General features: G+C 37.7%; 8 protein-coding genes across 11 annotated transcripts; 4 read left to right on the top strand and 4 right to left on the bottom strand.

Annotated features, from left to right (window-relative positions):
- Nucleotides 1–6,396: 6,396 nt before the first annotated feature.
- LOC147529505 (protein CORTICAL MICROTUBULE DISORDERING 2-like) lies at nt 6,397–12,520 on the top strand. Of its 2 annotated transcripts, none has more exons than XM_086651458.1 (5): nt 6,397–7,005; nt 7,726–8,717; nt 9,405–9,677; nt 10,246–10,337; nt 11,387–12,520. In XM_086651458.1, exons 2-5 carry the CDS (start codon nt 7,779–7,781, stop codon nt 12,270–12,272), a joined length of 2,190 nt encoding a protein of 729 aa, XP_086507584.1. In that variant the 5' UTR covers nt 6,397–7,005; nt 7,726–7,778; the 3' UTR covers nt 12,273–12,520. The 2 variants fall into 2 exon arrangements, with proteins under 2 accessions (XP_086507584.1, XP_086507585.1); XM_086651459.1 differs by having other exon boundaries at nt 6,612–7,270.
- A 6,514-nt stretch (nt 12,521–19,034) lies between these two features.
- Nucleotides 19,035–21,298, bottom strand: LOC147529506 (peptidyl-prolyl cis-trans isomerase FKBP16-3, chloroplastic-like). 2 transcript variants are annotated; one of them, XM_086651453.1, is made up of 6 exons: nt 21,141–21,298; nt 20,461–20,747; nt 20,047–20,130; nt 19,811–19,860; nt 19,645–19,693; nt 19,035–19,513 (listed from the first exon to the last, which is right to left on the bottom strand). In XM_086651453.1, exons 1-6 carry the CDS (start codon nt 21,172–21,174, stop codon nt 19,343–19,345), a joined length of 675 nt encoding a protein of 224 aa, XP_086507579.1. In that variant the 5' UTR covers nt 21,175–21,298; the 3' UTR covers nt 19,035–19,342. The 2 variants fall into 2 exon arrangements, with proteins under 2 accessions (XP_086507579.1, XP_086507580.1); XM_086651454.1 differs by having other exon boundaries at nt 19,404–19,518; nt 21,141–21,297.
- Nucleotides 21,299–22,142: 844 nt separating this feature from the next.
- Nucleotides 22,143–22,872, bottom strand: LOC147529507 (protein TIC 20-II, chloroplastic-like). Its single transcript, XM_086651462.1, has one exon. The coding sequence runs from the start codon at nt 22,870–22,872 to the stop codon at nt 22,222–22,224; it is 651 nt and encodes a 216-aa protein (XP_086507588.1). The 3' UTR covers nt 22,143–22,221.
- LOC147529508 (uncharacterized) lies at nt 22,243–26,286 on the top strand. The gene is made up of 3 exons (XM_086651461.1): nt 22,243–23,424; nt 24,896–25,282; nt 26,037–26,286. Exons 1-3 carry the CDS (start codon nt 23,050–23,052, stop codon nt 26,064–26,066), a joined length of 792 nt encoding a protein of 263 aa, XP_086507587.1. The 5' UTR covers nt 22,243–23,049; the 3' UTR covers nt 26,067–26,286.
- A 77-nt stretch (nt 26,287–26,363) lies between these two features.
- On the bottom strand, nt 26,364–31,960 carry LOC147529509 (GTPase-activating protein gyp1-like). The gene is made up of 10 exons (XM_086651460.1): nt 31,720–31,960; nt 30,123–30,279; nt 29,825–30,008; nt 29,665–29,735; nt 28,980–29,117; nt 28,765–28,856; nt 27,919–28,190; nt 27,286–27,371; nt 27,036–27,137; nt 26,364–26,801 (listed from the first exon to the last, which is right to left on the bottom strand). Exons 1-10 carry the CDS (start codon nt 31,821–31,823, stop codon nt 26,637–26,639), a joined length of 1,371 nt encoding a protein of 456 aa, XP_086507586.1. The 5' UTR covers nt 31,824–31,960; the 3' UTR covers nt 26,364–26,636.
- Nucleotides 31,961–33,634: 1,674 nt separating this feature from the next.
- On the bottom strand, nt 33,635–35,010 carry LOC147529510 (ribosomal protein L30 family protein). The gene is made up of 2 exons (XM_086651465.1): nt 34,819–35,010; nt 33,635–33,974 (listed from the first exon to the last, which is right to left on the bottom strand). Exons 1-2 carry the CDS (start codon nt 35,008–35,010, stop codon nt 33,837–33,839), a joined length of 330 nt encoding a protein of 109 aa, XP_086507591.1. The 3' UTR covers nt 33,635–33,836.
- Nucleotides 35,011–40,456: 5,446 nt separating this feature from the next.
- LOC147529511 (protein CORTICAL MICROTUBULE DISORDERING 2-like) lies at nt 40,457–46,580 on the top strand. 2 transcript variants are annotated; one of them, XM_086651456.1, is made up of 5 exons: nt 40,457–41,065; nt 41,786–42,777; nt 43,465–43,737; nt 44,306–44,397; nt 45,447–46,580. In XM_086651456.1, the coding sequence occupies exons 2-5, from the start codon at nt 41,839–41,841 to the stop codon at nt 46,330–46,332; spliced, it is 2,190 nt and encodes a 729-aa protein (XP_086507582.1). In that variant the 5' UTR covers nt 40,457–41,065; nt 41,786–41,838; the 3' UTR covers nt 46,333–46,580. The 2 variants fall into 2 exon arrangements, with proteins under 2 accessions (XP_086507582.1, XP_086507583.1); XM_086651457.1 differs by having other exon boundaries at nt 40,672–41,330.
- Nucleotides 46,581–61,055: 14,475 nt separating this feature from the next.
- LOC147529512 (putative hydroxyacylglutathione hydrolase 2, chloroplastic) lies at nt 61,056–65,245 on the top strand. Its single transcript, XM_086651464.1, has 5 exons — nt 61,056–61,187; nt 62,104–62,286; nt 62,374–62,577; nt 63,426–63,549; nt 65,003–65,245. The coding sequence occupies exons 1-5, from the start codon at nt 61,140–61,142 to the stop codon at nt 65,185–65,187; spliced, it is 744 nt and encodes a 247-aa protein (XP_086507590.1). The 5' UTR covers nt 61,056–61,139; the 3' UTR covers nt 65,188–65,245.
- Nucleotides 65,246–65,267: the final 22 nt, after the last annotated feature.

Raw genomic sequence — 65,267 nt, forward strand, 5'->3', positions numbered from 1 at the left:
GTTTAACACGCCATGCCCTTTGCAACAGGAAAAAGGATGTCGTTCTAATAGTGTTTTAACCCAAACAACGTGTAGAGGAAAGAGGGCAAAACGATTACAACGCAAAAAAACGGTAAACAAAACAATCAACCCAACTGTCCGTCTTCTTATTATCTTATTAAAAATAAAATAGTTATTTGATAGTTTAAATCAATTATAATAGAAAAAATGGGTGTTATAGTGATATAATTACCACGTGGAACAAAATGATTTTCTCAACAATAATAGTATAGAAGGAAATGATGGAGGACCATCATTGATGAAAACAACCATGATTTCCGTTGTGATTGTTGTCAATGTTTGAAAAAGCGATTGAAGCGGACGCATCGAGGCGCGCTTCGCTTCGATGCGTAACCCAACCGAATCGAGTCGCAAGCTTTGGCCATCAATTTCTTGCTCTTACACTTGTATCTTTATATCATGGTAAATTGGTAGTAAAACTATGCGTAACCCAACCGAATTGAGACTTTATATCATGGTAAATTGGTAGTAAAACTATGTCATGTTATGTTTTTACACTCTTTGAAATTATTTTTCTATATATATATAAAACTACGTATTTTACGCATCGAGGCATACGCTTCGAGGCACCCCTTCGCTTTTTGAGAGCCCACCGCCGCGAGGCTTAAAACCGTATTTTCGAACATTGATTGTTGTTATTTAAACACTGTATAAACTCGATACATAAAAGAAACAAGAACATAAGGTCGACTATATGAACCTGCTGAAGCATTCCTCTGACAGTAGGTGTGTTCCACCGCATAACAGTTCGGTTGCATTTACGTAAGCGCAGTGCCTCGAGTGTCCGCCTGTGAAGCCTCCTCGTCCCTGGTATTCCCCTCACCAGCGTTATATATAGATTTGGACTCCATGCAATCGGAACAGACGCTTTGAAAGCCTTAAAAGCATTCATTCTTCCCTACCGCCTGCACTGACCAACAAAAGAAAAGAAAGTCATTGCTTGGTTTGGAGTAGCTACAAGAGATTCATGTTATAACAAATACATCAAGCCCACCGAAGCACACTCCCGGCTAACACGGTGACTATTTTACTGCAAGTTTTTGCTTGATCTTCTTTTTGCCTATATCAGGGGGATGTTAAATATGCTTTTATGGACAACAGAACTTCATTCAAGGGAGGACTAGAGGATGATGAATATGTTGAAGAAATAAGAACTTGATAACCAAATATCTAGAAAAGAAAACAGTTGATCGGCAATCTCTAGATGTTCACAACAATTATATTGCTTTGCAAGTATTACAGAAAAAGGAAGACAGCATACAAATTATATTACATGAGATAATCTGTTTCTTTAAAACTTGCAACACATCAAAGTGTTTGTGTTTCTAATTTCTGAAGTAAAATATTTTGGGTATAATTTGCAAGGAGGGAAGATCAGCCTAAATATGCATGTGTAGAATAACCATCAATGGGTTTACACGAAAGCCATTGGCACCAGACTCAATCAAGACCTACTAAACACCACCATTTTGTTACTAAGCCTTATCCATCCTAACAAGAACATAATTAGAATGCTTCTTTCGAAACTCGAGAGATGTGAAATAGAAAAGTAGTCGTTAATATGTTATTCGACAGGGTTCAACATTTGTCAATCAAAAAATGCAACTCCAACAGAGAACCCACCAAAGAAAAAAGTAGTAACTATATCCAAAATCAATCAATTAAACACTGCAACTACGAGAAAAAAAATAACATCGACTAAACAAGGAAAACACACTATAAAGTATAAACAATCATAATGAAGAAGTTATAAAGATAAAACACTAATCGTCTAAGTAATTCAAGTTTAACATTATTCTCCCCATCCAAATAGGCAATCTACAAACGGAACCCTAATAATGATAGTAACCAATCTTTCTAAATCATTGATCTCAATAACTTGAAGAAAGAAATCCCAATTTTTAGTTCACTCATAGTATTCCCAGGGACAATAAATTGGGTTAATATGCAAAATCACTTAATCAAACAAAAGGGGATTATCATTTTACTGGAAATAATTCAAATATTTCATAATTGATTTTCAATAGACCAAATAGCCAAAAAGAAGCTCTTTCAGTTTCAGTAGCTGGTTCCATTACTCAGGAAAACTGTACCAAGATCTATGCTGGAAAAAATAACAATCTAAAGAGAGAAAATCGAGTGAAGAGAGGGAAGAAGAAGTTCACCAGCGTTAGGGCTGCTCGTCAGAAGATCTAGACTCTAGAGAGAGAGAGAGAGAGAATCGAGTGGAGGTGGAAGACTTCACTCTCCCTTGGTGCTGTTGTTGATCTCGAACAAGAGAGAAAAGAAAACCCTAACTTGGGTTTTTGTGTTGGTCGAAAGGGTTAGAGAAAAAAAAGAATCTGAGCCAACCGAGTTAGACGGCGCCCAGAAGCAACTGTTTCTGAGGAATGGTTCTTACAAGACAACAATGATCGTAAATAAATTGAGAGCTTTAAACCCTAATCCCTAGAATAGTAGTGACGAAATGAAAAAAATAAAGTAGAAATGCCTAGTGGAACATTTCCCGCTTAAATTATAAAAGTCTACGTAGAGAGAGAGAGTCTTGCGGCGAGGATTTGATCGGAGAGGATGAATAATGGTTCTGTTCTTCCACCTGAACTGCAAAATCCTCAAAGCAAAACCCTAGTATTACTATTAAGGTTGAGGATGAAGAAGAAGAAGCCCTTGATGGGCTTTTACTTGAAATGGAATGGGCTTCATCATTTTATGGGCTCAGTCAGCGACAGAAAGGCCCCTCCTCCTACCAAAATTCTAGGAAGAAAATGTCAGAGAAAGATGCGCCTTTAACACTGTTAACACTTCATTTTTTTCAAGTATAATTTCTACAAAAAATGATTGGGGTACTTCTTCGTGTACTCCCTGGCTTACGTCATTGTTGAGGTGGCTAATAAGACGAAGTGTATTTTAGTCTCTTTACAATGTTTTCAGATTGTGAAAAGATTAAAATACTCCTTGTTCTATTAGAGGTAGTACACTATGGAATGTAATGGGGAGTCACCCTATCAGCTCCGTACTTTCTAAAAACAGGGAAGTAATAACTGAAGGTATTTCTTTACGTGTTTAATGCATACTTTTAAAAATACGATTTATCATGTATATATTGGAGAAGCTCTTTTGGTAGATGATTAAAGACTATTGACCAACTTAAAGTTGTTTGGGTGGAAGTGTTAGGCAGCATATTAAGATATGTCTTTCAGTTCAGAAATTGATTCCTCAAACGAAAGTTTAAGTTGCACACATATAAAACTTTTGAGTAAAAGAATATTCAATATTGCCAAAGGGACGCTATAATAGGAAGGTAAAATAGGTGGTTCAAAAGCAATCCATTGGAAAGAAAAGGTTTTCTTGTCTTTCTTCTAGGTTAACAATAAGATCAAGAGTAGTACACAATAATAGCAAATGGTGGGTGTCCATATAAACACATGCTCCATGTGCTCTCCCCTTCACATTCCTCTATAATGCTAACCACTTGTTCACTTTTTAGTTCAACATAGTCTCTACCAGATAAGACTTTTCCATTTTGTTTGTTAAATGATTGGATTTTTGTTCTCCTTTGGTGATTTGTTAATATTTTCACATATGGGACTTTTTATCATATATGTAGACAAATTATCATTATTTGCCAACAAATAAAGCAAAACAAGTACATATCCAACTACATCTTCGTATTTAGATATATAGCGAACTACATCTTCATATTTTATTAACCATCTCAGTTTGTTAAGGAGCAGAACTAATAAACAACGTCAACAGTTGGTAGCCCAAGTGGTTCCAAGGTGTTGACATAAATTCCAAAAATCTATGGCAGTATTTACAGATAAATAAGACATAAAAAAACCTATAAATTGAATACAAAGTTACAAACTAATGGCTATTAAACACATTCAAATGGTGGCATATCCCCTTAAAAGTTAAGCTTTAGCTCATAACTTTCATATAGCTTAGTAACAAGATGTCGGGTCACTGTCATGTTAGTAGACTAAATTTATGAAAGATGTAGTTCATGGACACTTCCAAGTTTCAACCCCACATTAATTAAAGGAAAGATGTATATGTCCATGATAAAGGTTGACAAGGTTGTAAATACAAGAGATAATTCATTAACTCTGTTGGTTCACGGTGAATTTATTCTACGCAAGTAGCTAATGCAATTGTTGTTAGAGTCGATGATTCTTGCAGTTTAAATCTCCATAAAATGGTTGAAATGTGCTCAAGATAAAACTAATTACGGCTTTTAAAGATGAAATGAATAGAGACTAGAGAGGTGTTTTCTCTCATTATTCATTGACAATTGGTAGAAGGCAAGTTAATTGAGATACAAATAACAAATTACTCCGATTTCATCTGGGAATTAAATATTAATATACGAAATGTGGGGGTTTTAAACTTTAGTACGTGAGTGCTTAAGCTAAGTAAATTACAGACTCTAATAAAGACAGATTTTTTGGATTTGGTAGTCTCTTAAAATAAAACCTTAATTTTAGATATTGGAGGAAATTGTGGAGAGTTAAAAGTGGAGAAAATTGTGGAGACTAATCCTAACCAAACGCGACGCGAAGGAACTTTCAGGAAAGATTACATAAGAAATTGCCCGTTGAGATTTACATATTTAAGTTTTTTTTTTTGTTGAAAGAATATTTTGGACATTTGACTCAAAATCAATAAACAATAAATAGATATATTCTGTATATGATCTGTTTTTTTTATTATTATGCGATGCCATTCGTATGAGGAGGACTATTCTCAGAAGTTTCTTTGATTAGCATTCGCATCTGAGGTGAAGTTAGTCTAAGACACCCTTAACAATATATTGAAATGAACATTGGTATTTACCATTTAAACATGGAAAATTCTTAGTGTACAACCTCGGCAACTTTGGACTAGCTAGTCAACTTACATTTTCACATTAGGTTGTGAGTTGGATGGCTGGAGCAGGCTTAAACCCGACCTGCTAACCCTGCTCCATACGAGGAGTGTAAGCATGTAAATTTACAAATGCCCAGGACGGCTCTGCGCCTAGCATCTTCCATTATCTCCCATTAAGCGCAAGCCATCCTAAATTTTATTTCTAAATATAACATGTCAACATTTAAATTGTTTATCTTTTATTAAATTATCCATTGGTGTGATGTTAGAACTAACTTTAGAAGGCAGGCACATTATGGATACAAAAAATTGTGTATGAATTACTACTTCATTTCAATTAAATAGCTCAGTCCGGCCACAAATTTGCTTACTTTCTAGGAGTCACTCTCAACTACATTAAATTACGGAATTAGTACAATATGAACGAAATTACACCCCTCATTATGAAAAAATAGATTGGAACTATTTTAATGTAACAATGGATAGGCATATCTACTACTCGCCGCCAAAGTCCGTAAAAGTAGTCCGTTCGTTGTGTAAGTTGTTAGACATTATTTGATGTTTGTACATGTACAACACTAGTAGTCGACATGACTGCCTGCTATAACTTTAGATCAATAGTCGGGTAGGGAAGGGTGAGGAACAGAGGGAAACAAATTGAGTTTCTCCACTCAAATCTTCACCCTTTTGGTATGGCTATCAACCTAAAATTATACTGAAAGCGGAACGAAATATCATTTTTTATATGAGTAGTGATAGAACATACCAGATTTTCTCATGATACACAACACAAATCAAAATGAAGTTCAAGAATCAATCTTAATGTAAATTTATAATTGGGACCAAAATCTGCCTACAAATTGAGTGGTTACATCATTTTCCTTTGGCGGGTGTTACGGGGAAATAAAGAAATTTTTCGGGGTGTGATGTTTTGGGTAGAAAAAAAAAATTACAATTTTTTGTTTCTCCCAAACAACCAAAACCTAATACTTTTCATCTTCTTCTCTCTTTCACCTATTGCCACCATTTCCGACGACAATTTTTTTTTCTGTCCTCTTCATCTCCGGCGAAGCCCCTTCGCCGGAAGTTTCCAGATTCGTCTGGAAACCAAACCAGACGAGTAGATCTGGTTTGATCTTCAAACCAGATGTACTCATCTGGTTTGCTCTGGCGAAGGGGCTGCTCCCCTTCGCCGGAGATAGAAGAAAGAGAGAAAAAGATAAGAGATAAGAGAGAGACGAAAGAGAGAATAGAGGGTGAAGAGAGAGAGAGAGAGAAAGATGATGAAGTAGTCGGCCGCCGCCGGTGACATCAGACTGGCGACTTTATCCACGCGACTTATGAGGTGTGTTTGGTTTTAGTTTTTTGGGTTTTCCACCGTCTTTCCCGGAAACTTTTCTGCTCTCTCTACAACATTCGCCTTTCCTTTTCATATACCCCCCTATATCCACATGTGGTTCGGAATGTGGGAAAGTCCAGCCACAGCCACAGGGTTCCCATTGGGTAAATTGTCAGGTTTTGGAGAACGAGTCAATAAAGACTGGTCAACTAAGCAGAATCTTGACGGAAACTGACTCCGGTGTTACTTCCCTCACCGGAATCTGACACACTTTAGGTAGCCGACAACTGCTAACCGTTCACATGCCCCCATTTACATGCATATTAAATAATTCAGTATAACAATAATTAAAAAATCTAAAACCAAGTAAAATACCAAAAAATAAAGCTTCAAGACAAGAACTAATTCTCTGTAAAGAGTTCATTTCTCTCTCTCTTTATAACTAGTTCTTCTACTGATTTCTCTCTCATATGGGTTTGATTTGCATTTCCTATTCAAACCCAAATTTTTATTTCTACTTTTGATCCAAATCCAATCAAACCCAAGTTTTAAATTGCCAAAAAATAAGTGTCAGATTAGGTTTATTGTGGGTGTGTGTCAGATTCTATTTTACAGCTTTATTTTGCTTGAATCAAGCAATAAGATTCATCATTTGCTTCATCTCTCTCTCTCTCTCTCTATACTTTGCAAGCTCCTTAGCAACTTCAATACTGAATCAGAGATATCTCCATCTTCAGGTTCTTACCCTATAACCTACTAAACTTGGGTTATTTCATATTTGGGTTTCACTTATTATTGCATTTTTATATGCTTCCTATACTCTAGTTGTAATCCATCAAAACACCCCTGAAAAAAAATGTTCTTCCCTTGAACTTCTTCAAGTCTTATCATAGAAAATAATCATACTGAGTTTGTGAGTTATCAAAGATCTCCACATTTGTTTCAAATAGATGTTTGATTTCTATTTTGAGTTTGGCCACATGGGTTGTTTAAATCAGAGAGGTATTTTGTTGTTTTCATTTTTTTTTGTTGGTTAATGAATGAAGTTGTTTTCTTATTTAGGGTTGGTGAATAGACTATTTATTTTAGTTGTAATTGATTAAATGTCTCAACACATGAAATATATTTTTGTGAGTTTTCAGTATCAGTAGTACATATAAAACATTAATGAGGTTGGTGGTTGGTGATCCATCAAATTTACCTCCCCAAAAAGCTGAAACTTTCATCATCTATTCTGCATAGAGATAGATTGCTATCAGAGTTATCAGATCTGGGATTTAAGAGTTATTAACTCCTGTTATTTTGGAATTTTTTATCTGGGTTTTGAGAATTTTTACTTTCTTCAGATTTCTTGATCTCATAGTGGGTTCTCAAGATACCATTCATTAAACCTAGAATTGGTAGTTACTTTCCTTTCGTCATCTGATATCTTATGCAAACTGAATTGTGTGGATTAGGTTGGTTTTCTTAATCTGGGTTTGAAGAGGAATGCTTTTTGAAGATCGAATTAATGGCGAGTTTGGTTCCGGGTGTTCTTTTGAAACTCCTACAGCATATGAACACTGATGTAAAGGTTGCAGGTGAACATCGTTCTTCGTTGCTTCAGGTTGTTGGCATTGTCCCAGCACTTGCTGGAGCAGACTTATTTACCAACCAAGGATTCTATTTAAAGGTATCGGATTCATCTCATTCAACGTATGTAGCTCTACCCGATGAACACGATGACTTAATTCTCAGTGACAAACTTCAATTGGGTCAGTTTATTCATGTCGAAAGGCTAGAAGCTGCTTCCCCTGTTCCAATCCTTCAAGGGGTAAGACCTGTCCCGGGTCGTCATCCATGTATTGGCACACCAGAAGATTTAGTTGCCACACATTCTCTTTGCTTTAGTTCTTCCGGACCGAACCCAATAGAGAAAACTAAAACACCTTCAAGGCCATCGAACAATAATTCGACAACCGAGAGAGAAAAAGTCAAGCCGATTAAACTGAATGGCATGTCTACACCTGATGAAACTGATAAGAAGAGAGAACTTCTCGATAGATCGAAGTCTTTAACGAAACATTCCTTAAATTTGATCGATAAGAAAGAATCACCAGGGAGACCAAAATCTTCAAACTCAAGATTCCCTTCATCTCCAACTAGTTGCTATTCATTGCCTAGTACTTTCGAAAAGTTCTCTAATGGGGTGAAGCAACATTCGAAGAAAGGGTCTGAGAAATCTACAAGTGTGGGGTTGATGGAGAAAGCAGCTGCTGTTCTTAAGGTGACAACAGCAGGGAAGAAGTTGTCAGTAGGAAACCCTATAGGGAATTTTATTCATGGGATTGATTTGGGGCCGAAGGCTTTGAGAAGAAGCTGGGAAGGAGGTGTAGAGGTAAAGGGTAGGGAGAATTCTAGCTCAAGGGGAGTCAAAACTGACATGAAATCTGAAGTTCGAAGTAGTTCTGTGAGTTTTATTAGTTTTGTTTCTTATTTTTTCGTGTACATTTGCATTCTTGATCTAATAAAGTACCTTCTCTTTTTTACGATTGAATTCTAGGTCTAACTTCTCTTCTCTATGTTTTGGATGTCCCAACCCTTAGATTTAGAGAAGGTGTAGACTAGTTTGATTTGTCATCTTCAATTTCCCCTCGATTTAAATGATCTTCACTATCTTCCTCCCACTTTATGTGCTCAATGTTAGATTCTTAGGCGAAATTTTCTTTTTCAAAAAGGATACATCAATTTTTTTTAGACTTCAACTGTCTATTAAGGTTTGCAAGAGTAAGCTCTGCACAAGTTTTCACATAGTATGTAGGGTGTGCACATAGTCAGTAGTCCAAGCATGTTTGCTTCGAGGCTAGCCTAAAAAATTAGTGACATGTCTTTTTATAAAGAGACCACCAAAATGTTAGGTTGAGAAAATATTGGCGTATCTTATTAACAATGACAAACAAGAAATTGGGTCTTTGGCAATTATTCTCAGTTTACACTTCAAACTAGACCATAGGAGTAGGACTCTGGATGTGCTTAATGGCTCACTTTTCTCAATTAGTTTTATATATTTATCTGAAATTTAATATGAACTCACCTGTAGCACCTTGATATAGGTTCTTTAATTATCCTATATATAAAATGTCTCAAACATTTGCAGGTTTCAAAGAGAAAACCGTCAACAAATGACAAGCCGTCAACTAAAGACGATAAGGTCCACACACCTGCTAAGAAAGTTATCTCAAATGGATCTATCGATGATTCTGATAAGGCAAAGAAGCAGCGTTCTTCTATCGGAAAGAAAACATCAGAAGTTGCTACCAATGGACTGGCTGGAAACTTGGTCAAGGTTATTCCTAGCAGTAATAGAAGATTGACTGATGGAACTGTTTCGTGGGCTTCCTTGCCTTCATCTCTAGCAAAGCTTGGAAAGGTATACAAATAAACAATTTCCACTGGTGGTTCTGAAATTTTGGACAAGGGCAATTAGTATATGCGATAAAATGTAACATAATAAACGTATTTTATGTGTAAATATAAAAGTAAACTAAAATAGGACTGCATAAAAGGCTACTTGCTGTGTTTTATTAGCTTCATAAGTTAATAAGATAAGTACAAAAAGAAAATGCATAATATGTTCAGTGTTTGATTTTTGAAGAAGAACAAAACCTTTCTTCATAGAAAATCTAAAATATCACGAAAAACCATCACTTTATGTTTCGCAAGGGAATACTTATCACTAAATACGCGAGTGGGGATGTTATTTTTGCACAACAAACAGAACCAACACGCAGTGTGCACATGTTTTATGGCACAAATGAAAATGTACGACAATCTTAGCCTTCATCATATTTTTCTTTTCACAATTTTAGTATACGATGTATCGGTTTGCTAGAGAATAAGATGCATAGAATTTTCGAGAACTATGTTTGTGAATGTATTTGGGTTATCCTGGACCTATCTGATTTATCTAAAACCTATCCTGGGTCCGTTTAAAATAGGAAGTATTGAAGCAGAGAGATGCTGCCGAACAAGCTGCTATTGAGGCTATGCAAGAAGCTTCTGCTGCAGAGAGTCTAATTCGATGCTTGAGGTAATTTCCAATCAAATTCAGAAGATTAAATACAAGTTTATCTCGTATAGGCATCGGACAATGTCTTAACTTTGTGGCTTGTGCATCTTCAAATCTACGATACTAAGTATTTCTATATTTATGATAACCTATATGGCTATATGACATGAATACTTTTTCTTGAGTTTGCCATATCAAGTACTCATTTCGATCATTTGGATAGTCTAGTTAGATACCCAATCACTTTCATGGAGTGAATATTTCTGTGAACTTAATTGCACAAAATCTTGTTAGGACCATGAAAGATTACTTTAGGTTAAAGTATATGTACATCCTGGTTTTTCACTCACCTAATTTGACACTTACTACCAATATTGTCCTTGCCCTTGTAGAAGAATTTTTGGAATGGTATTTATACAGCCTCACTTAATTCAGAATCGATAATGATTTGCAATAGATCAACTAGAAAATTAAGTAAATATTCTCACAATGTTTTTGACTAGCATCTTAACTTCATAACTGATCATGTAGTGGAGAGGGGCAACATCCGGATCTGTAGGAAAATAACCCTATCCTTATTAGTTTTCGGTGATAGTAGAAATCAAAATCTAAATGATTACAGAAATAAGAATCCAAATATGAAATTTTGTATTAACAGTTCACTTCTATGCAATATATGATTTATATCCGAAAGCTTCTTTTGTTGATCTCTTTAAAAGGGTTTGCCTTCTAGTTTAACCTCGCCTATTGATCTCATAATATAATAAACTGTGCCTAGGCGGCTAGGCGTAGTAACATGTACTACATTTGTAGCTGAAAGGATGAAAGTGGAGCGTAAAATCAGTGTGATTAAAAAAAATCTAGGATCTTATCCGAGGATACTCAAGTACGAGTGATGACAAAGTAAATGAAACAAATATTGTTCAAGTCCTGGAGAAAATTGTGGATTGAGATGGTCTAGGGGACCTCGTCCAATATAATCTTTCTGCATTATTTCTAACGAGACAACTCCTTTTGTTTCTGATCTTCATATGACATAAGAATTCTGATTGAAGCCTTGTCTTTTACAGTATCTATGCAGAACTAAATTCGTCTGCCAAGGAGGACAACCCACAGCCTGTAGTGGAGCAGTTCTTGAGTCTTCATACAAATCTGAACAAAGCTCGTTTAGTTGCAGATTCTCTATCAAAAATTGTTCCAGTAGGATCATCACCAGATTCTGAAAATGATATTTCGAAAGAAGTACAGAAACTCTCACTGGAAAGACGTAAACAGGCAGCTTCATGGGTTCAAGCTGCATTAGCCACCGACGTATCATCCTTCTCAGTGTACAATAAACAATCAAGCTCCGTCTCCTCCTCAGCTTCCACTCCCACCCTAAATCAGCGGACGCCCCCAAGCACTCAACAGATACTAGTCCTTGAGAACTCGACTAAAAACATGACAACAAAAACACAACCACAAACTAAAACTACTCGTTCATCCAATATCTCTAAGTTGAGTGCACCGGGAACACCACGTAAATCTGTCGACGGGCTCCCGGTCCGTCAAAAGCCGGTGGCACCACCTCCACCCGAATGGATTAGAGGGAATGGTCTTGATGAGGCTGTTGATTTGGCCCAAATGTTGCAAGTTGAGTCTCAAGAGTGGTTCTTAGGATTCGTCGAGAGATTCTTGAATGCTGACTTGGATGCTTCATCATTGTCAGATAATGGACAAATAGCCGGAATGCTGACTCAACTCAAGAGCGTAAATGATTGGTTAGATGAAATCGGGTTAGGTAAAGAAGGTTTCGAAGGTCCACGAATATCGGCAGACACAGCTGATAGGTTAAGGAAGAAGATCTATGAGTATCTCTTAACTCATGTGGAATCTGCTGCAGTTGCACTTGGTGGTGGAATACAAACAGCAACAACACCATCCATACGAACAAGCGAAACAAAAGCGAAAAGATGAGATGATACTATTTAATCTAATATGACTTTACAGCAACAAAAGTAAACACACTTTCTTCCGACGCATATTTGCGACAAGACGAGTCTGCTGCAACGGTGCCGACGCCATAGAAATGGCATACAGGAATTTGCTTGAACAATTCAACTTAACTAGAAAAGGGTTAACAGAACTTGTTTTTTATCAGCTACATTGTGTATATAGAGTCCTTTTTAAGTTTGGGGTAAATATGGATTGGTTTTAGTGCTTAATCAAGTAAAGAAGTAGTTGATGAGAGAGAGAGAGAGAGAGAGAGAGAGAGAGAGAGAGAGAGAGAGAGAGAGAGAGAGGGAAGAGAGGGGGTTAAAAGTATGGGGTTTTCTCAAATTTATAAATTTTATACCAGGTTGAAGATAAAGATGGATTGCATTTTCTTTTGTTGGAACAAAACTATTGGTTAAGGTAGTTCTTTTGAATCTAAATCTAACTTGGAAGGAACAAAGTTTACCCTAGTGAACGGCCTAGTCACATCTAGAGCATCTCCCATGCAAAAACTCAATACTGAACACCAGGAGGATTTTTAGATTTTTTTCTCTTAAAAATTCTCTCCATAAAACTCAATTTAGATCTCTAAGATGACGTGGCGGTGGTTAAATAGAGATACCTCAAAAAGACTGTACTCATATTTCTAATTGTGCAAATTGTTTTTAAAAATGTATACTAGTAACAGAAATCAAGTCCTCATATCTATACAAAAATTGTCATGACACATAAATTTGAGGATCTCAATTGAGACTTGACTTGATATATGAGACGAATATAATTTCAATTTTTTTTAGTTTTGCATTCGAAGTGTGGTCTTAAGCTATTTGTTGTACTATTCTAACCAAAAAAATAGTTGGTATTTTGCAAATTATTTTTAAACCTTATATAATATTTGTCAAAATTGATTAAAATTAGACCCAACTTCAAAAATTTTAGGGATATTTAGTAAGTGTCCCCCACTTATTTAGCAATATTAGGACTTAACTCCTAAAAACATTATCGTTCAGGCGTTAACCCTCATTGTCCCTTTTTCCGTCAAAATTTCGTTATGTAGTGGGCGTGCGAGTCACATGCTTATCATCGGATCAAAATACCCCTGTCTTAATTTTTAGTATATGACCCCCATTGATTTAGCTATATTAGGACTACACCCCCGACCAAAATACCTTGTCCATTCGAGTAGTTTATCCCGAGCCAATACCTTCCCATCTCACGATCGGTTGAATCACCCTAGTTACTTGCCGAACCACTAACTCCGAAGTTCGCCCATAGATTGGGTAATGCTCGCCCTTAGCCAGAGGCCATAGCTAGATCCAATTCAAGAGTGACTTCGTCTGGTTCACCCTTGTTACGTTCTCTATCTCATAAGTCTGAGGTTCGACTATAGATTGGGTCATACTCTCCCCGAGCTAGAGCCAATCAGCGAGTGACTCTGGCCGAGGTGTCACTTGTACTCCGATGGTAGGGTGGATCGTCTCTTTACCAGTCCGAGGCAGTTGTACCCTAAAATTACTTGTATGGGTAAAGTTCAAGTTATAATCTCCCCTAAACAGAATCCGAAAAAGAATGGAAGAATAGCTAGTAGTAGTTGTACCAAAAATGGTGTAATTTGTTTCAAGTCTCTGTTTTATAATTGTTTCTCACAAAAAATCTGATATTGAATCTTCTAGTCCTGTTTTAAGGAGTTGTCCATTTCTTAGACATGGGTTTCGAAGAAAAGATGAAATCATAGAATATTTTGCTAGAGAAGAATTGAAATCTAGAATAGATGTAGAAGAAATTGAAGAAGTAGAAGGAGAATCAATCAAAGAAAAAGAAACTGAGGAAGAAATTCATCCATGTTAAATCAATTTTCAGATTCTCCTTCAACAACTAACCAAACTAATTTGGTCGGGGGTGTAATCCTAATATAGCTAAATAAATGGGTGTCATATATTAAAAATTAGGACGGGGTATTTTGATTCGATGACAAGGACGTGACTCGCACGCCCACTAAATAACGAGATTTTGACGGAAAAAGGGGCAATGGGGTTAACGCCTGCACGATAATGTTTTTAGGGGTGAAGTCCTAATATTGCTAAATAAGTAGGGGCATTTAATAAATATCCCAAATTTTTTAACCAATTCACCTTTATATAAAAGTTAAGCGAAAAATATAAGACAAAACGAGAACAACATGAAACAAATTGAGAATACGAGATCCAACAATTAAGATAAGCCCAAAGATATGTAAAATGAAGAAGGTTACATTTCATATATTTAGGATATTTCTTGATCTTCAAATATCTTCGAACTTGTAATTTTAATACTCATAATATTTCTCATTTATCTCATTATAACCAATTATCTATATAATTTCTTATGGGTTATTTCCCAAATGTCCTCAAACTTTATGACCAGCTTCCTGCCTAGCTCCTTACTTTATCAAAAATATCCAGATGGTCTCTTTTTTCAGTTACCGTTATAACTATTTGAGTTAATTCCTATTTGGCCCCCTACTTTGTGATCAGCTTCTTTCTTGGCCCCCTATTTTTCATAAATTCAAATATGACCCCCTTTTTTTAAGTTAATGTCATAACTACCCTTCTTATAAATATATATTTCAAAATAAAAATAATTAAAAGACATTTCTCCACCTCACTTCCACCTATCTCTGTCCACCTCACCCCTATCTCTACCACACCTCTCTCCCTCTCCACCTCACCTCACTAGTACTCATTTGCAAAAACCCTACCACTCTCTCTCTCTTGAAATGGCTACCTGTTGTAATACTCATTCTCTGATTTCAACCTCTGAATCTATAAATCTCTTCAACTTTCGCCTTCGCCATCGTTCATTATCTTTAGTTACATGTAACAGCAACAACACATCGTCTCTCTCTTCTTCTAAAATCATAAAAGTATCATCATCAAAACCAGATTCAGTCTTTACCTTATTGAAATCCTTCGCCCCAGCCATTGTCGTTGATCTAGGTCCAGGTTTCGATTTCCTCGATTGCGCCGTTGATGGAATTGTGATTCCGTTACACTAACCCTTGCGCCGCCGTCGATGGAAGGTGATTTTGTTACTCTAGATGGAATTGGCTAAAATTGAATGTTTTTGTGATGATCGAGATCCACCAACAACTTCAGAAATTTCAATCACATCTTAGCCATTTCCCAATCGATGATCCAGAAATCTCAATTTGATGAAGTACATTAATGGACATCTGAGCATTTACAGAAAACTTGTTAAGGGAAGAAGAAACCCTCTCTCTGATTCAGATCACATAATAATTACAGTTGCAGGTATCAACCAAGAAAAGAAATTCCCTCCATTAATGCACAATTTCTTTATTCTTAAGATCTGTAGAAGTTTCAGGTATTTAATATTCAAGATTTTGGGTTTCTTTAGTGCTCATCTTGGCTAGAGAGAGAAAGTGGATCTCGTGGAATGTTTGATGGATCCGTGGGTGACTTCATGAATTTTGTATTTGAAGATGGACTCTCATCCTTTGATAAGTGAAGATGAGTGATTTGCTTTCTGTTATAGAGGATCAATCAAAGCTTGTTACTAAAAGTGGCGATGAAGAAATGGTACTCTCTCTCTCTAATCAAACAGACAAATTTGTGTTCTAGTTTCATTCCATGATTGTTAAATATAGGTAGATGATGAAGGATTTATCCGTTCGGTCTGAAGGAGATGTCCTTCCGAAGGAGTGTCCTTCGACCAAGGTGGCAATGCGATCAATTTGTCAGTTAGGATAACGATGACCACACGTAAAGATCATCCAGTCCGGTCCAATTAGGGGTCGTAATGCTTTGCTAGAAGCCAACTACGATCATCGGATCAAGGAGTTGATTTGAGGCTAACATAGACCGGATCCTACAACGGGTTACACATAAGAGTGGTAACTTGATCGGAGAGATTTGACTAGACGGGAACTAGCTAAAGTTGGATGGGATTCAACTGGAAAGGCAGAAAGGGTCCGAATGGAGATTCGGGACAAGATAGAAAGGAGGCTCTTTGGGCCGGCCATGAGATGGCCGACCAGAGTAAGTGGGCCGGCCATATAAGGCCCATAGTGGGCTGCCCTGGCCGGCCACACTTAAGGGGATTATCAAAATACCCCAAAAAGGGTATTTTGGTAATTATCTTTTCTGTGACCCAGAAAATAGAAAACCTAATCTGAATGAGATTCTAATTAGGGTTTGTCTATATATTGGGTCAGTTGAGAACAGAAAAGGTGTGGATTTTTCTCTAAGGAAAAATATACAGCTCTCTCTCTCTCTGAATATACAGCTATTGGAGAGAGAGGAATATAGAGAAAAAGTTCCCATTCTATCAATCTAGTCAAGAAGAAGAGTTCTTCTCAACCTTCTACTAAGTCCTAGCAGTCTGAAAGGAAGGGAGATCAAGTCTATTCACTCGGTGTCTCAAGTAGAGGAGCTACAGTTGGAGCTCTCGATCTTTGCATGCGATTGGAATGGTTCGAGGGAAAAACGCGTTAAGGTATTTATCCCTCTCTAGTTCATTGATTAGTTTATGCATATAGGTCCTGGGCAATCTAGTGTTAAACATGAGATGTTTGAGATTCCGCTTACAACACTAGGTAGTGTATGAGATACACCAAAACCCTACAGTGGTATCAGAGCCGGTTGCATGAAACTATCTCTGACTAGTCGAATTAGATTCGAGCTTGATTGATTAGATTATTTTATGTTTAAATAGGGATTTAGACATAGAATTGATTAGTTTAAATTAGATTTAGACTTAATCTGATAGAAAATTGAAAGAGTTTCAATGGGAAGACTTTAAAATTTGGTGTTTTTGAAAAGAGTTTTCAAAATAAAATTTTAAAGCAGATGGTTTTTTGAAAAAGAGTTTTCAAATTGCTGATTTTTGGATGAAGAGTTCATCAAAAACAGCAAAAAGTTGGAATTTTTTGGGAAAATTGAAGAAAACAGGGTGCTGTCCAGGAGACCGGACTGACCAGGACGCGTCCCAGGACGCGTCTGGCCAGTCGCGGACGCTCTGGACGCGTCCCAGTCCTTCCCGGACTGGGAATCCGAGAGCGTCTCGGATTAGGACGCGTCCGAGAGTTTCTCGGACAGGGATCCCGAAGGATCCGCGTCCAGCACCTGAGGTCGCGTCTTCCAGACGCGACCACAGAGACAAGTCCAGACGCGTCTCGGATTGAGAATCCGGACGCGACCAGGACAGACCTTCTATATAGCGTCTGGGACGCGTCTGGTGAGACCAGAAGCTACCTCGGACTGGGAGTCCGAGGAGCACAGACTTGGGCAGAGCGTCTGGGACGCGTCTGCTAGGCTGGAAGCGTCTGGCCTAGGGCCAGGACGCGACCACCCGAGGGACATGGCACGGTCTGGAACGTGCCAGTCCGGGTCTGACCTTGGTTCAGACCTTGACCGAGACTTGACTGGGTCAAGTCAAAGGGTCCCTTGACCAAGTTTGACTTAAGTCTTTGGAGTTAGACTCGGGTCTTTTGGGCCTTGACTTAAGTGGGAGGTTATTTTCTTCTGCCAACTTTGACCATATTTTTTCCGAAAGCGACCCGGGCCCACCAAAGCCCGAATCGGAGTTTTTCCAAAACGATTTCAAAAATCTTTTAGGATAAAACCAAAACGAGCCATTAGTCAGAATTATGAGATAATTAGACTTAAGGCACGTTAGACATAGAGATGTCGGTAGTATCTCCCGAATAGCTATCTAGAACATAGCAAACCTAGATTCGACCTGAGTAAGCGAATCTCATACATACTTGGGTGTTTTATGAATGTCATATTATTATGTGTGTATGGATGTGAATGCGGGTTGTAGTATGGCCATAGAATTGTTCAATCTTGTTTTTAAGCACGGATGGGTGCCCGTTGTAATTAATTTAATTTCAAGTTTTATACGATCTGCGAATCGTTGAGTCTTGTAATTAGAGTTTAAGGGTACAATTGAGTCCATCGAAGAGCCAAAGGATGAGATCGTGGTTCGAGTGGGAGAATTCAATGGATGTTCGAGGATGGAGATCCAGGCGAACGGAGGCTAAACAAGCGAAGAACCTAAGAAGATTAGATCTTTTAGGTTAGGGGCCATACTAGGATCATATCTGCTTGATTTATTTTCTCGCGCGCATTTACTTATTTACGTTTTGTGTGGTGTATGATTATGTTAGAGTTCACAGTAATGCATGCAAACAAAAACGTAAGAGTCCCCAAAAAGAATTTTGAGTAATGCCTACCCAGATTAAGACACCTGTTGCGCCCTTGTTCATCGATGGTGGGTCATGCCAAAGCAGGGTGCCATCTTTTACCTCGGGACAATACGGGTAGACCTATGAAGAGGTCTACATGTCTAAATGGTTATTCTCAACGAGTCAGCAAAAGAGTTTTGGATTTCGAGGCAAAAGGATGAATTTAACACATAAGTGTTATTCATCAACCAAGAGTCATATGAGATATGATCAGTAAGGAGTTACTCACCCAGGAGGGTGAAGTTAAGGGCAGTGCCAAAGTACGCTTAACTTCACAGGAATGGGGTCTTGGAATCGTATTATTCATAGAGGGACATTTTTTCGTTGAATAATATGGCAAAAAGTGTTTTTGCGTAAACATTGAATGTAGTACTTAGCAAAATCCTTATTTTGTTTCTGTAGAGTAGAGATGGCAAATAGGATTAGTTCACGTTTAGATAGAGATCTATACGACTTTCTAGATTGGGAGGAAGATCAGAGAAGAGTTCTCGATGAAAGAATGACTAGAACTAAGTTCGAGAATAGTCCCACATGGAGAAAAGATACTCTCATAACTAAAAATACAGTATTTAAGTTCTTTAACGTGCCCCCACAGGACCCAACCTGAGCTCGCACCTTGGCGGCCTCTCCACTCATAGCAAATTGGGTTTTGAGTCAGATGGCCACAAACTAAAAACTAGGGACACTAGCACTAGCTTGATAAGCATGTTGTGGTGGGAGAAATGAGTACGTCTATTTCAAGACAAGCCTGTTACAGGAAGACCTACGAAATGGGTATGGGTTCCGGGAGAGGATCTTCCAAATATTAAACAAAGATGAAACAATGAGACCAAATGAACGAACTATGGGAATTAGGAAAACCTTCTTTTGCAATATATCTGTAAACTATTAACATACTTACAGGTCCTGGTATATAAAGTCGGCGTTTTCCTCCGATTTTCATGCTCTGTACGCCTTCATCGAGTCCCTTAATCACCTATTCTAGTGCAAGAACATGATAGTAATCAGAAAACGAGTAGACTTTGCTGACAGATTTACTTTAGAACCGAATTGATAACCAGTTTTCACATGAGTAAATTGATGAACGTCCGAGAATATAAATCTTACCTGACCAGCGCCAACACGAAAAATATAAGGTAGACCTTTCTCCAATGAGCTAGAAATCAAATGAAAGTAAATAGAATAAGGAACGGAACCACCATAGAACTTTCGAAAGAATGTTGTTTGACATGAATCGGATTACAAGATCAGCTAAGCCAAGTAGGAGAAGTACCTATCAAATATTTGTCCAGATGGTACCATCGCGACATAGTTGGCAGCAACCTACGAAAACGAAAAAGAAAGAGGGTTAGCAAAACTCCAACATTCTGACCCGAGATTAAAGAAAAATACAACATATTTCATAGTTTCAAGTAACCAACATAAAATTAATGAATTTCGAACTTTAAGGACTATACTTCTTCATATAGTACAGTAGAAAAATGAAAACAACTTAAGTTCAAATATCACCTGAAATCCAGTGGGTGGGCTCGGACCTTGACCGAGCTTAATGTCTTTATACTGCAAGCCCGACTCTGTAGTTACCATTTGGACCTTCATATGCCAAAAAGCCCCTAAACTTTAGTTCCTTTTCCTCGTAACGAGAAGTTAGTCATAATTGATCAATGAAAATCAAGATACGATATCATCAAGCAACAACGATAATAAACTTCAACTTCGTCACTACGATAACAATGTCCAGTGCGTTTTTGTTCCACCTACTTTATACTATCCTTGGGGTGTTAAACATACATCGAGAGGGTAGGAAACTTAACTATTTAACACCCACGGTAAGGATTTTCATCGTGTTGCTACACCCTCCTTAGGAGAGGATGAATATTATAGAAATGTTATAGAAGTGAAGGATATGTAAGCTCACCATACATTTTCAAGCTCCTTTTCACAGTCGGAATCACAAAGTCTTGGTTTATCCTCCGGGGGCAAGCCGGCTCCTTTAGCATCAGATGTAGCTATAACAAGGGATGACATACCAAAACCCAAACCGATAAAATCTCTGCGGTTCACCAGAGAGCTCAACAGATCTTTAACTTGTGTCAACTTCACCGGTGTAGCTCTAATCTCTTGACCTAAGCATTGGATAGCCGTACTTCGAAGTCTATATCTGCCTAGGTATTGAGAAATGGGAGATACTCTTGTACCATAATCCTGACCTAGTAGACACAATCAATGTTTTGGTGTGGTTAAACCAAAGGCTTTAAACTCTTTACCAATGCATAACAATACAAGAGTGATATAACTATATGAAATTCTATAAATCAACAAAAAAGAAGATAAGATACATTTTTTATACAATCTATAGTAAGTTTGACCTAATAAAGAATCAATCTCATAACAAAATTAATGTGATGATGATCAATTTAACAATTGGGAAATTATTTGGCATTCATAAATTGAAAGTGTAGATCTAAGAAAAAGAGATAGTACTAGCTAGATTAGACCCAAATAAGAGAATGCAACAAAAAGGGAAGAGAACATGGAATCCCAAAATGAAGTGATGAGAGAGAGAGAGAGTGCATATAGTAAAGAGATAGGGAAATGGGTACCTATTAGAAGGAGAAGGGATGAAGAAGAAGCCATTTTTCAGTTTTTCTGCAAGAGATTCTTGTGAATTAAGAACTCATTTGGAATGGATAATGTATGTACACATACTCACTGTGTCCATATGTTTGTTAGAGAAAGTATACTTTAACCCCACCTTTTATTTTTATCTTTCCTATTAAAACCTTCTCCTTTTTATATGATGTGTGAAAATCTTTATCCAAAAATCATACAATATTATTTTGGTCCCAAACTCATCAAATTATGGCAACTTCTTTCACCACATAGATCATTATTGAAACAACTACTAAATTTTTTAACTCCACTTAGAATTACTTATGGATTTATCAAGAGAAAGGTTTGATGTGTGGGAGGTCCCTGAGATCAAAGCATAAAAACAAACTTCAAGAGAAAGGTTTGATGTGTGGGAGGTCCCTAAGATCAAAGCATAAAAACAAACTTAGACCGTATGTGTAGTTTAACAAAACGAAAAAAAAAATACATCCATTCGTGTAATTTGTAAGAAAGCTAACCAGATTGGTGACATTAATATAAGAAAAATGATTCTTTCACTCGCTAAAAGTGATACTATTAAGATGTGATTAGATCAAATTAGAAACAAATCAAGCAAGTAGTATAAAAAATTCAAAATCGTCGAAAACACAAATCAAGCAAGTAGTATAAAAAATGTTTCTTACCACCCCCTGTGCAGACTCGACAAAATTTTGTCGTGGTTTACACGTCGAGTTATCGACTGATCAGAATCATCGAAAACACAAATCAAGCAAGTAGTATAAATATTCAAGTTGGTCTCCTCGTACCTTGTTGGTTTAATATATAGAAGATGGTTTGTCAACATTTGTTTGTCCAAGTGGTTGAATGTGGAATCAAATGGTTTATTAAAGTTGAGTTATATTGAACTTGGATTACATGGAAGATGACTTATAACAATGGCTTAATTAGGGGAAGGAAAACAACTTTCACCCTAATATAAAAGAGAAAAACCAAAACCCTAATTCTCCAAATCTTATTGATAACTTCTTTGATTACAAACTACAATAACACACACTAGAAAAATATATTGATTCAAAGCTGACGATCAGCAGCATCAGCAACAAAAGGCAAATAAGGAGTTCTTCCAAGAATTGAAAAACCCACACTATACAGAAAACAAACAACAATAAACACAAATATAAAATTATAACCCATCATCATCAATCTAAACCCTAATCCTTTCCCTGGATTAAAAACCCTCTGAATCAACAATGGTAAAACCAACAATACATCTAAAACCACTGCTTGCATTGAATTAAACCTCACGAATCGACTGAAACTAGGGTTTCTAACAACACCCAGATACAGACCGAAGAAAGCCACGAAACTAGCGTAAGGGACTGATCTGTAGAAGTTTAAAAGAGGGAAAATTGGTTCAAATAAAAGCCCTAGATTTGGGTATTGGACGAACAGGTAACGTCCGTATTGAAGTCCATTGAAAAATGGGAGGAAGTAAGCTACTGCCGAGATTAATCTCTCGGTGGCCGGAACTGCTTGGTAAGACATTGAAATTGTACTAGTCTTGTTCTTCTTCTTCTTCAAACATGGTGGCTGAGAAATTCCTACCGTAGATCGGAGGGGATTTGGGAATCGAACTGTAGATAATGGAGGTGGAAAGAAGGGTTTTTTTAGGGTTTGGGAAGTTGGGTGGAGAGAGAGGCGAAGCAGGGGAATGGAAGCCATTTTTTAGTACTAGGGTTAAATGACATACAAGATAAGGTTTTTATAGGCGATGGCTGGTTCTAAAATGCGCACGTGAGGTGTTTAGGTTTAACGTTAACCTAGTCCATCTCTCACTCATTTCTCTCTGCAACTCTCTCTCTCTCTCTCTCTCTCTCTCTCTCTCTCTCTAGAATTCTGATGATGGGTTTACTTCAAATTCCATTTCCAAAGATGGGTTTATCAGAAAAAGGTGATAGCTTGATGAGAGTTTTTCATATACAGAACCAGAACCAGCTCTATTGTTCTTCTTCTTCAATGGTGGTTTCAGTGTCTGGGGTTTCTTCTAAACTGAAAATATCATGTGGGTTGAGAAGTGGACCAAGAAAATCATTATGGAGGTCTAGGGTTTTATCTACTGAAGCAATACAAGCTGTACAGTCTTTAAAATTAGCAAGATCATCAGCTAAATTAGAGGAAGTTTTTAATAGTAGACTTAGTAGGCTTTTGAAAGAGGACTTAATTTGTACATTGACAGAACTTCAGAGGCAAAATGAATGGGAATTAGCTCTCAAGGTATGATTTCTTTCTCTAAAAGTAGTACATTATTATTTCTTAGAATTGGTCATTTTTATATACCAAATGTTCATCTCTGAAATTTATAACATGAGTATCAAAGAAAAGATAAATCTTTTTCTTGTATAGAAGATAAATAGTTATATTTTAGTATTGGTTTGGAGTTGAGTGGATATTTGGAGGGAGATAATAGATAGGTAATCAAGAATATTGATTAGGATTTTGACTTGCACTGTTATAGTCTTCATAAGAAAGAGTTTATCTTGGGCATCTAATTTTTTATGTTGAGAGTTGCTGTGCTTGTTTATAAGTAGTCTTATTATTGTTTTTGTTGTTAAATACGATGAACTTGGGGGAAATGGTTCTTTAGGTTGTAAGAGCATTGAAACATCTCAAGTAGAATACTAGTACATACACCCGAGTACTGATTAGGATCGAGTTTATCAATACATTAGAGCTAGTGAAACCATTTATTCATGGCGTTTAGGTTCATTTTATTGTTTCTTGACTCGTGATGGTGACCCTTGGCCCTTGCGCTACAATTGTTATTGCAGTTATATCTAAAAGAACATTTTTCTGTTGGTAATTTGCAAGTTTACATTTATCTAATCTTTCAAAAAAAAAAAATTTACATTTATCCAAGCATAAACTGCTATTTTGTTTTCTGTCCATCTTATTCACTTCAAAGATAAAAAAAAAACTTGAGTAAGAATAGAGACTCCTCTCTGCTACATTTCGCTTGTGTCAAAATCAAAATTACATTCTAACTTTACAAGGCACATCATGGGCTTACAATGTTCTACTGCATGTTGAAATGAAAAGATTGTGGGGTTTTAAAATGCATCAGTTCTTCCCAACTAGTTCAATCCGATATGCTTATGATTTTCAACATGTACCAAGTCTGTATATAACTTTGGTAGTGTAAGTATGAAATGAGTGTGATGTAACACTAATCTTAATACCAACCATATTGTCCTTGACCTAGGCACCACTTATTCCCAGTAGCCTAGTTCTGGCTTGGTACAAGGCTTTCCGTGGCATGGGCCTGCCCTGGACCAACCCAGGCTTCTCCACCTGGCAAATCTAGGCGCTAAATCCAGCAAAAAGGCCTAGCCAATATGGAAGGCAAGGTAGTATGTTATAACCCAGGTCTTTAGCATTGTGGGACTAAGTGCTTAGCACATGAATCCTCCGTTTTTCGTCTGGGTGATTATGTCTTGATTGGCATACCACACTTCAATGTGCTGAATTGGTACCTTAAAAATAAAACTCCTGTGTCAGAGAGATGCTACTTGATAATGCATGGAAACAATCACTAAAGAAAATACCCTAAGTTTTGTGTACTTTTTTCCAGTATATTTGTATGAGTTTCTACTCTAAATCTTGAGATATAATTGGTCTATTTCATTAAACTTAGCCGAAGTCGTCTCTTTTGTTAAAAGTGAAAATAATTAAATTTCGCTCATTTTAGGTGTTTGAATTTGTGCGGAAAGAAGTGTGGTACAAGCCAGATCTATCTTTATATTCCGACATGATATATATGTTTGGTAAAAACAAAATGACCCACATTTCAGTAGAATTATTCTTCAAACTACAGAAAGAAGGCTTGAAACCCGATACAAGAACTTATACTGAGATGATTGGAGCATTTCTCCAAGTAGACATGGTAGAGAAAGCAATGGAAACATACAAATCAATGAAGGAATCAGGTTGTGCTCCTGACAAACTAACTTTAACTATATTAATAAGGAACCTTGAGAAAGCTGGAGAGGAAGAACTTGCAAAGAGCGTAAAGAAAGATTGTGAAGAATTTGTGGATTCACCAGAGGAGTTTCTTGAAGAAGTTGGACGGACATATGTAAGGAATTTCTCAAACTATCCTGTTTATTTTGGTACATAATTTTCAGTGTTTGCCTTATGCCCCTTATGTCCTGGTTGTCTCTTACTTATGTGTCTAGTTATTATGTTGTCAAGATAGTAACTCCACTCATTATTTTTTACTTCGGAAATGATATGCATCTAGTAACTATGTCACTAGTAGTAACTCCACAGGGAAGTTACCCAAACTGGGCGTATCTAGTGACTATGTCACCAGTAGTAACTCCACTGGGTAGTTACCCAAACTCGGCTCAAGTTCGTAACATTTTCCTCTTGTTGAGGCTTTTGGAGAGAGGAAGGGAGAGAGTGGAAAATGTGATAACTAGTAGAAGTACATGTATGTATGAGTATAAATTTATGCAAGAAGAGTTGTTCTAAGATCTGAGTTTATTAAACAAGTAAGCGAATTGCAAATCCTCAAACTATACATGTAAGTTATACATAGATTGGTTCAGATTTCAGATTCGTACTACGGAGAAAATGAACAGCACCTTAGTGGCTTAGTGTGCTAAATGAACAGCTTAGTGGCTTAGTGTGCTAAATGCCCAACAAAATTTTGAGTGCATTAGTTTCAGGCCTGACTGTGTTTTCCTAACTGGTTCTTGTTCTCTTTCAGCCAAAGAGGAGATCGCTTAGTGTGCTAAATGGTTGTAGGCAGTCCGCCCAACAAAATTTTGAGTGCATTAGTTTCAGGCCTGACTGTGTTTTCCTAACTGGTTCTTGTTCTCTTTCAGCCAAAGAGGAGATCACTTGAATTTGTTTGAACACTTCCTGCCACCAATATAAGATCCTGAACGACTGCTTCTACATTGTTAGCATAACAAGGCGAACAATGGCTTAGAAAAATGGATGAGGTGCAGAGGATGGAGCTTCAGTTATCTTTGCTTTATAGACTTATATAAAATTTTCCATGTACATTGTAGAAAGATACTCATTGAAAATCTCTCAAGTCTTCAATGAATAAAAGTTGTCTCCCGTTAACTCTTTTAAGTTTGTAATTTTTCTTTTTATCCCTCATTAGCCAGTTTGTATGTATTTAACTGTTCATGTAAACTTGTTGGTAGAAGCTTTAACTTAGGTTTTCGATCATTCAACACTTGCATTCATGGGTAAAAGATACTAAGGATGGTTTTACAACATCAGTGAGAGAGAGAGAGAGAGAGAGAGTTGCATTACAATGAGGTGTACAAAATGGAGTCATGAGGTTCTTTTGCTGCCGATGACAAGAACTCAATTGCAAAGCAGAGATACTAAACTCACAAAGAACCAAGAGAAGCTGGAGAGGACTTGCTCACATCTTTGAAAGAGGATGGGAAGTTTCTTCTTTGTCTTCGTTACGAGTTGGCTAAATGACTTGGCGAACTGTTGAACATAGTATGCCACATGAATGCTCTTGAAAGGACCATCTCGAGTTCTTGGTGAGTCCAGTTTTGAGTTGGAAGGTGTTGAAGAAACATCACCATCTCTTGGAACTCAAGCTGCTGAAGTTTATCTGACCACTGAACATCATAATATACCATTTTAAAATTTAAATAACTCAATAAAATCAAAGTGCACGGGTTGAACAAATAGAAGGCCGAATATGTGTGTGTGCGCGTGAGTGGGTGTGAGTGGGTGGGGATACTGCGAAACTTCTTATGGTGGTACTGTGAAGTTGCTTCTTTTACTGAAGAGCAAAACCGAAGTGATTCATAAGGTCGGTCTTTTATGAGGATTTGTCAGGATGAACTTACTGTCAAAAGAAAGCTGGCGAAAATGTATACAAGAAATTCAGGCAATGCATCTCCTTCTGCAAGATATGTGTCCCATAGACGAGTTACGAGATGGAAAGGAATCTGCAGCAGAGAAGCATTAAAACACGAACCGAACTCAGTGAGGGTAAATATGTGATTTTAACCCACTTCTGCCTACCAGTGTACATGGAAGTGACAGAAAACATGGAAAGAAAATAATCTGAAAAGGCAGTTGAATGAGGCAGCAAACCTCGCGAATTAGAAGACAGTTGAACCATCGGAAAGCAAATTGAAGAAATTCCAGCCCTTGCTCCTCCATGTGTCTTGAAACAGGTTCTGAAAAGAAACTAACTTTTTATTAGTTGGTATGCGGGAACATGTAAAAAACTCAGTTGAGAACTAAACAACCTCGTGGGCTTGAGTTACTCAGTAACTATTCTCCTTCTAAAATTCAGTTAGTAAGCCATCGCGAGTACAAAAATTTTAACTTGAAAAGTATAGCCGAAAATGTTGATATATATATATATATATATATATATATATATATATATATATACATACATTATGTATGCTTTCTTCTGAAACCCCACTATAATCGGAAGCGTAGCCTTTGTCTGGGAAATATGCAGATGTGAATCACCTTGTCTGTTTGTTTTCTTTTGGCCAGTTAAAGATGGGTTTTTAAGGATTACTCGAACATGCCCCTAAGTTAAAAGCTAATAAGCCGGACAAGAATCATGTTTGAAATAGACATTACAATTAGTCAATGCTGCTATATATTTTGGACAGCTAGATGGGTAGTTGTAGCTTTATGCAGTTTTTAGCAGAAAAAGATAAATGCATAGAGACAAAGACTGGAAGAAAACAGAGAGGCGGGATTTACCATCTATACGCCGAACCAGTTCTTTCAGCTTAAACACAAGCCGCTGGATTCCTGGTTGAGCAAATGTGTAATGATCTTGCATACCATCAAGCAACTTTGACAGACACCAGTAACAATCAGCCTCTAAGTCAGAAATGTTCTCTGGAGTTAAATCCAATATCGACCAATTTTCAATACTCCCTTGCAAGTGTTCTGACAAAAAAACAACTAAAAACGGTGTAACTAGATCATTTATTCCTTGAACGTATCCACTTGCAGGATGCCGAATAGCCCTGAAAAAGAAGAAACAAACGAGTCAATTAAACCGTTATTGTTATAAGAGATTTAGAGAGGGGAGGATGACGACTTCAAGATGGTAGGGAACTCGGCTTTTTACAAAATAAAAATTCACCAACATGAAGTTCGACCAAATACAATGACACCCGAATTAGACCAATTGACGGCATCAGGAGTTTGATTTAATTCGAAATCCTACAAACAAGGGATACTCCCATCTAAATGGGGCAAGTCATTCTGATAACTTAAGCCAGTCATATTATTAGTATACGGTTACTGCTTCCAAGCAAACTTGATGCTGATAAATCCATACCATGTCTGGAACGTGAAAGATGCATAAAACCATATTACACGGTGAACATAATCAGAACTATATTCTTGGAATCTTGTAATAAATGACAATAGATCCAAGAAGCAAAGGGGAGATACTATATTCTGCTCAGTTAATGCTGGCTGTGGATTTAGATTCTAATCCGAGGCCAACCTCATATTTTTGAATTACTCAAAGACCAGATTTATGGATATACTTTTAATTAACAGTTCGATTGGAGAATGCGAAAGATACTTAACCATGTATAGAGGACACGCTCCAAGGATTTCTGCACCTCTGCTTGCTGGAAGAAAGTGACATCAGGTACTGTCCTTGGACAATCAACTGCAATCTGAGCAAACACCATAAACAACAAAGGACTATAGCATTTAATAAGATAATACAATATTCAAGCATTGTGACGAAAAAGGTTAAGCAATGAACATAATGAAAAAGAGCACACTCTACGACATACCTGGCGGAGCATGTTGATTTCATCCTCAGACCGTTCACTATCGGGAATATCATAGTACTGGGAAACACAGTCAAGGTACTCAAGTCGCTTCCTCGTCAGAACTGGCTCCCTTCTATCTGAATTAGGTGGTGCATATCCCTGTTGTCAGCTCATATTTAAATTTTAAACAAGCAAAAAAGTTTCTAACTGCATGTTCTTCTTTTCATTGTACTTTGATCTGATAACCAAAATTTACAACTTCCCAATTGGAAGTACATATAACATCCCAAATTGTAAAATATATGTGATAAGTTTGTCAGGCAAGGGTATATAAGCATCCGAACACGAGTAACCAACGTGACAAAGATTACTAAGTTTGTCACACAGAATTTCTAGAGATTCACTAATGTTCCTTGATTACATGTTCCTTTTATCAATCATCAATGCTAATTCATCGTTGGATTGCCGAAATGTCATGTTTTTTTAAGAAACATGTCAAAGAAGGAAGAAAAGGAACTATATAATCTAGAACTAATGATAAGATAAGCATGCAATTTTCCTTGAAATACATAGGTTCACCTGAAACCCCTCTAACAGAAGACAACAAATCCGACTTAGACTATTTTTTCCGCAGCAACTGGCATGTTTAGTGTTTAGATACCTCTAGTCAATTTGATTTTCACTTAACTACAATAACTGGACTTACCAAAAGAAGTCTCCATACCCCTGGGCGCATATATGGTGGAACACCACTCCATGCTAATCCACGCAGTGTCTCTACAGGGATGGAAGAAAATAATTTACATACTTTAGAATGGAATATAGGAAAAATAAGCAAATCAGTTGGAAGGAGAAAAGTAGAGTACCTAATATGACAGTTGATCCAGTAAGTTCCTTCGAGAACTTCATGACCCTCGCAGAATCTGTAGCTCTAGCACCTGTCATGGGCTTCGGAACCTCTCTAGATGTTTTCTCTGCACGTGATGTTGACAATTTTGAACTACTATCTGTTATATCATCTACTGGACCACGTGAACTTTGAAATTCGTCCTGCATTGTAGTGAATTTTTTAATATTAGAAGACTTACGTCATTTCCCTCAACAACTTGGTATTACGCACCTACTTAATTGAACTGATAAACTAGGGGATGTCATCAAAACTACCTCAGACGACCTGCCCATTAATTTTCGTGCTCCTAGACTACTTTCTGAATAACTCCTTTCTGTATTTGGAGACAAATCTGATGACCCAGAAATATCTAATGGTTCTGATCTGCGGGTCAATAAAACTTTACCAGGAAAGCTTCGACCTTTAAGCAACCTGTATCACGAATAACAAACACAATACATATACCCAATCAGAGCTAACCTCATAAAATTTTATACAATAAATTGCAGTATCAATAAGCAAATTAGACCCGATAAACCAAGTAAATTCTTTCCAAAAATATAAGGTGAGATCACGAATATATAAACCTAACCTCAAAGAATAGATGCTGACATATAAAAGGAACAGGACAACATAGAAACCAAGGGGTTGTCTCATATTCTAACTTCCTTACACCAACTTTAGACGTAAAAGAGCAACACATGGGACCCTTTTCCAAATGGTGAAAGTGAAACATCCAAAGATATGCATATAATACTGCAACAGTTGGCATCGCATGCACACAAAACCTATAAGAATGAATAAAATTTGAACTCCTCTGCCTGGGTATGACTGAACATTCAAAAGTGTATACTTTATCAGCTGACTCCGGGTATAGGCGATTAATGAGGATACTAATTGTCTAAGTAGTTGGGTGGGGTGCAGCGGGAGGAAGGAAGGATGGGGGAGCCCGGGAGTCACCTAGGCAGAGACTCAAACACCAACCTACGGTGTATAAACTTACTATACATGTAACCCTAACCACACAGGGAAAATAAGTAGTTACCAAATAAAAGGGTGAGCTTGAACTGAGTTTGCCATACTCGGCCTACCGACAAGTTTGAGACGCTAAAGAGTTACTCAAAAGTCTTGACTACTTAGCTAATTATATTTAATTGGTCAAATTCCTGTCAAGTTTTGTTAACAAAATATTGCAAAATGTTATATGAAAATTTTGTTTACTTCTTTACTATGTTGAAAAAGGCGGCAACGGGACTAGTCGGCGAACCCCGGACTAGGATTAGTCCAAATAGAATAAAGTTCTTTATTGTCATAAATTTTAGTAGCAAATTGGAAAACTGGACGACACCCACAAAACAACTACCTGGGTTTTGCTACTATACTATCTCAGACTGAAAAGTTTAAATAGAATCAAAGTGAATGAAGTAGAGATTTAGTCTATCATAACATGGAAATCAATCTAGTACAGTTAATTTCTGCTTTCTGCCAGTTCATGAAATCAAATTCATGTACTATTGTGATTTAAACATATACAAAATCTATGTACAATTTACATAATAGATTTCATATAACAATAGCAGGAAATAACACAACTAATCCAGAAACCAGCTAGATCTACTTAATGGGTTCTTGAGCTGATGAATTAGGCACGAAATTTGCAAATTTTTCAGTGTCATTCTAAATTTTTCGACTAGATCGTCTGATTCAAGAAATCCAGAGCATTTCAGCTGAATTTAACAACAGGGTATCTTTCAAATAAAAAAAAATTGCAGTTGATTTTCATGCCCGTTATGTCTAAGTGATTTATTAGCACTAAAATTGGATCAAAAGAAGAAAAAAAGAACTGGTTTGTGAAGTTATTTTTGTACATACCCTTGAACATTTCTGAGGGTTTGATTGAATCTAGAGTCGAGATTCGAGTTGTTATCCTTTTTTGAGAGATCCCCTTCTTTGTTTTTATCGTTGTTGTTCTTCATGATCTTCTTTTTTCAATAATCATGTTTTTTGTTTCTCTTTAATAGTACTAATAAACCTTCTCACACAGGTTTTCGTTTGTTTCAACTGTTGGAAATTGAGACGGAAAGGGGGAAATGAGTTGGTCGATTTTGGATCCGATTTCAAACGTTTTTCTGAGAGATTTGGTTCTAGAACCGATTTCACCATACCAGTTCGGGAATAGTATTTTAAGGGGATAACCTTGTGCTGAGGGGATTCTCATTTTAACTCCTAATCTTTTATAAGGTTTTAAAATAAGTCCCTCTGATTTATCTTCTTCATCAACACAACCAACAATAGATGTTGTTGTTAGTAAGGGCCAGGGGTGTTCTTGTTCACCGAAACAATTCTCTTTTTTTTTGGAAGACAACTACTATCTACGTAAGTCGTGATAATTGGCATTTGATACATTATAGGTGTGATAAGCTCGATAACCGCCCGCTCAAACACTAATAAGACCGGGCCTATAACCCAACAATAACAATGGCCTGAAGCCCAACAACATTATTTATACCCTGATAATCCCAATTCAAATAAAAGATTTCACCTTCTCTGAGATTCGAACCTGGGACTTCCAAGGCTTTCTGGAGTTTATGTCAACACCTCGGAATCACTTGGGCTACCAACTGTTGACCACCGAAACAATTTTCGACGAAGGAAGAAACCCGTAAAGGTTTGCAAAAGGGGCCAGGGTGGTTCTTCTTGTTCACCCAAACACTCTCGATTCTCAATTAAGGAAGGAACCGATAAAGGTTCGCAAAAGGGGAACATGGGGTTCCTCTTGTTCACCCAAACAATTCTTGACAAAGGAAGGAACTGGTTAAGGTTTTTGCAAAACCGTCCCTCTTGTGCTGCCAAGATAGATGAGAGAGGGATACAAAGGTGAGAGGAGAGAATAGATAAACATGTAATACGTAAATTCTATTGGTTGAAGCCCTTTCTTTAAGAGATTTAGTTAAGGGAGGATAAAAGGTGAAAGTCTCAAACCCAAGACCTGAAGGGTGAAGTGAAATTTTATTCCTCCTTCCATTTAGTCCACCCTCCAACCCAGAACCTAATGTGGAGATGCCTAAAAAAACTAGAGCATATGGAGAGAAAATATGCTCAAGTTAGACGCCATATTAGTTGGAGAGCTGGGAGATGGCCCAAATGGAGGGAAGAAATTACAAACAAAATGACTTTCTTTACTACCAAAAAATATCGTGCAATTTTGTGGTGATCAAAGACGGTTGTGGTGGTGGTATGGACGAGAGTGAGAGAGCTGGTCCCTGTGCAATTTTATAGTGGTAAAAGTTGGCGGTGGTGGTGGTGGTTGTGGCAAGGAAGAGAGAGAGCTAACCAACATCAACTTTGTGGATAGTCCAGCTTCCACTTCAAGGGAGTGTTTCCTTTACAAGCAAGTATTTTAACACTGCCAAACTGAAATAGAAATGTTTTTTGTTCATACAAAAACATGCCATGAATGATTACCAAGGAAGCTATTACCCAACTGTTATTTGTGAGAAGAGAATAATAAAATAAGAGAATCAGAGCCAATCCACAAGCAATCACAAGGCAATAACTGGAAGATATCCACCTTAAACCATTACACATTTGAGTTTTCGCAAGCACCTATATGTCTGTCCGTCAATATCATTCACAAACATAATAGAAACGCCTCACTGTCCATTTTCATTCTTGTACTCAATCATTGAAATATGGATGATATAATTCTCTTTCGCAATGCACACGTGAGAAGAATAATCGAATTGACTGAGAAAAACAACATATCCATAAAGATTTAAGAAGAAGCTACCCAAATACTTGTCCTTATTCGATTGACTAAGGGAAAATATTGTTTATGTTCTGTCAACAAAAAGATTATACAGGAAACCTGAGACGATGATCAAAATATATTTCAGTTCACCTGTTTTTCGAGACATTAACACCTCAACAAGGACCTGACTCGGTAAATGCCCAAACAGGAAATGGACCTGCTACGACTCTTTGTAATATTACTGAGAAGATTCACTTGCAGGAAGAGGGTGGTGATGGCTTACTACAATGGGGGGTCGTAGCTCCCGATGATTGGCTTGGTTTTGCTTGCGAGCCTTGAACATCTCTTCTGTCTCAACCACAATCAGCCTCTTAACCTTTACATTTGGAAGAAAGAAATGAATTAGTGATAACAAAATCATGAGATAAAACTAAGGTATAAGTAACAGTGTCACATAGTTGTTTAACACGCCATGCCCTTTGCAACAGGAAAAAGGATGTCGTTCTAATAGTGTTTTAACCCAAACAACGTGTAGAGGAAAGAGGGCAAAACGATTACAACGCAAAAAAACGGTAAACAAAACAATCAACCCAACTGTCCGTCTTCTTATTATCTTATTAAAAATAAAATAGTTATTTGATAGTTTAAATCAATTATAATAGAAAAAATGGGTGTTATAGTGATATAATTACCACGTGGAACAAAATGATTTTCTCAACAATAATAGTATAGAAGGAAATGATGGAGGACCATCATTGATGAAAACAACCATGATTTCCGTTGTGATTGTTGTCAATGTTTGAAAAAGCGATTGAAGCGGACGCATCGAGGCGCGCTTCGCTTCGATGCGTAACCCAACCGAATCGAGTCGCAAGCTTTGGCCATCAATTTCTTGCTCTTACACTTGTATCTTTATATCATGGTAAATTGGTAGTAAAACTATGCGTAACCCAACCGAATTGAGACTTTATATCATGGTAAATTGGTAGTAAAACTATGTCATGTTATGTTTTTACACTCTTTGAAATTATTTTTCTATATATATATAAAACTACGTATTTTACGCATCGAGGCATACGCTTCGAGGCACCCCTTCGCTTTTTGAGAGCCCACCGCCGCGAGGCTTAAAACCGTATTTTCGAACATTGATTGTTGTTATTTAAACACTGTATAAACTCGATACATAAAAGAAACAAGAACATAAGGTCGACTATATGAACCTGCTGAAGCATTCCTCTGACAGTAGGTGTGTTCCACCGCATAACAGTTCGGTTGCATTTACGTAAGCGCAGTGCCTCGAGTGTCCGCCTGTGAAGCCTCCTCGTCCCTGGTATTCCCCTCACCAGCGTTATATATAGATTTGGACTCCATGCAATCGGAACAGACGCTTTGAAAGCCTTAAAAGCATTCATTCTTCCCTACCGCCTGCACTGACCAACAAAAGAAAAGAAAGTCATTGCTTGGTTTGGAGTAGCTACAAGAGATTCATGTTATAACAAATACATCAAGCCCACCGAAGCACACTCCCGGCTAACACGGTGACTATTTTACTGCAAGTTTTTGCTTGATCTTCTTTTTGCCTATATCAGGGGGATGTTAAATATGCTTTTATGGACAACAGAACTTCATTCAAGGGAGGACTAGAGGATGATGAATATGTTGAAGAAATAAGAACTTGATAACCAAATATCTAGAAAAGAAAACAGTTGATCGGCAATCTCTAGATGTTCACAACAATTATATTGCTTTGCAAGTATTACAGAAAAAGGAAGACAGCATACAAATTATATTACATGAGATAATCTGTTTCTTTAAAACTTGCAACACATCAAAGTGTTTGTGTTTCTAATTTCTGAAGTAAAATATTTTGGGTATAATTTGCAAGGAGGGAAGATCAGCCTAAATATGCATGTGTAGAATAACCATCAATGGGTTTACACGAAAGCCATTGGCACCAGACTCAATCAAGACCTACTAAACACCACCATTTTGTTACTAAGCCTTATCCATCCTAACAAGAACATAATTAGAATGCTTCTTTCGAAACTCGAGAGATGTGAAATAGAAAAGTAGTCGTTAATATGTTATTCGACAGGGTTCAACATTTGTCAATCAAAAAATGCAACTCCAACAGAGAACCCACCAAAGAAAAAAGTAGTAACTATATCCAAAATCAATCAATTAAACACTGCAACTACGAGAAAAAAAATAACATCGACTAAACAAGGAAAACACACTATAAAGTATAAACAATCATAATGAAGAAGTTATAAAGATAAAACACTAATCGTCTAAGTAATTCAAGTTTAACATTATTCTCCCCATCCAAATAGGCAATCTACAAACGGAACCCTAATAATGATAGTAACCAATCTTTCTAAATCATTGATCTCAATAACTTGAAGAAAGAAATCCCAATTTTTAGTTCACTCATAGTATTCCCAGGGACAATAAATTGGGTTAATATGCAAAATCACTTAATCAAACAAAAGGGGATTATCATTTTACTGGAAATAATTCAAATATTTCATAATTGATTTTCAATAGACCAAATAGCCAAAAAGAAGCTCTTTCAGTTTCAGTAGCTGGTTCCATTACTCAGGAAAACTGTACCAAGATCTATGCTGGAAAAAATAACAATCTAAAGAGAGAAAATCGAGTGAAGAGAGGGAAGAAGAAGTTCACCAGCGTTAGGGCTGCTCGTCAGAAGATCTAGACTCTAGAGAGAGAGAGAGAGAGAGAATCGAGTGGAGGTGGAAGACTTCACTCTCCCTTGGTGCTGTTGTTGATCTCGAACAAGAGAGAAAAGAAAACCCTAACTTGGGTTTTTGTGTTGGTCGAAAGGGTTAGAGAAAAAAAAGAATCTGAGCCAACCGAGTTAGACGGCGCCCAGAAGCAACTGTTTCTGAGGAATGGTTCTTACAAGACAACAATGATCGTAAATAAATTGAGAGCTTTAAACCCTAATCCCTAGAATAGTAGTGACGAAATGAAAAAAATAAAGTAGAAATGCCTAGTGGAACATTTCCCGCTTAAATTATAAAAGTCTACGTAGAGAGAGAGAGTCTTGCGGCGAGGATTTGATCGGAGAGGATGAATAATGGTTCTGTTCTTCCACCTGAACTGCAAAATCCTCAAAGCAAAACCCTAGTATTACTATTAAGGTTGAGGATGAAGAAGAAGAAGCCCTTGATGGGCTTTTACTTGAAATGGAATGGGCTTCATCATTTTATGGGCTCAGTCAGCGACAGAAAGGCCCCTCCTCCTACCAAAATTCTAGGAAGAAAATGTCAGAGAAAGATGCGCCTTTAACACTGTTAACACTTCATTTTTTTCAAGTATAATTTCTACAAAAAATGATTGGGGTACTTCTTCGTGTACTCCCTGGCTTACGTCATTGTTGAGGTGGCTAATAAGACGAAGTGTATTTTAGTCTCTTTACAATGTTTTCAGATTGTGAAAAGATTAAAATACTCCTTGTTCTATTAGAGGTAGTACACTATGGAATGTAATGGGGAGTCACCCTATCAGCTCCGTACTTTCTAAAAACAGGGAAGTAATAACTGAAGGTATTTCTTTACGTGTTTAATGCATACTTTTAAAAATACGATTTATCATGTATATATTGGAGAAGCTCTTTTGGTAGATGATTAAAGACTATTGACCAACTTAAAGTTGTTTGGGTGGAAGTGTTAGGCAGCATATTAAGATATGTCTTTCAGTTCAGAAATTGATTCCTCAAACGAAAGTTTAAGTTGCACACATATAAAACTTTTGAGTAAAAGAATATTCAATATTGCCAAAGGGACGCTATAATAGGAAGGTAAAATAGGTGGTTCAAAAGCAATCCATTGGAAAGAAAAGGTTTTCTTGTCTTTCTTCTAGGTTAACAATAAGATCAAGAGTAGTACACAATAATAGCAAATGGTGGGTGTCCATATAAACACATGCTCCATGTGCTCTCCCCTTCACATTCCTCTATAATGCTAACCACTTGTTCACTTTTTAGTTCAACATAGTCTCTACCAGATAAGACTTTTCCATTTTGTTTGTTAAATGATTGGATTTTTGTTCTCCTTTGGTGATTTGTTAATATTTTCACATATGGGACTTTTTATCATATATGTAGACAAATTATCATTATTTGCCAACAAATAAAGCAAAACAAGTACATATCCAACTACATCTTCGTATTTAGATATATAGCGAACTACATCTTCATATTTTATTAACCATCTCAGTTTGTTAAGGAGCAGAACTAATAAACAACGTCAACAGTTGGTAGCCCAAGTGGTTCCAAGGTGTTGACATAAATTCCAAAAATCTATGGCAGTATTTACAGATAAATAAGACATAAAAAAACCTATAAATTGAATACAAAGTTACAAACTAATGGCTATTAAACACATTCAAATGGTGGCATATCCCCTTAAAAGTTAAGCTTTAGCTCATAACTTTCATATAGCTTAGTAACAAGATGTCGGGTCACTGTCATGTTAGTAGACTAAATTTATGAAAGATGTAGTTCATGGACACTTCCAAGTTTCAACCCCACATTAATTAAAGGAAAGATGTATATGTCCATGATAAAGGTTGACAAGGTTGTAAATACAAGAGATAATTCATTAACTCTGTTGGTTCACGGTGAATTTATTCTACGCAAGTAGCTAATGCAATTGTTGTTAGAGTCGATGATTCTTGCAGTTTAAATCTCCATAAAATGGTTGAAATGTGCTCAAGATAAAACTAATTACGGCTTTTAAAGATGAAATGAATAGAGACTAGAGAGGTGTTTTCTCTCATTATTCATTGACAATTGGTAGAAGGCAAGTTAATTGAGATACAAATAACAAATTACTCCGATTTCATCTGGGAATTAAATATTAATATACGAAATGTGGGGGTTTTAAACTTTAGTACGTGAGTGCTTAAGCTAAGTAAATTACAGACTCTAATAAAGACAGATTTTTTGGATTTGGTAGTCTCTTAAAATAAAACCTTAATTTTAGATATTGGAGGAAATTGTGGAGAGTTAAAAGTGGAGAAAATTGTGGAGACTAATCCTAACCAAACGCGACGCGAAGGAACTTTCAGGAAAGATTACATAAGAAATTGCCCGTTGAGATTTACATATTTAAGTTTTTTTTTTTGTTGAAAGAATATTTTGGACATTTGACTCAAAATCAATAAACAATAAATAGATATATTCTGTATATGATCTGTTTTTTTTATTATTATGCGATGCCATTCGTATGAGGAGGACTATTCTCAGAAGTTTCTTTGATTAGCATTCGCATCTGAGGTGAAGTTAGTCTAAGACACCCTTAACAATATATTGAAATGAACATTGGTATTTACCATTTAAACATGGAAAATTCTTAGTGTACAACCTCGGCAACTTTGGACTAGCTAGTCAACTTACATTTTCACATTAGGTTGTGAGTTGGATGGCTGGAGCAGGCTTAAACCCGACCTGCTAACCCTGCTCCATACGAGGAGTGTAAGCATGTAAATTTACAAATGCCCAGGACGGCTCTGCGCCTAGCATCTTCCATTATCTCCCATTAAGCGCAAGCCATCCTAAATTTTATTTCTAAATATAACATGTCAACATTTAAATTGTTTATCTTTTATTAAATTATCCATTGGTGTGATGTTAGAACTAACTTTAGAAGGCAGGCACATTATGGATACAAAAAATTGTGTATGAATTACTACTTCATTTCAATTAAATAGCTCAGTCCGGCCACAAATTTGCTTACTTTCTAGGAGTCACTCTCAACTACATTAAATTACGGAATTAGTACAATATGAACGAAATTACACCCCTCATTATGAAAAAATAGATTGGAACTATTTTAATGTAACAATGGATAGGCATATCTACTACTCGCCGCCAAAGTCCGTAAAAGTAGTCCGTTCGTTGTGTAAGTTGTTAGACATTATTTGATGTTTGTACATGTACAACACTAGTAGTCGACATGACTGCCTGCTATAACTTTAGATCAATAGTCGGGTAGGGAAGGGTGAGGAACAGAGGGAAACAAATTGAGTTTCTCCACTCAAATCTTCACCCTTTTGGTATGGCTATCAACCTAAAATTATACTGAAAGCGGAACGAAATATCATTTTTTATATGAGTAGTGATAGAACATACCAGATTTTCTCATGATACACAACACAAATCAAAATGAAGTTCAAGAATCAATCTTAATGTAAATTTATAATTGGGACCAAAATCTGCCTACAAATTGAGTGGTTACATCATTTTCCTTTGGCGGGTGTTACGGGGAAATAAAGAAATTTTTCGGGGTGTGATGTTTTGGGTAGAAAAAAAAAATTACAATTTTTTGTTTCTCCCAAACAACCAAAACCTAATACTTTTCATCTTCTTCTCTCTTTCACCTATTGCCACCATTTCCGACGACAATTTTTTTTTCTGTCCTCTTCATCTCCGGCGAAGCCCCTTCGCCGGAAGTTTCCAGATTCGTCTGGAAACCAAACCAGACGAGTAGATCTGGTTTGATCTTCAAACCAGATGTACTCATCTGGTTTGCTCTGGCGAAGGGGCTGCTCCCCTTCGCCGGAGATAGAAGAAAGAGAGAAAAAGATAAGAGATAAGAGAGAGACGAAAGAGAGAATAGAGGGTGAAGAGAGAGAGAGAGAGAAAGATGATGAAGTAGTCGGCCGCCGCCGGTGACATCAGACTGTCGACTTTATCCACGCGACTTATGAGGTGTGTTTGGTTTTAGTTTTTTGGGTTTTCCACCGTCTTTCCCGGAAACTTTTCTGCTCTCTCTACAACATTCGCCTTTCCTTTTCATATACCCCCCTATATCCACATGTGGTTCGGAATGTGGGAAAGTCCAGCCACAGCCACAGGGTTCCCATTGGGTAAATTGTCAGGTTTTGGAGAACGAGTCAATAAAGACTGGTCAACTAAGCAGAATCTTGACGGAAACTGACTCCGGTGTTACTTCCCTCACCGGAATCTGACACACTTTAGGTAGCCGACAACTGCTAACCGTTCACATGCCCCCATTTACATGCATATTAAATAATTCAGTATAACAATAATTAAAAAATCTAAAACCAAGTAAAATACCAAAAAATAAAGCTTCAAGACAAGAACTAATTCTCTGTAAAGAGTTCATTTCTCTCTCTCTTTATAACTAGTTCTTCTACTGATTTCTCTCTCATATGGGTTTGATTTGCATTTCCTATTCAAACCCAAATTTTTATTTCTACTTTTGATCCAAATCCAATCAAACCCAAGTTTTAAATTGCCAAAAAATAAGTGTCAGATTAGGTTTATTGTGGGTGTGTGTCAGATTCTATTTTACAGCTTTATTTTGCTTGAATCAAGCAATAAGATTCATCATTTGCTTCATCTCTCTCTCTCTCTCTCTATACTTTGCAAGCTCCTTAGCAACTTCAATACTGAATCAGAGATATCTCCATCTTCAGGTTCTTACCCTATAACCTACTAAACTTGGGTTATTTCATATTTGGGTTTCACTTATTATTGCATTTTTATATGCTTCCTATACTCTAGTTGTAATCCATCAAAACACCCCTGAAAAAAAATGTTCTTCCCTTGAACTTCTTCAAGTCTTATCATAGAAAATAATCATACTGAGTTTGTGAGTTATCAAAGATCTCCACATTTGTTTCAAATAGATGTTTGATTTCTATTTTGAGTTTGGCCACATGGGTTGTTTAAATCAGAGAGGTATTTTGTTGTTTTCATTTTTTTTTGTTGGTTAATGAATGAAGTTGTTTTCTTATTTAGGGTTGGTGAATAGACTATTTATTTTAGTTGTAATTGATTAAATGTCTCAACACATGAAATATATTTTTGTGAGTTTTCAGTATCAGTAGTACATATAAAACATTAATGAGGTTGGTGGTTGGTGATCCATCAAATTTACCTCCCCAAAAAGCTGAAACTTTCATCATCTATTCTGCATAGAGATAGATTGCTATCAGAGTTATCAGATCTGGGATTTAAGAGTTATTAACTCCTGTTATTTTGGAATTTTTTATCTGGGTTTTGAGAATTTTTACTTTCTTCAGATTTCTTGATCTCATAGTGGGTTCTCAAGATACCATTCATTAAACCTAGAATTGGTAGTTACTTTCCTTTCGTCATCTGATATCTTATGCAAACTGAATTGTGTGGATTAGGTTGGTTTTCTTAATCTGGGTTTGAAGAGGAATGCTTTTTGAAGATCGAATTAATGGCGAGTTTGGTTCCGGGTGTTCTTTTGAAACTCCTACAGCATATGAACACTGATGTAAAGGTTGCAGGTGAACATCGTTCTTCGTTGCTTCAGGTTGTTGGCATTGTCCCAGCACTTGCTGGAGCAGACTTATTTACCAACCAAGGATTCTATTTAAAGGTATCGGATTCATCTCATTCAACGTATGTAGCTCTACCCGATGAACACGATGACTTAATTCTCAGTGACAAACTTCAATTGGGTCAGTTTATTCATGTCGAAAGGCTAGAAGCTGCTTCCCCTGTTCCAATCCTTCAAGGGGTAAGACCTGTCCCGGGTCGTCATCCATGTATTGGCACACCAGAAGATTTAGTTGCCACACATTCTCTTTGCTTTAGTTCTTCCGGACCGAACCCAATAGAGAAAACTAAAACACCTTCAAGGCCATCGAACAATAATTCGACAACCGAGAGAGAAAAAGTCAAGCCGATTAAACTGAATGGCATGTCTACACCTGATGAAACTGATAAGAAGAGAGAACTTCTCGATAGATCGAAGTCTTTAACGAAACATTCCTTAAATTTGATCGATAAGAAAGAATCACCAGGGAGACCAAAATCTTCAAACTCAAGATTCCCTTCATCTCCAACTAGTTGCTATTCATTGCCTAGTACTTTCGAAAAGTTCTCTAATGGGGTGAAGCAACATTCGAAGAAAGGGTCTGAGAAATCTACAAGTGTGGGGTTGATGGAGAAAGCAGCTGCTGTTCTTAAGGTGACAACAGCAGGGAAGAAGTTGTCAGTAGGAAACCCTATAGGGAATTTTATTCATGGGATTGATTTGGGGCCGAAGGCTTTGAGAAGAAGCTGGGAAGGAGGTGTAGAGGTAAAGGGTAGGGAGAATTCTAGCTCAAGGGGAGTCAAAACTGACATGAAATCTGAAGTTCGAAGTAGTTCTGTGAGTTTTATTAGTTTTGTTTCTTATTTTTTCGTGTACATTTGCATTCTTGATCTAATAAAGTACCTTCTCTTTTTTACGATTGAATTCTAGGTCTAACTTCTCTTCTCTATGTTTTGGATGTCCCAACCCTTAGATTTAGAGAAGGTGTAGACTAGTTTGATTTGTCATCTTCAATTTCCCCTCGATTTAAATGATCTTCACTATCTTCCTCCCACTTTATGTGCTCAATGTTAGATTCTTAGGCGAAATTTTCTTTTTCAAAAAGGATACATCAATTTTTTTTAGACTTCAACTGTCTATTAAGGTTTGCAAGAGTAAGCTCTGCACAAGTTTTCACATAGTATGTAGGGTGTGCACATAGTCAGTAGTCCAAGCATGTTTGCTTCGAGGCTAGCCTAAAAAATTAGTGACATGTCTTTTTATAAAGAGACCACCAAAATGTTAGGTTGAGAAAATATTGGCGTATCTTATTAACAATGACAAACAAGAAATTGGGTCTTTGGCAATTATTCTCAGTTTACACTTCAAACTAGACCATAGGAGTAGGACTCTGGATGTGCTTAATGGCTCACTTTTCTCAATTAGTTTTATATATTTATCTGAAATTTAATATGAACTCACCTGTAGCACCTTGATATAGGTTCTTTAATTATCCTATATATAAAATGTCTCAAACATTTGCAGGTTTCAAAGAGAAAACCGTCAACAAATGACAAGCCGTCAACTAAAGACGATAAGGTCCACACACCTGCTAAGAAAGTTATCTCAAATGGATCTATCGATGATTCTGATAAGGCAAAGAAGCAGCGTTCTTCTATCGGAAAGAAAACATCAGAAGTTGCTACCAATGGACTGGCTGGAAACTTGGTCAAGGTTATTCCTAGCAGTAATAGAAGATTGACTGATGGAACTGTTTCGTGGGCTTCCTTGCCTTCATCTCTAGCAAAGCTTGGAAAGGTATACAAATAAACAATTTCCACTGGTGGTTCTGAAATTTTGGACAAGGGCAATTAGTATATGCGATAAAATGTAACATAATAAACGTATTTTATGTGTAAATATAAAAGTAAACTAAAATAGGACTGCATAAAAGGCTACTTGCTGTGTTTTATTAGCTTCATAAGTTAATAAGATAAGTACAAAAAGAAAATGCATAATATGTTCAGTGTTTGATTTTTGAAGAAGAACAAAACCTTTCTTCATAGAAAATCTAAAATATCACGAAAAACCATCACTTTATGTTTCGCAAGGGAATACTTATCACTAAATACGCGAGTGGGGATGTTATTTTTGCACAACAAACAGAACCAACACGCAGTGTGCACATGTTTTATGGCACAAATGAAAATGTACGACAATCTTAGCCTTCATCATATTTTTCTTTTCACAATTTTAGTATACGATGTATCGGTTTGCTAGAGAATAAGATGCATAGAATTTTCGAGAACTATGTTTGTGAATGTATTTGGGTTATCCTGGACCTATCTGATTTATCTAAAACCTATCCTGGGTCCGTTTAAAATAGGAAGTATTGAAGCAGAGAGATGCTGCCGAACAAGCTGCTATTGAGGCTATGCAAGAAGCTTCTGCTGCAGAGAGTCTAATTCGATGCTTGAGGTAATTTCCAATCAAATTCAGAAGATTAAATACAAGTTTATCTCGTATAGGCATCGGACAATGTCTTAACTTTGTGGCTTGTGCATCTTCAAATCTACGATACTAAGTATTTCTATATTTATGATAACCTATATGGCTATATGACATGAATACTTTTTCTTGAGTTTGCCATATCAAGTACTCATTTCGATCATTTGGATAGTCTAGTTAGATACCCAATCACTTTCATGGAGTGAATATTTCTGTGAACTTAATTGCACAAAATCTTGTTAGGACCATGAAAGATTACTTTAGGTTAAAGTATATGTACATCCTGGTTTTTCACTCACCTAATTTGACACTTACTACCAATATTGTCCTTGCCCTTGTAGAAGAATTTTTGGAATGGTATTTATACAGCCTCACTTAATTCAGAATCGATAATGATTTGCAATAGATCAACTAGAAAATTAAGTAAATATTCTCACAATGTTTTTGACTAGCATCTTAACTTCATAACTGATCATGTAGTGGAGAGGGGCAACATCCGGATCTGTAGGAAAATAACCCTATCCTTATTAGTTTTCGGTGATAGTAGAAATCAAAATCTAAATGATTACAGAAATAAGAATCCAAATATGAAATTTTGTATTAACAGTTCACTTCTATGCAATATATGATTTATATCCGAAAGCTTCTTTTGTTGATCTCTTTAAAAGGGTTTGCCTTCTAGTTTAACCTCGCCTATTGATCTCATAATATAATAAACTGTGCCTAGGCGGCTAGGCGTAGTAACATGTACTACATTTGTAGCTGAAAGGATGAAAGTGGAGCGTAAAATCAGTGTGATTAAAAAAAATCTAGGATCTTATCCGAGGATACTCAAGTACGAGTGATGACAAAGTAAATGAAACAAATATTGTTCAAGTCCTGGAGAAAATTGTGGATTGAGATGGTCTAGGGGACCTCGTCCAATATAATCTTTCTGCATTATTTCTAACGAGACAACTCCTTTTGTTTCTGATCTTCATATGACATAAGAATTCTGATTGAAGCCTTGTCTTTTACAGTATCTATGCAGAACTAAATTCGTCTGCCAAGGAGGACAACCCACAGCCTGTAGTGGAGCAGTTCTTGAGTCTTCATACAAATCTGAACAAAGCTCGTTTAGTTGCAGATTCTCTATCAAAAATTGTTCCAGTAGGATCATCACCAGATTCTGAAAATGATATTTCGAAAGAAGTACAGAAACTCTCACTGGAAAGACGTAAACAGGCAGCTTCATGGGTTCAAGCTGCATTAGCCACCGACGTATCATCCTTCTCAGTGTACAATAAACAATCAAGCTCCGTCTCCTCCTCAGCTTCCACTCCCACCCTAAATCAGCGGACGCCCCCAAGCACTCAACAGATACTAGTCCTTGAGAACTCGACTAAAAACATGACAACAAAAACACAACCACAAACTAAAACTACTCGTTCATCCAATATCTCTAAGTTGAGTGCACCGGGAACACCACGTAAATCTGTCGACGGGCTCCCGGTCCGTCAAAAGCCGGTGGCACCACCTCCACCCGAATGGATTAGAGGGAATGGTCTTGATGAGGCTGTTGATTTGGCCCAAATGTTGCAAGTTGAGTCTCAAGAGTGGTTCTTAGGATTCGTCGAGAGATTCTTGAATGCTGACTTGGATGCTTCATCATTGTCAGATAATGGACAAATAGCCGGAATGCTGACTCAACTCAAGAGCGTAAATGATTGGTTAGATGAAATCGGGTTAGGTAAAGAAGGTTTCGAAGGTCCACGAATATCGGCAGACACAGCTGATAGGTTAAGGAAGAAGATCTATGAGTATCTCTTAACTCATGTGGAATCTGCTGCAGTTGCACTTGGTGGTGGAATACAAACAGCAACAACACCATCCATACGAACAAGCGAAACAAAAGCGAAAAGATGAGATGATACTATTTAATCTAATATGACTTTACAGCAACAAAAGTAAACACACTTTCTTCCGACGCATATTTGCGACAAGACGAGTCTGCTGCAACGGTGCCGACGCCATAGAAATGGCATACAGGAATTTGCTTGAACAATTCAACTTAACTAGAAAAGGGTTAACAGAACTTGTTTTTTATCAGCTACATTGTGTATATAGAGTCCTTTTTAAGTTTGGGGTAAATATGGATTGGTTTTAGTGCTTAATCAAGTAAAGAAGTAGTTGATGAGAGAGAGAGAGAGAGAGAGAGAGAGAGAGAGAGAGAGAGAGAGGGAAGAGAGGGGGTTAAAAGTATGGGGTTTTCTCAAATTTATAAATTTTATACCAGGTTGAAGATAAAGATGGATTGCATTTTCTTTTGTTGGAACAAAACTATTGGTTAAGGTAGTTCTTTTGAATCTAAATCTAACTTGGAAGGAACAAAGTTTACCCTAGTGAACGGCCTAGTCACATCTAGAGCATCTCCCATGCAAAAACTCAATACTGAACACCAGGAGGATTTTTAGATTTTTTTCTCTTAAAAATTCTCTCCATAAAACTCAATTTAGATCTCTAAGATGACGTGGCGGTGGTTAAATAGAGATACCTCAAAAAGACTGTACTCATATTTCTAATTGTGCAAATTGTTTTTAAAAATGTATACTAGTAACAGAAATCAAGTCCTCATATCTATACAAAAATTGTCATGACACATAAATTTGAGGATCTCAATTGAGACTTGACTTGATATATGAGACGAATATAATTTCAATTTTTTTTAGTTTTGCATTCGAAGTGTGGTCTTAAGCTATTTGTTGTACTATTCTAACCAAAAAAATAGTTGGTATTTTGCAAATTATTTTTAAACCTTATATAATATTTGTCAAAATTGATTAAAATTAGACCCAACTTCAAAAATTTTAGGGATATTTAGTAAGTGTCCCCCACTTATTTAGCAATATTAGGACTTAACTCCTAAAAACATTATCGTTCAGGCGTTAACCCTCATTGTCCCTTTTTCCGTCAAAATTTCGTTATGTAGTGGGCGTGCGAGTCACATGCTTATCATCGGATCAAAATACCCCTGTCTTAATTTTTAGTATATGACCCCCATTGATTTAGCTATATTAGGACTACACCCCCGACCAAAATACCTTGTCCATTCGAGTAGTTTATCCCGAGCCAATACCTTCCCATCTCACGATCGGTTGAATCACCCTAGTTACTTGCCGAACCACTAACTCCGAAGTTCGCCCATAGATTGGGTAATGCTCGCCCTTAGCCAGAGGCCATAGCTAGATCCAATTCAAGAGTGACTTCGTCTGGTTCACCCTTGTTACGTTCTCTATCTCATAAGTCTGAGGTTCGACTATAGATTGGGTCATACTCTCCCCGAGCTAGAGCCAATCAGCGAGTGACTCTGGCCGAGGTGTCACTTGTACTCCGATGGTAGGGTGGATCGTCTCTTTACCAGTCCGAGGCAGTTGTACCCTAAAATTACTTGTATGGGTAAAGTTCAAGTTATAATCTCCCCTAAACAGAATCCGAAAAAGAATGGAAGAATAGCTAGTAGTAGTTGTACCAAAAATGGTGTAATTTGTTTCAAGTCTCTGTTTTATAATTGTTTCTCACAAAAAATCTGATATTGAATCTTCTAGTCCTGTTTTAAGGAGTTGTCCATTTCTTAGACATGGGTTTCGAAGAAAAGATGAAATCATAGAATATTTTGCTAGAGAAGAATTGAAATCTAGAATAGATGTAGAAGAAATTGAAGAAGTAGAAGGAGAATCAATCAAAGAAAAAGAAACTGAGGAAGAAATTCATCCATGTTAAATCAATTTTCAGATTCTCCTTCAACAACTAACCAAACTAATTTGGTCGGGGGTGTAATCCTAATATAGCTAAATAAATGGGTGTCATATATTAAAAATTAGGACGGGGTATTTTGATTCGATGACAAGGACGTGACTCGCACGCCCACTAAATAACGAGATTTTGACGGAAAAAGGGGCAATGGGGTTAACGCCTGCACGATAATGTTTTTAGGGGTGAAGTCCTAATATTGCTAAATAAGTAGGGGCATTTAATAAATATCCCAAATTTTTTAACCAATTCACCTTTATATAAAAGTTAAGCGAAAAATATAAGACAAAACGAGAACAACATGAAACAAATTGAGAATACGAGATCCAACAATTAAGATAAGCCCAAAGATATGTAAAATGAAGAAGGTTACATTTCATATATTTAGGATATTTCTTGATCTTCAAATATCTTCGAACTTGTAATTTTAATACTCATAATATTTCTCATTTATCTCATTATAACCAATTATCTATATAATTTCTTATGGGTTATTTCCCAAATGTCCTCAAACTTTATGACCAGCTTCCTGCCTAGCTCCTTACTTTATCAAAAATATCCAGATGGTCTCTTTTTTCAGTTACCGTTATAACTATTTGAGTTAATTCCTATTTGGCCCCCTACTTTGTGATCAGCTTCTTTCTTGGCCCCCTATTTTTCATAAATTCAAATATGACCCCCTTTTTTTAAGTTAATGTCATAACTACCCTTCTTATAAATATATATTTCAAAATAAAAATAATTAAAAGACATTTCTCCACCTCACTTCCACCTATCTCTGTCCACCTCACCCCTATCTCTACCACACCTCTCTCCCTCTCCACCTCACCTCACTAGTACTCATTTGCAAAAACCCTACCACTCTCTCTCTCTTGAAATGGCTACCTGTTGTAATACTCATTCTCTGATTTCAACCTCTGAATCTATAAATCTCTTCAACTTTCGCCTTCGCCATCGTTCATTATCTTTAGTTACATGTAACAGCAACAACACATCGTCTCTCTCTTCTTCTAAAATCATAAAAGTATCATCATCAAAACCAGATTCAGTCTTTACCTTATTGAAATCCTTCGCCCCAGCCATTGTCGTTGATCTAGGTCCAGGTTTCGATTTCCTCGATTGCGCCGTTGATGGAATTGTGATTCCGTTACACTAACCCTTGCGCCGCCGTCGATGGAAGGTGATTTTGTTACTCTAGATGGAATTGGCTAAAATTGAATGTTTTTGTGATGATCGAGATCCACCAACAACTTCAGAAATTTCAATCACATCTTAGCCATTTCCCAATCGATGATCCAGAAATCTCAATTTGATGAAGTACATTAATGGACATCTGAGCATTTACAGAAAACTTGTTAAGGGAAGAAGAAACCCTCTCTCTGATTCAGATCACATAATAATTACAGTTGCAGGTATCAACCAAGAAAAGAAATTCCCTCCATTAATGCACAATTTCTTTATTCTTAAGATCTGTAGAAGTTTCAGGTATTTAATATTCAAGATTTTGGGTTTCTTTAGTGCTCATCTTGGCTAGAGAGAGAAAGTGGATCTCGTGGAATGTTTGATGGATCCGTGGGTGACTTCATGAATTTTGTATTTGAAGATGGACTCTCATCCTTTGATAAGTGAAGATGAGTGATTTGCTTTCTGTTATAGAGGATCAATCAAAGCTTGTTACTAAAAGTGGCGATGAAGAAATGGTACTCTCTCTCTCTAATCAAACAGACAAATTTGTGTTCTAGTTTCATTCCATGATTGTTAAATATAGGTAGATGATGAAGGATTTATCCGTTCGGTCTGAAGGAGATGTCCTTCCGAAGGAGTGTCCTTCGACCAAGGTGGCAATGCGATCAATTTGTCAGTTAGGATAACGATGACCACACGTAAAGATCATCCAGTCCGGTCCAATTAGGGGTCGTAATGCTTTGCTAGAAGCCAACTACGATCATCGGATCAAGGAGTTGATTTGAGGCTAACATAGACCGGATCCTACAACGGGTTACACATAAGAGTGGTAACTTGATCGGAGAGATTTGACTAGACGGGAACTAGCTAAAGTTGGATGGGATTCAACTGGAAAGGCAGAAAGGGTCCGAATGGAGATTCGGGACAAGATAGAAAGGAGGCTCTTTGGGCCGGCCATGAGATGGCCGACCAGAGTAAGTGGGCCGGCCATATAAGGCCCATAGTGGGCTGCCCTGGCCGGCCACACTTAAGGGGATTATCAAAATACCCCAAAAAGGGTATTTTGGTAATTATCTTTTCTGTGACCCAGAAAATAGAAAACCTAATCTGAATGAGATTCTAATTAGGGTTTGTCTATATATTGGGTCAGTTGAGAACAGAAAAGGTGTGGATTTTTCTCTAAGGAAAAATATACAGCTCTCTCTCTCTCTGAATATACAGCTATTGGAGAGAGAGGAATATAGAGAAAAAGTTCCCATTCTATCAATCTAGTCAAGAAGAAGAGTTCTTCTCAACCTTCTACTAAGTCCTAGCAGTCTGAAAGGAAGGGAGATCAAGTCTATTCACTCGGTGTCTCAAGTAGAGGAGCTACAGTTGGAGCTCTCGATCTTTGCATGCGATTGGAATGGTTCGAGGGAAAAACGCGTTAAGGTATTTATCCCTCTCTAGTTCATTGATTAGTTTATGCATATAGGTCCTGGGCAATCTAGTGTTAAACATGAGATGTTTGAGATTCCGCTTACAACACTAGGTAGTGTATGAGATACACCAAAACCCTACAGTGGTATCAGAGCCGGTTGCATGAAACTATCTCTGACTAGTCGAATTAGATTCGAGCTTGATTGATTAGATTATTTTATGTTTAAATAGGGATTTAGACATAGAATTGATTAGTTTAAATTAGATTTAGACTTAATCTGATAGAAAATTGAAAGAGTTTCAATGGGAAGACTTTAAAATTTGGTGTTTTTGAAAAGAGTTTTCAAAATAAAATTTTAAAGCAGATGGTTTTTTGAAAAAGAGTTTTCAAATTGCTGATTTTTGGATGAAGAGTTCATCAAAAACAGCAAAAAGTTGGAATTTTTTGGGAAAATTGAAGAAAACAGGGTGCTGTCCAGGAGACCGGACTGACCAGGACGCGTCCCAGGACGCGTCTGGCCAGTCGCGGACGCTCTGGACGCGTCCCAGTCCTTCCCGGACTGGGAATCCGAGAGCGTCTCGGATTAGGACGCGTCCGAGAGTTTCTCGGACAGAAGGACGCGTCCGAGAGCGTCTCGGACTGGGAAGTCCGAGAGCGTCTCGGACAGGGATCCCGAAGGATCCGCGTCCAGCACCTGAGGTCGCGTCTTCCAGACGCGACCACAGAGACAAGTCCAGACGCGTCTCGGATTGAGAATCCGGACGCGACCAGGACAGACCTTCTATATAGCGTCTGGGACGCGTCTGGTGAGACCAGAAGCTACCTCGGACTGGGAGTCCGAGGAGCACAGACTTGGGCAGAGCGTCTGGGACGCGTCTGCTAGGCTGGAAGCGTCTGGCCTAGGGCCAGGACGCGACCACCCGAGGGACATGGCACGGTCTGGAACGTGCCAGTCCGGGTCTGACCTTGGTTCAGACCTTGACCGAGACTTGACTGGGTCAAGTCAAAGGGTCCCTTGACCAAGTTTGACTTAAGTCTTTGGAGTTAGACTCGGGTCTTTTGGGCCTTGACTTAAGTGGGAGGTTATTTTCTTCTGCCAACTTTGACCATATTTTTTCCGAAAGCGACCCGGGCCCACCAAAGCCCGAATCGGAGTTTTTCCAAAACGATTTCAAAAATCTTTTAGGATAAAACCAAAACGAGCCATTAGTCAGAATTATGAGATAATTAGACTTAAGGCACGTTAGACATAGAGATGTCGGTAGTATCTCCCGAATAGCTATCTAGAACATAGCAAACCTAGATTCGACCTGAGTAAGCGAATCTCATACATACTTGGGTGTTTTATGAATGTCATATTATTATGTGTGTATGGATGTGAATGCGGGTTGTAGTATGGCCATAGAATTGTTCAATCTTGTTTTTAAGCACGGATGGGTGCCCGTTGTAATTAATTTAATTTCAAGTTTTATACGATCTGCGAATCGTTGAGTCTTGTAATTAGAGTTTAAGGGTACAATTGAGTCCATCGAAGAGCCAAAGGATGAGATCGTGGTTCGAGTGGGAGAATTCAATGGATGTTCGAGGATGGAGATCCAGGCGAACGGAGGCTAAACAAGCGAAGAACCTAAGAAGATTAGATCTTTTAGGTTAGGGGCCATACTAGGATCATATCTGCTTGATTTATTTTCTCGCGCGCATTTACTTATTTACGTTTTGTGTGGTGTATGATTATGTTAGAGTTCACAGTAATGCATGCAAACAAAAACGTAAGAGTCCCCAAAAAGAATTTTGAGTAATGCCTACCCAGATTAAGACACCTGTTGCGCCCTTGTTCATCGATGGTGGGTCATGCCAAAGCAGGGTGCCATCTTTTACCTCGGGACAATACGGGTAGACCTATGAAGAGGTCTACATGTCTAAATGGTTATTCTCAACGAGTCAGCAAAAGAGTTTTGGATTTCGAGGCAAAAGGATGAATTTAACACATAAGTGTTATTCATCAACCAAGAGTCATATGAGATATGATCAGTAAGGAGTTACTCACCCAGGAGGGTGAAGTTAAGGGCAGTGCCAAAGTACGCTTAACTTCACAGGAATGGGGTCTTGGAATCGTATTATTCATAGAGGGACATTTTTTCGTTGAATAATATGGCAAAAAGTGTTTTTGCGTAAACATTGAATGTAGTACTTAGCAAAATCCTTATTTTGTTTCTGTAGAGTAGAGATGGCAAATAGGATTAGTTCACGTTTAGATAGAGATCTATACGACTTTCTAGATTGGGAGGAAGATCAGAGAAGAGTTCTCGATGCTTCAAAGAAAGAAAGCGTAATAGAGCTACCAGAAAGGGAAGTGGAAGTCGGTGCCTATGTTATAGAGGTCAATTTGGCAGATATGGCTGACTCTCCCTCATGGGTATATGATACCGGATGTGGAGCTCATATAATTTCAGAATTAGACGAGCTCAAGGAGGTCAGGTATCTGACAAAGAGCGAGATGGTTCTACGAGTCGCAAACAAGGCAAGAGTTGCTGCTGTGGCTGTAGGAACTTTCGAGCTCAGTTTAGAGACTGGGTTGATATTAGTGCTACGTAATTGCTATTACGTACCGACTATATCGAGGAACATCATCTCTGCGTCGGTGTTAGACAAAGAGGGATATCACGCTATAATAAAGGACAAGAGTTGTTCTTTATACAAGGGTGAGATGTTCTACACCAGTGCTAAGCTGCGTAATGGTCTTTATGTTGTGAACATAGAAGACGAAATCCTGAACATAGACACGAAACGGCTTCGTACTCATGATTCTAACCAAAGTTATCTCTGGCATTGTCGTTTGGGTCACATTAACATGAAACGCATGCAGAAGCTTCATGCAGATGGACTTCTGGGATCGTGTGATTTGGAATCGTACGATACATGTGAGCCATGCTTAGTGGGCAAGATGACAAGATCGTCCTTCAAGGGGAAAGGAGATCGGGTGAGTGAACCCTTAGGACTGATACATACAGATGTATGCGGACCTATGAGTACACTTGCGAGAGGTAACTATGGCTACTTCATAACGTTCACTGATGACTTCACTAGATATGGTTACGTGTATCTAATGAGGCATAAGTCGGAATCATTTGAAGTGTTCAAACAATTCCAGAATGAAGTGAAGAATCAGCTTGGCAAGAAAATAAAAGCCATTCGATCGGATCGAGGTGGTGAGTATTTGAGTCAAGAGTTTGAGGATCATCTTCGGAGTTGTGGAATAGTTTCACAACTCACTCCTCCAGGAACACCTCAGATGAACGGTGTGTCCGAGAGGAGGAATCGAACATTGATGGACATGGTTCGATCGATGATGAACTTAACCGATCTTCCTAACACTTTCTGGGGGTATGCTCTAGAAACGGCTGCTTTCACACTTAACCGAGCTCCGTCAAAAGCTGTAGAAAAGACGCCACATGAGATGTGGACTGGAAAGGTTCCAAAGTTGTCTTTTCTCAAAGTCTGGGGTTGCGATGTTTATGTAAAGCGTTTACAAGGAGATAAACTAGCACCAAGATCAGACAAGTGTCTCTTCGTCGGTTATCCGAAAGAGACAAAGGGGTATTACTTCTACAACCCGTCAGAGAACAAAGTGTTTGTTGCTCGTGATGGTGTCTTCCTTGAAAAGGAGTTCCTTTCCAAGAAGACAAGTGGGAGAAATATAGAGATCGAAGAGGTTCGATCTGAGCAACAAACTGGCACCGTTGCAACGATGTCAGAAGTCGCGATTCCTAACTATTATGAGCCGATAGAAGAGGAAAGAGGGGATGAGATGGCAGATCTCGGAGATCCTCCCGCGCAGAGCGAATGTGATTCGCAGGAGAACCCTCAAGGAGTTGAGAGTGTCTCACCTGTTGTTCAAGCCCCGCGTAGGTCCGCAAGGCTGATTGAGTTGTCTCAACGACAAGAGTTGTTGTTGGTAGAGGATAACGAACCCAGCACCTACGAAGAAGCTATGACGAGCCCAGACTCCGAAAAATGGCTGGGAGCCATGAAATCCGAAATGGAATCCATGTCTGAGAATCAAGTTTGGAACTTGGTTGATTTACCCGATGGAGTAAAACCCATAGGATGCAAATGGATTTTCAAGATGAAAACAGACAAGGATGGAAACGTGAGCGTTTTCAAAGCTAGACTGGTGGCAAAAGGTTACAGACAAGTCCAGGGTATAGACTATGAAGAAACCTTTTCCCCTGTCGCGATGCTTAAGTCCATTAGGATTATTCTAGCAATTGCAGCTCATTATGATTATGAGATTTAACAATGGATGTCAAAACCGCCTTCCTGAACGGTAAACTGGAAGAGGATGTGTACATGACACAGCCTGAGGGTTTTGAGGATTCCGGGAATGCTGGAAAGGTTTGCAAGCTTCAAAGGTCCATCTACGGGTTGAAGCAAGCAAGTCGGAGCTGGAATCTTCGATTCGACGAGAAAATCAAAGAGTTTGGTTTTCTGAAGAATGAAGAGGAATCTTGTGTATACAAGAAGGTTAGTGGGAGCAACCTAGTTTTCTTGGTCCTGTATGTGGATGACATACTGATCGTTGGAAATGACATTCCTATGCTTGACTCCGTGAAAGAGTGGCTTAGGAAGTGTTTTTCAATGAAAGACCTAGGAAATGCAGAATACATATTGGGCATCAAGATCTATAGAGATAGATCGAGGAGGATGATTGGACTTAGTCAAGAGACTTATATAGATAAGGTTCTTGGGAGGTTCAAGATGGAAGACTCTAAGAGAGGATTCCTACCCATGACACATGGTACGACGCTTAGCAAGACTCAGTGTCCCCGAGATCCTGATGAGCTAGCACACATGAAGAAGGTGCCTTATGCTTCGGCAATAGGATCTATCATGTACGCCATGGTCTGCACTCGCCCAGACGTCTCATATGCTTTGAGTATGTGTAGTCGTTACCAATCTAATCCAGGGGAGAAACACTGGACCGCAGCCAAAAATATCCTGAAGTACTTAAGAAGGACTAAGGATCACTTCTTGGTGAATGGCGGGAAAGACGAACTAATCGTGGAAGGCCATGTGGATGCGAGCTTCCAAACGGACAGAGATGATTTCCGATCGCAGTCGGGTTATGTCTTTTGTCTAAACGGAGGAGCAGTAAGCTGGAAGAGCTCAAAGCAGACTACTGTAGCAGACTCTACCACAGAAGCAGAATACCTTGCCGCTTCGGAAGCAGCGAAGGAAGGAGTTTGGATAAAGAAGTTTATCTCCGAACTTGGTGTAGTTCCTAGCATAGAAAATGGGGTTACTTTGTATTGTGACAACAATGGAGCTATCGCCCAGGCTAAGGAACCAAGGGCGCACCAGAAATCCAAACATATCCTAAGGAAGTACCACGTGATTAGGGAAATCACTGAGCGAAAGGATGTGGTCATTTGCAAAGTCGATACGGACGACAACGTTGCCGATCCGTTAACTAAACCACTGCCTCAGCCCAAGTATGAGAGTCATAGAAGGGGCATAGGTATAAAGCGCATCGATGAATGGCTTTAGGTTGTAATTGGATTAATGAAAAGGGGTTTTCATGTAATCAATTAGCTACATTCAATAAAAAGAAATAAAGGAGTTTATTTCTGTCGTTAAATAATGGTTTAGTGTTTAATGACGGTCTAAAAATAATGAGGAATTCCAGGTGGGTTTATCAGATACGTGATCTGGTGAATGGAACCCCACTAAGTGAACGTGGAATAGATTCATTATTGAGTCCCTAGTCCAGGTCATCGCATGGACAACAATGACTTAAGAAGACTAGCATGGGAATTGACTGATAGCGCAGTTCCATGGGCTATAGGAATATGGTATTTAAGTCAATTACATGGATGTAGATTGGGAATCTACATTGGATTAACCCAAAGATGAGAGTTTTTTCAAGAAGTTGAAAAAGGCGTCACAAACTCTCATAGGCAAGATTGGAGAGATTCCGTAAACATGAGTGCTCCACTCATCTTATGTAAGGAATGTCGAGCTTTGGTACTGTCAAACGCCGCGCCGTAAAAGGAGGTTATAAAGGCAGCATACTGGGGGAGACAGGATAGACATGAAGTTAAGTGGGAGTACAAGACTGGATGATGTCCTCCTATTAAGTTAGGAATAAGTATCTCCGGGCCACTTGAGGAGAAGCAACTGTGAAATGTGTGGCCGCACTCAAATGGATTAAGAGTTAATCATTTGAATTGACAGTTGTTCTCTGGATCAAGAAAGTCTGAACGGTGTGACGTATCAGATGGGATACTAAGCGACATGGGAATCGAGCATTGCACTTGTTCTAAGTACAAGTGGGAGACTGAAGGATTTATCCGTTCGGTCTGAAGGAGATGTCCTTCCGAAGGAGTGTCCTTCGACCAAGGTGGCAATGCGATCAATTTGTCAGTTAGGATAACGATGACCACACGTAAAGATCATCCAGTCCGGTCCAATTAGGGGTCGTAATGCTTTGCTAGAAGCCAACTACGATCATCGGATCAAGGAGTTGATTTGAGGCTAACATAGACCGGATCCTACAACGGGTTACACATAAGATTGGTAACTTGATCGGAGAGATTTGACTAGACGGGAACTGGCTAAAGTTGGATGGGATTCAACTGGAAAGGCAGAAAGGGTCCGAATGGAGATTCGGGACAAGATAGAAAGGAGGCTCTTTGGGCCGGCCATGAGATGGCCGACCAGAGTAAGTGGGCCGGCCATATAAGGCCCATAGTGGGCTGCCCTGGCCGGCCACACTTAAGGGGATTATCAAAATACCCCAAAAAGGGTATTTTGGTAATTATCTTTTCTGTGACCCAGAAAATAGAAAACCTAATCTGAATGAGATTCTAATTAGGGTTTGTCTATATATTGGGTCAGTTGAGAACAGAAAAGGTGTGGATTTTTCTCTAAGGAAAAATATACAGCTCTCTCTCTCTCTGAATATACAGCTATTGGAGAGAGAGGAATATAGAGAAAAAGTTCCCATTCTATCAATCTAGTCAAGAAGAAGAGTTCTTCTCAACCTTCTACTAAGTCCTAGCAGTCTGAAAGGAAGGGAGATCAAGTCTATTCACTCGGTGTCTCAAGTAGAGGAGCTACAGTTGGAGCTCTCGATCTTTGCATGCGATTGGAATGGTTCGAGGGAAAAACGCGTTAAGGTATTTATCCCTCTCTAGTTCATTGATTAGTTTATGCATATAGGTCCTGGGCAATCTAGTGTTAAACATGAGATGTTTGAGATTCCGCTTACAACACTAGGTAGTGTATGAGATACACCAAAACCCTACAGATGATTATTGAGAACTTCTGCTTGATCAAAATAACAAGAACAAACGTTGTATATTAGGGTTTTTGAGGATGAATATAAACATGGGTATGAATGATTTTGTTCCTATGTTCATGTTTTGTTGAAAGGAGCTAATTTTCGTGGTGTTTTAGCAGAATGAAAGTGATGGTAAACGCCAGAAAGCTTCGGTATCTAGTAGTGGTGTTTTAGCGGAATGGAAATTTTCTATCTCTAAAAGAGTTCAAATAAATTTGTGTTCAAGTTTCAGAGAGAGAGAGAGAGAGAGAGATGTCAGAGATAGAGAGATAGAGAGAGAGAGAGAGAGAGAATAGGTAAGAATTAGATCTGGATTGTAACTTTGATTGGGGTATTATGCTTTTTTCAGAATCTAGTAGTGGTGAACCAGACCTCCGGCGAAGGGATTTCCCTTCGCCGGAGTGTTTAGACAGAGAGAGAGAAGAGAAATTTGTTCCTTTTTCTTTTATAGTTTTTATATTTGAAGGGAAAAATTCTCCGGAAAAATTTTCTCTCTCTAAAAATTCTTTCGTGAACAGATCCTCCGGCGAAGGGAAACCCCCTTCGCCGGAGTTTTAGAGAGAGAGAGAGAGTGGAGAGATTTAAAAAAAAAGAAAAAAAATTTAGAGAGAGAGGAGAGAGATTTTTTTTTTTTTAGGTTTTAGGAAAGAGATTTTTAGAGAGAGTGGAGAGATTTAAAAATTTTCCGGCCGGCCACCTTGCCGGAGAAGAAAGGGGTGAGTTGGAGAGAGAGAGGTGAATTGGAGAGAGAGAGAGAGAGGGGTGAGGTGTAGGGAGAGATGAGGTGGAGAGATGAGAGGGGTGAGGTGGAAATAATTTTTTTTTTAATGTTTTAAATTTAGAATTAAGAAGGGTAGTAATGACATTTACCTGAAAATAGGGGGCCATATATGAATTTACGAAAAAAAGGGGGTCATAAAGGAAGTTGGTCACAAAGTAGGGGGCCATATAGGAATTAACTCTAACTATTTTAACTAATCACCACCTCTCTCTCCTCCATCTCATCACCTCTCTCTGTCACCTCATCGTCTTCAACGGCGAAGGTCGCCGACCGACGACTTTAAAACATAAATTTTTTTTCCTCTCTCCTCTTTTAAAAAATATTCCTCTCTCTCTCTAAACTCCGGCGAAGGGGTTTCCCTTCGCCGAAGGTCTGGTTCACCAGATCTTCAGATCTGGTAGCAGACCATTGAAGGTATGTTCGCAGACCATTGAAGGTATGTTCGCAGACCTTCAAAGGTTTGTCGAACAGACCTTTGAAGGTCTGCGAACATACCTTCAATGGTCTGCGACCAGATCTGAAGATCTGGTGAACCAGACCTAAAGGAAACCCCTTCGCCGGAGTTTAGAGAGAGAGAGGGAAAAAATTGTTGTTTTTTTTTTTACGTCTGAAGGTCGACGACCGGAAAATTGGTCGGTCGACGACCTTTGCCGGTGAAGACGATAAGGTGGCGAGAAGATGAGGTGGCAGAGAGAGGTTATGAGATGGACGAGAGAGAGGTGATGAAATGGAAGAGAGAGAGAGTTGATGACGTACCAGTTAACGGAGTTATAACAGTAACTGGAAAAGGGGGCAATCTGGACATTTTTGATAAAATAGGGGGCTAGGCAGGAAGCTGGTCATAAAGTTGGGGGCCATTTGGGAAATAACCCATTTCTTATTCATTCATTAAAAGTTGGTTTATTTCCCAAATAGTCCCCAACTTTATGACCAACTTCCTGCTTAGCCCCCTACTTTATCGAAAATACCCAGATTACCCCTTTTTTCAGTTACCATTATATGTCCGTTAACTAGTCATCACCTCTCTCTTCTCCATCTCATAACCTCTCTCTGCCACCTCATCCTCTCGCCACCTCATCATCTTCACTGGCGAAGGTCGTCGGCCGACAAATTTTCCGGTCGGCGACCTTCAAACAATTTTTTTTTTCTTTTTTCTCTTCTTCTTCTTCTTCCTCTCTTCTCTCTCATATTTTCTCTATCTTCCTCTCCTTTTATATCTCTTCCTCTCTCCTTCTTCAGATTTGGGAAACCAAACGAATCTTGCTTACTGGTTTTGTATGAATTTAATTAAGAACTTTACTTAATCAGTGGAGAACCTAATCTTGCTTACTGTTTTGACTTATCTTTACTATTTCTTAATACTGGTCTAGATTAGTTGAAGAAATGAATGAAACCCAAATTCATAAAACAAACAACGAAAAGAGAAGTTAAAAAGTGACCAGACCTCCCAACTGCTACTAAAAATTCAATCTCAAGCAACGAAAAGAGAAGTTAAAAAGTGACCAGACCTCCCAACTGCTACTAAAAATTCAATCTCAAGCAACGAAAAGAGAAGTTAAAAAGGAAACCCCTTCGCCGGAGTTTAGAGAGAGAGAGAGGTGTGAGAGAAAAAAAAAAATTTTTTTTTTTTTTTTTTCATGGTCGCCGGCCGGAAAATTTTCCGGCCGGCGACCTATCGGAGAAGAGAGAGAGAAGATGAGGTGGAGGGAGGTGAGGGGGAGAATTTTTTATTTTGAGCCATATTCCCTATAAAATATGTTTCCCCGGAAACTTTTCGAAATTTTGCATATTCCCTTTAAAATTTCACACCCCGGAAACTATTTAGCTTTCCCCAAAGCGCTGGCCTTAAAAAATAACCCTTAAAAGTTTTTCTCAAGATTAGACTTATAATATTTTTTTTTCCTTTTGGAAATATGAAATAAAAATTGTTAAATTATAAAGTTAAAAAAGGAATATAATCACATTGTTCCAAAAAATGTAACAATTCAACGTTGTAACACGTGGCCAACCTACTACAATTTGTAGACTTTTGAGTCTGGACGTCCCACCAGAAATTTTCCAAAAGCCCACATTTTTCGGTACAGTTGGCTTCCTTAAGCTTTTCGTGGGATCACTCAAACTTTCCAACCCCTCTTCCTCTCTCTCTAGATTCCCTCTTTCTCTTTCTCTCTCTCTCTCTCTCTTCCGCGAAGACGATGTTCTCGAAGGCATCTTCGGCAGTGGCATCGCTTCAGTGCGTTAGGGTTTGTGTTCCTTCTTCTTTTTCACCCTAATTTAAACAGATTTTTTCTTTAGAATTCTCTTGATTTCATTTTCTTAACTTTGTTCATGAAATTTTTGATTCTATAATCAGTCTATCAATACTCATATAATGTTAGAAATTATTGTTTTGTGAAAGATTAATTAGGATATTATTGAAGTAATTGAATACTTTTTGTCTCTGATTACCCAAGAAGAGTTCAATTTAGTTCATACTAAGAGAGAAATCTTGTAGGTTTGCTGCTCTATATGCATGAGAAATTGACATTCATATCTTAGGCCAATTTTCCACTTATAGTACTAGAAACAAGTAGATAGGAATGCCAATTGGACTTTAAAATAGAAGAAAGGGAATATGAAGTCAAAGTGATTGACTGGGTTTGTTTAAATATTAGTGATTGAGAAAGATTAACTCAATTACCCTTCTAATTATTTCAGTTCAGTCAATTCTGATTGTATTGTAATCAAATAGAAAATCATGGAGTTATAGGATGATGGTTCTTTTAAGTGTATGGTTGAGATTTAAGATTTTGAACATTTGATTCTCACAAGAGGTTAACTTATCGTAAACGGGTTTATATGTTGATTTCTTTTTTGCTATTTGAAATTTTCTAATGCATTCGACATGCCTATTAATCTATTATGCATTATGTTATCTTTATTACAATATCCGTGATACGGGAACTACTTGACTTGTATTTTCCATTTGCCTCTCGCCTTGTGGTTCGGACGATATAGGAACAGTGTGCCTTGAGTGTTCTTTCTGCATTTAGCCACTTGAATTCTGTGTCTATAGTTTCCTTGTATTATAGAAGTTGTTGGGTGAGGAGTGAGGACATTGACCTGAGAACTATTTTGGGGGTGTTCATGTTCATTTTATATATGTTACTAGATTTGCAGGTGAGAGAATTTTGTGCATGGCCAAGAATGAGGCAGAATTGCTTTAGGAATCGTCTTTTGTATTGGCTCGGAACCTTGTTGTCGAGGCCATTCAAAACCCTAAAAGCAGTTAGCCGTTCACGTGGAGTAGGCCAATACTTGTGTAGCATTTCCAATACAACCTCCACCTTGCAAATTGAGCTAGTGAGCGAACTCATTCTCTCTGTCTCTCTCAAGTCATTTTTACGCTTTCTGTAGTATATGTCTGACATAACTTCTACCTGCTATCAGGTACCATGTCTCAAGGACAACTATGCATATCTTTTACGTGATGTGGATACAGGGACTGTTGGAGTTGTTGATCCGTCGGAAGCTTTACCCATAATAGATGCATTGAATAGAAAAAACCAAAATTTGACATACATTCTAAACACACATCACCATCATGATCACACTGGTGGCAACATGGAGTTAAAAGAAAGGTATGGTGCAAAGGTATGATAATAATGTTTGTTTCAGTTGCTAATCAGCTGTCGCATATTTCTTGCTGCTTTAATCGTGCTCAACATAAGTTTTTTTAAGTGTTACCTAATATCAATCAATGTAGGAAAAACTTTTTATATTTGATGCATATCATTCGCATTATAAAAGGTAGGCGTGACATAAGTGACAAAAGTGTTCAGTAAATTCAGTAAGACCTGATTCACTTGGTTAAAAGTCTATTACTACTGAATTTCTGCTAATTTAGTGCGGAATCATGGGCTGACATTCAAGTATTGGTAAGGCAAGCATAAAAACACACTTAATTTAGTATCGTCCAAAATAATAGCTACATAAAGTAATAACTTCCAGTGCAGTTATAGAAAAAAGCCTATGGGTACACACTAATTTTGTAATTTGTAAATGTAGACTTATGCAACAAAGAGAGCAGAGGTAAAAACTAGATAGACATAGAAGTTACTATTAAACATTTGTATTTTAGTATTACTTTACGTTGGTAAAACAGCGACTTACACTAGTTTTTTTTATCCCATTGGAATATAGAAACCAGTGAGACTAAAGAAATATCCTGGATATGTTTTTCACATGGAGTCGTGGACCAAAAATATGAAAAACTTAATTCCCATAGTATACAAGATATATACAGACAAAGCTCGGTTTTGTTCAGAGCTATGCAAGACCTATAGATCATTTTCCTTCTTTCATGTTCTTCCAAATAAAAATATTACGAACCTCCCCAAAAATGGATTTTACTTTACAATTTTTAAACAGATGTTATGTTGTTAGCTCTTCTTTGAAGTTCAGATACCACAGAAAGTTTCACTTCCATATTTTATATGTAGATAATTGGAGCAAGTATAGACAGTGATAGAATTCCTGGAATTGATATAGCTCTGAAGGATGGGGAGAAATGGATGTTTGCAGGCCATGAGGTGCTTGTAATGGAAACCCCTGGTCATACACGAGGTTATAATCAACTTGTATACAATATGCTTGTTACCTATCAGGATTCAGGAGCACGTTATTCCAATTTTCTTCTTAGCATTGTACAGCAGCCATTCGCTTAGGTGGTGTAACCTTGTAGGATGAAACAAGCGTGGAGCTATAGTTGTTTATACTTATGAATATCTTCTAGTTCAACTTGAATTTAGTGGATAGTTTCCTAAACAAGCTAAAATTCAATTTAATCAGTAAAATACTCAACTAGAATAATCTAGGAGAAGGATCAAAACTCATAATTTTTCCAATAAAAGAAAAGAAATTTGATCTGATCAAATAATCACAAATTCACTCACTAAACTAGCACAACCTGCTACTAAGATGCCTAATACTGTTATAGTTCTTTTTGGATATAAAATGAACCCAAAGTGACGGCCTCGTTAAAAGAAATCCTAACAACCAATTCAAGATATTAAGAGCTAAGCATGTCTTTGCTCATAAACAGATAAAGAAAATCCTATTTAATTAAATGAATAGACGTAATGAAACTAGGAATTAAAAATTAACAATAAATAGAACCCTTAAAAGTTTTTTATTACTAGAATGAAGCTATAAAAACAGAAACAAGAGAGGTACTTTCTTGCTCCCCTCTGGGTTTGGGGAGGCAATATCCCTTGGACGAGTGACATCACTTAGTCTTCTCTTCATTGATATCGAAATTAATGGATCCTTGCCTTGACACCCTTGGCCTGCACAAAGAGGTGGTTCATGAGAACAACTTTGTATGAGAAGACTCTGTATGTTCTCATGATTTCAGAGGCTAATAATGACCCTGTATACGATTAAATATCTTAATGACCACATTCTAACCGGATTTAGCAGGTTATATCAAGATGGCCATGCTATTTAAGGGCTTATATTAAACATTTTGATATGTTGATAAACTGGCATCTCGTGTCACTGATTGGTGTACTTATCTGTTCCGATGATTACTGTTAAAGCACTTCTTTGTTGGTTTTTCTTATAACAAGAGAAAGAATAACTATATTTAAAATGAGGGAATTCACAAGTTGAAGAATAAAAGACCAAGAGGCCACACCTCAAAACTAAGAAATCACAAAGTTGCAAGTATGGCCTCCCAATTATGAGTGAAGTCCCTAACTGCCTAAGTGTCATATATAGTGTCCAATTCTTTCTTTTAGCCCAAAAGAAGATTACCAAAAGAATCACCATCTTGATGTTGTCCAAGTTCACCCTATGTCCTATCACCCTTTAGAATTAGTAGTATTTTAACCTTTGAAATACCTCACATCACCGCATGAGTAATGAAGTTCCAAACTTCCAAAGCTCCTTGTGTTTGATTGTTGCTTTGGTTATATATGTAATTCTTGTAATATTGATAAGTGGTCAGAAGCATCAGATCTGATTATATTGCACTTACTTGCTATAGTGTCTTCTAATATTTCATTTTCCAAAGCAGGCCATGTTAGCTACTATTTTCCTGGGAGTGGAGCAATATTTACAGGAGACACTTTATTCAGCTTATCATGTGGAAAACTTTTTGAAGGAACCCCTGAGCAGGTTAAACTTTCTTTTAAAAAATATGAAAAATATTATTTTGTGGTCCTGAGTCCCCGGAAGCCTGAACAAACTTTTCCCAAATGAGTGAGATGCTGACAATTTAACTATTGTTCTCCAAAACAACCATTGCAAAGTAATCCTTGCTATAAATACTTTTGCGCCGT

This window comes from Eschscholzia californica, unplaced genomic scaffold (assembly GCF_041429995.1).
Source record: "Eschscholzia californica isolate CP2 unplaced genomic scaffold, dmEscCali1.0.p SCAF_99, whole genome shotgun sequence".
NCBI classification, from domain to species: Eukaryota; Viridiplantae; Streptophyta; class Magnoliopsida; order Ranunculales; family Papaveraceae; genus Eschscholzia; species Eschscholzia californica.

Bases quoted from the DNA above. Each gene is read 5' to 3' on its own strand.
- LOC147529505 (XM_086651458.1), top strand. From the start codon at position 7,779: ATGGCGAGTTTGGTTCCGGGTGTTCTTTTGAAACTCCTACAGCATATG. The intron at 8,718-9,404 runs GTGAGTTTTATT...AAACATTTGCAG, and splicing joins CTGAAGTTCGAAGTAGTTCT to GTTTCAAAGAGAAAACCGTC. The intron at 9,678-10,245 runs GTATACAAATAA...CGTTTAAAATAG, and splicing joins CTCTAGCAAAGCTTGGAAAG to GAAGTATTGAAGCAGAGAGA.
- LOC147529506 (XM_086651453.1), bottom strand. From the start codon at position 21,174: ATGGCTTCTTCTTCATCCCTTCTCCTTCTAATAG. The intron at 20,131-20,460 runs GTATGGTGAGCT...TGGCATATGAAG, and splicing joins GTGAAAAGGAGCTTGAAAAT to GTCCAAATGGTAACTACAGA. The intron at 19,694-19,810 runs GTACTTCTCCTA...TTTGATTTCTAG, and splicing joins TCTGGACAAATATTTGATAG to CTCATTGGAGAAAGGTCTAC.
- LOC147529507 (XM_086651462.1), bottom strand. From the start codon at position 22,872: ATGGCTTCCATTCCCCTGCTTCGCCTCTCTCTCCACCCAACTTCCCAA.
- LOC147529508 (XM_086651461.1), top strand. From the start codon at position 23,050: ATGATGGGTTTACTTCAAATTCCATTTCCAAAGATGGGTTTATCAGAA. The intron at 23,425-24,895 runs GTATGATTTCTT...CGCTCATTTTAG, and splicing joins AATGGGAATTAGCTCTCAAG to GTGTTTGAATTTGTGCGGAA. The intron at 25,283-26,036 runs GTAAGGAATTTC...GTTCTCTTTCAG, and splicing joins AAGAAGTTGGACGGACATAT to CCAAAGAGGAGATCACTTGA.
- LOC147529509 (XM_086651460.1), bottom strand. From the start codon at position 31,823: ATGAAGAACAACAACGATAAAAACAAAGAAGGGGATCTCTCAAAAAAG. The intron at 30,009-30,122 runs GTAGTTTTGATG...ACTACAATGCAG, and splicing joins TAATGGGCAGGTCGTCTGAG to GACGAATTTCAAAGTTCACG. The intron at 28,857-28,979 runs GTATGTCGTAGA...GTGTTTGCTCAG, and splicing joins AAATCAACATGCTCCGCCAG to ATTGCAGTTGATTGTCCAAG.
- LOC147529510 (XM_086651465.1), bottom strand. From the start codon at position 35,010: ATGAATGCTTTTAAGGCTTTCAAAGCGTCTGTTCCGATTGCATGGAGT. The intron at 33,975-34,818 runs GTTCATATAGTC...CCAAATGTAAAG, and splicing joins TCAGAGGAATGCTTCAGCAG to GTTAAGAGGCTGATTGTGGT.
- LOC147529511 (XM_086651456.1), top strand. From the start codon at position 41,839: ATGGCGAGTTTGGTTCCGGGTGTTCTTTTGAAACTCCTACAGCATATG. The intron at 42,778-43,464 runs GTGAGTTTTATT...AAACATTTGCAG, and splicing joins CTGAAGTTCGAAGTAGTTCT to GTTTCAAAGAGAAAACCGTC. The intron at 43,738-44,305 runs GTATACAAATAA...CGTTTAAAATAG, and splicing joins CTCTAGCAAAGCTTGGAAAG to GAAGTATTGAAGCAGAGAGA.
- LOC147529512 (XM_086651464.1), top strand. From the start codon at position 61,140: ATGTTCTCGAAGGCATCTTCGGCAGTGGCATCGCTTCAGTGCGTTAGG. The intron at 61,188-62,103 runs GTTTGTGTTCCT...CTAGATTTGCAG, and splicing joins CATCGCTTCAGTGCGTTAGG to GTGAGAGAATTTTGTGCATG. The intron at 63,550-65,002 runs GTTATAATCAAC...TTTCCAAAGCAG, and splicing joins AACCCCTGGTCATACACGAG to GCCATGTTAGCTACTATTTT.